The following is a 72089-nucleotide window of genomic DNA, read 5'->3' as shown; positions in this document are numbered from 1 at the left end:
AATGTGTAGTTAAAAAAGAGGTAAAAAAATTGTAGGTATTAGAGCATTTTGAGAAAACTCATCAAACTCGTTTTTGTCCACACTTCATATGAAGAGTATTTTCAAGAATCTCTTTATTTTTAAAGAGCATATTTTTTAATTTAAAGAGCATCTATAAATTTAAAGAGAAAATTTTTAAATACTTCAACGACCTCTTTATCTTTAATGCTTAAAATTTACTATTTTCAATATGTATTTATGATTTTTTTCCTGTCTTTTATTTTAACCAAATTCCCTCCAAATTATTATATTGTTTTCCTCCATTTTCTTTCTATATACTATTTAGCCCTCGTTTGGCCCACATTCTCTTTATCATTCTTTGTTTCTCTCTTATTTTCAACTACACAGTCTTTCATACAATAATATTACACGTAAATCGAAAACTTTTCATTTTTTTCAATCACACATTTTTGAAAAATCATTATTCCAACCATTAAAATTTGAAAAAAAAAATGAGGGCTAGACAGGGGCTTAATTGTGTCGATATATGAAGCATTGAAAGATTAAAATTAGAATATGTTAAATGCATATACTTAAAGAGAGTAAGTTTCAAACTCAAAGCATTTCCAAAAAATTCTCTAATTTTAAAGAGTGTATTCTACAATTTAGAGAGCATATATAAATTTAAGAATAATGTTACTTATCAACATTGGTATTTAACACCAACCTAATTGGCAACACTAGTAGTATTCAATTATAGATTCAATTAAATGAATCATATAATTTTTCACATTTAATTGAACGTATCACTTAATGCCACATAGATTGGTGTTGGACTGCATTTTTCTAAATTTAGAAATTAAAAAATTTTAAGCACTCCAACATGCTCTATATAATTAGTACTTAATTTTACTATTTCTAAAGAATGTTTATTGATCTTCTTTATCTTTTATTTTCATTAGTTTCCCCTCAAATTATTATATTATTTTCCTTTATTGAAATTTGAAATACTTTGAATATAGTAAATTATAAAGAATGAGTTTGGTTCTCCAAATCTGGATAGTCAAACACACTCTTTATATTATAATGTTAATTTAGAGAATTTCTTGAAATATAATTTTAAATGTCGACTCTTTAGAATAAGTAGTATCTTATATTTAACCTTTAAACAATCTCTTAAAGATGCTTTAAGCAATTATAAGTTTCGACAAACATACATATGATTTGCTCTAATAGCTAAACTTAACTCTAAACCTCACCCTAAAATCGAGAAGGTTGAACTAAAATGAAAATTGTGATTTAGTTATAGTGTGAAGTTGATTTTTTGAGAATTTATTTTGTAAAAGTGTGATTTTTTAAGAATAATAGGTTAAAAACGGTGTTTAGAAAAAGCGATGACTAGACGCAAAACGTCCCACCTCCTGCATTTTTTTTATTTTTTGCATTTTTCTTGGCTATGCGCACTTTTTAAAAAAAAATAAAAAAATTGTATTTTATAATTTTATATGTTTGATAGGTATTATTTTAATTATCAAATGATTTTTAGAGTGATTAAAAATTTAAAATATTATTAAAATAAAAAACATTTTTTTACGCCTAAACATGATCTTCGCATCTCGTCACGCTCTACACTTTTCAAGACGCTGGTTAAAATCTAGGGATGATTGGTGCAGCTCCAATATGGATTTGGAAATGAAGAACTTTGCGGGGGTGCGGGGTAGGTTTTATTTGGCATTAATGTATCAAATAACCACCTGCCATTTGCATGCCATGTAGGGCGACTGCCACGTAGGTTTTACTTTGCGGGGGGTGCGGGTAGGTTTTACTTGGCTCCAAATAGCATTATTCTAAATGAGTAATGTTATTCGTAGTCGTTCACTGTGGTAGTTCTCCTACGTAGCATACACATGACAGATGATTATTTGATGCATTAATATGGTAATTTTTTTTATACATTAATGTATCAAATAATCACCTATTATGTATATACCACATAGAACGACTATCGTAACGAACGATTGCAAATAACATTATTCTTAATAAATGTTTCTGAACGTGAAAATTTTGGGAGGAATTGTGGTTCTTTACTGCCCTGATCACAGACCGTACTCCACGTTGCTTCTTCAACCCTGTCCCCGCCATTAAAGCTCCTTTTATTTTCTCTCACTGTTATAATATCGTACAAGTGGGACTTCTACATATTCTTATAAAAGTTGACCAAAGATTATACTGATAAAGTTGATAAAAATTATGATTCTCGTAAATACGAGATTAAAATTAAAATTTAATCAATTGAAAAGTTCGTAAATTTTTAGCAAATTAAACAAGCACTAAGGGTCCGTTTGATTGGAAAAATAGAATTAAATTGAAAAAGAATTTCAAAGAATTAAATTGTCTAAAAATTATTTTTCTAAAAATTGTAAATTATTGTGTTTGATTGGTATAATTTCCACATGGAAAATGTTGAAATAAAAGTATTTTTTGATATTCATTTGGCTTTATTTTACATGAAAATTGTCAATTAAAGGGATAAAATTTATTGATATTGGGTATAAAATTTGTTTCCATTGCCAAAAAAAAAATCAAAAAAATCATCTATCTTTTGTTGTTCGTTTGTCTTTGTTTTACATGGAAAATGTCAGTTAAAGAAAAATATTTTTTACAATAATTCTTATAATTTATTTCAATAATAATAATAATAATAATCAAAGTAGGGTGGAAATTGATTTTCAAGGAAAACCAAGAAAAGAACAAGTTCCAAGACAATCAAGAAAATGAAATTTCATGGAAAAAGTGTGCTATCAAACACTACAATTTGGGTGGAAAATGAATTCCATTTTCCATAGAATTAGCCCCTTTTCTTGGTTTTCCACCCTACTTTTACGGTTTTATTTTTTTTTTTTTATAATGGAAATAAATTCTAAGAATTATTGTAAAAATATATATCCCTTTAATTAACAATTTTTATGTAAAATAAAGTCAAACAAACACCAAAAAATAAATGATTTTTTTGAATTTTTTTTTTGACAATGGAAACAAATGTCATTCTCAATACCAGTAAAATCTATCTATTTAATTGACAATTTTTACGTAAAACAAAGTTAAACGAACACTCAAAATCACTTTTATTTCAATATTTTTCACGTGAGAAATTACTCCAATTAAACACAATAAATTGACAATTCTCAGAAAAATAATTTCTAAGCAATTTAATTTCCTGAAATTCGTTTTCTTTCCACCCAAATTTCATCTTTGTAATCAAACGGATCGTAAGTTATTGAAATTATATTTTTATCTATTATAATTGCTTATAAATTGGTCAAATTATAGTTTTATCTATACATGACGAAGAATCCATAACTCTATCATTTTTTTTTTAACCACACTCCTTGAAACTTAGGGTCTGTTTGATTACAAAAATAGAATTTGGGTGGAAAGAAAATGAATTCCAAGAAATTAAATTGCCTAGAAATTATTTTCCTGAGAATTGTCAATTTATTGTATTTGATTGATATAATTTCTCACATGGAAAATGTTAAAATAAAAGTGTTTTTTAGTGTTCGTTTGATTTTGTTTTACATGAAATTATCAATTAAAGGGATAAAATTTACTGTTATTGATGATAGAATTTGTTTTTATTGCAAAAAAAAAAAAAAAAAAAAAACACAAAAAAAAAATCTATTTTTTTTTTTTCGTTTAATTTTTTTTTAAGAAAATCATCTATCTTTTGCTGTTCGTTTGACTTTATTTTACATAGAAATTGTCAATTAAAAGGAATTTTTTTTTTTACAATAATTCTTAGAATTTGTTTTCATTGCCAACAAAAAAAAAATTAAAAATTGCTACAGTAACTAGGAAAATGAATTCTATCTCCTCAATTAGATGGAAAATATCTATGTGGCAACAAAAGCAAGAAAACCAATTTCATGAAAAATAGATGGTATCAAATACCATTAATTGAGTAAAAGATGAAAAACTTATTCCATATTCCATGGAAAATGATCCAATCAAACACTACCTTAGTGCTTATAAATACTTACAAACTTAACCTATTAAATTTAAGAATAATGCTACTTTGTCAGAAAATATGTGACATAATGGTTGACATAATGAGTGTTGGCAAAATGTGATTAGTTGAAAAAAATGACTGTATTTTAAATAATTCAATGATAGATAATCACGTGACATTATGTCAAGTATTATATAAGTTATTATGTTTATGTAGCATGATTGTAAATTTAAATGGACAATTCAATACAATTAAAACTCGGACGAGAATACAGATTTCAGAATAAATATATTTTTAGAGAGTGAACGATATGAATACATACATAGTGTGTCCTTTCATAATTGGAGGAGGGTTATTCAATGCTCATCTTCACAGTATGTCAGAGAAAGTCTATCTGCATTTACTCCAAATACTGTTCCTTGTCGGCTCACAGCTTTAAACAATTAACCCCATTGGTCCAGCTAGTAAAAAGTATTAGAATCTTCCAAAGTAAAATTGTCCCACGAATTTAAGAAGTTCAAACAAGCCACTTGAATTTCAAAATTGATGTTACAAGATGAATCATCATCTTACGAAGCATCTTAAAATGTATATTCCAATATGATTTTCTAAGAATATAATAATCAAACTTCGACTAGTCTTTATAAAGATTAGAATTTCAGGATAGTAAATTTTACATAGCTCAATCAAGCAATCATATCCTTTTATATTTCAAACAAGTAGAACTCAAATTCAAGATTGATATAGGAAACGAGTCATCATCTAAACATACGTATTTAGCCCATGTTTAGCCCCTGTTTGATCCTCATTACCTAAAAATGAAAATGAAGGGAATAGTATTTTTTAGAAAAATGAGTAGTTGAAAAAGAAGGAAAAGTTTTCGATTTACGTGTAATATTATTGTATGGAAGATTGTGTGGTTGAAAGTAGAAAAGAAAAAAATGGAATGTAATGTAATTTAATTTAATAGGGATCAAACATGGGCTTAAGCCACATTCTAGGAAAAAAGCATTATTCATGTCAAATCAATGAAAAATGTGTGATTAAAAAATAAGAAAAATTTTTAAATTTGAGTGTAATATTATTTTATTGAAAAATATATGATTTAAATGATATCAAATCATTGTTAAAGAATATATTTTTTTAAAATAATATAATTCAAACAAGCCTTATTATTTAACTTGAGAGGAAAAGGGTACACTTAGATCGCATTGAATGCACAATTTTCTTGTCTCATTGACAATCATTCAATTTCCTCAAAATTTTCCATATATCTCTAAACTACTTTGAAATGTCTTTTCACATTTATTTATAGAGAGCTTCAAGTTCTCATTTCTATAGTACTGTCTGTTCATTCAAGTCATTAAAGTAGAGTAAAAAAAACCCAGTGAGTGAGCGTTTTGTGTGTGTATTAATGGGGAGAAAACCGTGTTGTGAAAAGAAGGGACTGAAGAAAGGGCCGTGGACGGCGGATGAAGATAAGAAATTGGTTGAGTATATCACCAACAATGGCAGCCATGGCAGCTGGTGTTCCCTACCAAAACTTGCAGGTTCCATTGCTTTCTACTGAGTCACTTAAATTTGTGCAAATATGGAATTAATGGATTAATACTCGAATAGTGTTCATAGGAATGAGTGATTTTTAGCATGTTCTGTCTTTGTAACGTGCAAGAGGTTTCATATCGGACATTACTAGATAAGATTAATGTTATCGAATACTGTCTTTAGTGGTAAAAAGTTATGTATTGGACATGATTAAGATTAAGACCCCGTTTGATACCCATTTTTTTCCAAAATATTTCAACCACACATTCTTTATTAAAATAATATTACACATAAATAAAAAAACTTTTCCTTATTTCTCAACTATATATTTCACATTAATTTACTATTGTAAAATACATTTTTACATAAAAATACTTATCAAACACCCTTCAGTTTGCTTCGGATAAAAAAATTAATTAAAATTTTATTTATTATACTATCAAGTCAGTTTGCTTCGGATAAAAAAATTAATTAAAATTTTATTTATTATACTATCAAGTCATGCCCATTATGTGCACCAAACAAGCACTTAGTACTCTTCGAATGTTGTGTGTTGAAATTGTATAGAGCAACAATCTCAAAGTTGAGAACCTTTTCAACGTCGACAGAATTGCTAGCTTCTCGTATTTTGCTAGAGATGAAACACGACGTGCAACGAGAGAAATTTTCGTAACTGCTATCTGTTGTAGTTCTCAGTGATTTACTCAAACCATGTTTCTAGGACAAGTTAAAGTTACGCAAAAGCAAGAATAAGCAATATATGAAATAAGATAAAAAATACAAGATTTACGTGGAAACTCAAGATGGGAAAAACCTCGGATATAGAGGAGAAATTCACTATATATATGTCGCACTGGGAGTTTTTCGGGTTGAACCCAACAGACTTTTGGTCACCGTGTTCTAACAGTTTAAATCTTGTTCTTATTCTGCATAGTGCTCTAGTTTTTCTCTTCTTGAAAAAAGTCTAAGAAGCTCTTTCCTCTTAGAACAGTTTGAGCACTATTAAAATAATTGGCGGTGTACGTTTTTTCGTTTCACAGGTCTTCTTCGTTGCGGGAAAAGTTGCCGACTTCGTTGGACAAACTATCTTAGACCAGACATTATACGAGGTCCCTTTAGCTCCGAGGAAGAGAAGCTTGTTATAGAATTGCATGGCATTCTCGGAAACAGGTTCCCATTCTTATTAGCATTTGTTATTATTTTATTAACGAGGTGGATTAGACATAAACTTTGACTATTTTTTAACGTAATTTTTTGGGGAAAATCCTAATTTGAAACTGATCAGATGGGCAGCCATTGCATCTCAACTGCCGGGAAGAACAGACAATGAGATCAAGAACTTATGGAACACCCATCTGAAGAAGCGTGTGCTTAAAGTCGGCATTGATCCTCAAACTCACACGCATCCCTTGACATCCAATGGATTGGTGGAAAGATGTCCTGCATCTCCCTCGACACTACATATGATACAATGGGAGAGTGTAAGGCTCGAAGCCGAAGCTCGTCTCTCAAGAGAAACACTATTTGGAAAATCGGATTCTGACTATTTCTTACGCTTGTGGAATTCCGAGGTTGGAGAAGCATTTCAAAAATTCGACAAGGGCAACAAAACTGCTTGTCAATATTCAGTCTCAACTTCATCAACAAAGCACGGATCAATATCAGGAACCACGACAGAAATGTGTCTGATTCGAACAGGTTCATCAGTGGATGCAGACTGCAAGAACAGCGAAGGGTACGCTGACGATGTTGTCTTGCCAAAGTCGGATTCCATGAATTCTAATGAAATAGAGGATTCGTCCGAATCTGTGTTGCAGTTTCTATTGGATTTCCCTAGTAACAATGATGGCTATAGCGTAAATCCTGCCTTCTTCAATGAAAGATCCTTGAACTGATCTCTTAAGGATAAAGAATTTTTGCTGGGGTTTTTTGTGTTCCAGCTTTAGAGGAATGTTGGGGAATGAGTTGTTCGGCCAATGTATGAGACATATTTGGTACACAATATTCGATAGTACAAGACCTTTCCTAGTTAACCTATACATTTTGTGCAAGTTTAAATTGTACCTTTAAAAATAGACACGAAATTGGGTAACATTATTTAACACACTGAACAAATTCTTAGTTCAATCGGTGATCAGCCCAATAACCGCCCCCATCTTCCCATCACTCGTTTTCTTAATATAAATCATGAATCATTAGAGCCTTTCTGATTTCAATTAGCTCTGTTGCCTTTTGTTCAAAAGGCAAAACTCTCGTTGCAATTTGGCAATCTGAGGAAAAGTTAAGGTGTATACACAGAAACCATTGGAAATTGGTTAGAGCGTTAAAACTAAAAATGCAGAAAAAGTGACTTTCGTGTCAACTTTGACGGACTTGATCCAATAGTCAAATTACAAATGTAAATAGACTAATTTGTTCTACTCGTCGAGTGGATCATCGTGGTATATTTGAAATCTCAAAATCAATTATGTGTGAACGAGAAATTGTCATTCAAAATTGAAAGAAAAATATAGGAAAACCAGACCTGGGTCTTACCTAACTTCGTCGCTCGCTTATTGCTCAAACGAAATGCTACCAATAGGTGGGCGAAAAGTATCTTTTAAAATTTTGACATTAGAGCGAGAGGCCAACGACAAGCTAGCGACAGCAACTGATACTTCTCCTTGTAAAGTTGCGAGGTTTGATACGTATCAATTCACTCACAACCCCTCATCCTCTATAAATAGAACCCTTTGGATGTTTATAATACATCCATATCACTTTCGCATTGCATAAAATCTCTTGCAAAAACTCTCCAAATATCATTTCATATCTTTTTCCTTATAATGAGGATAAACTCCATTTGAGTTCACTGTTACTTGTGATTTAAAATACTTCTACCACAAGTTGAATCTGTTATATCTTGAAAGGGAAGTGCCATGAACCGTTAGCATCGTTGCGAAGCAATTTGTGTTAAGAATTTCTAAAATGAAAGTTTGCAGAAAAAGAATACTACATTCAGATATTAATCTCATTTAGTGCTATTTGTGTAATTGCTCAACTTGTTTTTAAGCCAACCTTGAGCCCAAATCAATCCTAAGCTACTAAAATTTAGAAATGAATTGTTATTCTTGTTATAGATTTGCGTGGTTTGTACCCTCTCTATTTTCGGTTGACGCAATTCTAACAGACGAGAGTATATTTCGATCTATGCAAGACAAATTTAACCACTCAAGTCGTCAATTTTGAAATTTATCCTCTATAGGTGTCATCTATACATAGTGCTTGTTTGGTAGGAATTTTGATAATTAATTTCTTGATCGTTAAAAATAAAATGGGTTCTAGGTGTAAGAGAAAAATTCAAAAATAACTGTTGGAATAGCGAAATAACGGTAAAAAAAATTGATTTAAATTGGCTTAAAATCTAAACCAAGCAAACTTTTAAAACACATATATTAAAGTTGTCATTTTCAAAATTTCAAAATTTATTGATATATTCTCTTTTCTTATCTCTCATATTCATAAAGATGAGTCAATAGCTAGAGAGCATCTACAAGGGATTCTTTAAAACAAAAAATACTCTCTATTTTAAAAAGTTAACCATTAAAATCATGTTTCAAGAGATTGTTTAAATTAACATTTTAATATAGAGAGTAAGTTTGACTTTTCAAATTTGAATAACCAAACTCACCTCTATAATTAAACGTATTCAAAGTGTTTTCAATTTTTAATATAGAAAAATAATAAAATAATCTATAAAAAGGTTAGTTTTAAATTTCGAGAGTAAAACCCACTCTCTAAAGTTGAATACATTCAAAATGTTTCAATTTTCAATATAGGAAAATAATAAATTAATCTAAACAAAAGCTAGTTTTAAAATTGGAGAGCCAAACCCGCTCTCTAAAATTAAATGCATTTAAAGTATTTTAGTTTTCAATATGAAAAAATAATAAAATAATCTAGAGAAAAACTAGTTAAAATAAAAGAAAGAGAAAAATAATAAATATTTTTTATAGTAGTAAAATTAAATATTAAATATAAAGAGTTTATTGGAGTACTTCAAAATTTTAATTATCTAAATCTATAGTTGCTCCCCAAAATAATAGAACATATTGAGAGCCAAACACACTTTCTAAAATTAAATGTGTTCAAAGTGTTTCAATTTTTAATATATAAAAATAATAAAATAATTTAGAGAGAAATTAGTTAAAATAAAAGAAATCGAAAAATAATAAATATTTTTTGAGAATAATAAAATTAAGTGTTAAATATAAAGAGTTTGTTAGAGCAGTTCAAAATTTTAACTCTCTAAATTTATATATGCTCTTTAAATGATAAAATATACTTAAAAAAAAAAAAAAAAGGAGTCTGTTGGAGACTTGAAATAGAAGTTTTCTTGTCTATTTTTCATGGGTTAAATCATTAAAATGGTACCGCCACTAATACTTATCTTTGCAATTTTTCCAAAGGAATGAAAAAGAAAAAGAAATTATGGTGGTTAGAATGGTATAATGGCCCATCAAAATTATGTGTCAAATGTCTACCTCAGTGATAAAATCGCATTGTCCATCAGCGTTTTGTACATAAAGTTGACTAAGCCTCGTTTGGCCTTGATTCTTTTCAAATTTTAATGATTGAAATAGTATTTTTTTTTTTTTGAAAAATATGTAGTTAAAAAAGAATGAAAAGTTATGGTGTGTTTGATTACATTTATTTTCCATGAAAAATATCAATTTTTCACCTAAATTCTTACTTAAAGTGTTTGATTGCTATTTTTTTCCATGAAAAATATTTTCCAACTTTTGAAAATATGTCTAATTTTCCTTGTTTTTAAGGAAAACATAATCTTTGGGTAGAGGTAGTTTTTATTTTCCACAAAAGATGGAAAACATTTTCTTTTCTAGGTGATATTTTCCATGTAATATTATTTTATGAAAAATTGTGTGGTTAAAAATAAGAGAGAAAAAGAATGAAAAATAGAATGGGGGCCAAACAAGGGCTAAGACATTTTTAAGTGTTTTTGCATGACATTCTTATTTTTAGAGGGTTTTTGATACCCATTTTACAGAAAAATTAATTTTAAAATAGTAGATTGATAGAAAATGTGTAAATAAAAAATAATGAAAAGTTTTTTTATTAACGTATAACATTATTTTAATGAAAAATGTGTGGTTAAAAAGAAAATAGAAAAAAATATATTTTTATAAAAATAATAATCAAATGGAGCCTTAAAATTTCATTAATTAATGCATGTCATCTAAAACAATTAGCATTGCTTATCGAGGATAGCATTTATTGATATAGTAAAGTTTGAAGAACTTTAAAAACATGGAACAAAGTTTGTTTGTTTATAGGGACAATTACTTGACCTACATAAATTTGTGGTCTCAAAGTTTGTTTATTGTATGTGTGGACTCTCAACCAACTTTTCAAGTAAAGTAAACTACGTCGGCATGGGACCGCCAAAAGCTGTGGTCGGCATGAAATTTGCTTATAAGTAATTCTAATTCACTTTTAAGCTCAGCCAATCATGCTTAGCTAATTTATCATATCTCCCATCCCTGTATTCCGGAAGGATGAAATCAAGTGTGCAAACAGTTGGTTTACAGGACGGTGCTGAATGTACAGGGTACGATCAGGGGTGAACTTGAAGGGATTATAGTGTCAATTGACCCTCTAGATTGTGGGGCGGGGGCGAGGGTGGGGGAATTGTTTAGTTTGGGGGAATTGTTTTTTTTTTTTTTTTAAGCTTTTTCTTTATTAGAAAATACTCTATAAATTTTATTTGTGACCCCCTAATTCAAGTCATATGGGTTCGCCCGAGGTACGGGTTCACGTACCTAACACTAACAACATAGAGGGTGAGAGGGATTTTTTCCTAGATTTTTATATCGGGACCCACTTGGAGTGAGTGTTTCAAAACCCCTGTACACCCAGCATTATTGTTGTAAATAAAACTCAACAAGGCTATGTTTGATATGGAATATTTTCTATGGAACTAGAAATGTTTTTTAGAGTTTTCCCTTTTTTTGTTGTTTGATTAGAAAGTTTTCCATGAAATTCAATTTTTCTCTTTCAACCCCGCGGGACCTCAAATTCCATGAATTGGTTGAAAAACAATTCCCATGGTTTTGGTGGGGATTGGCTTTTCCAAGTTTTTTATTTTTTTGGCAATCGAAACAAATTTTAAAGACAATTGTAAAAAAATCTATCAATTTAGACAATTTACATGAAAAAAGTTAAACGGACACCAAAAGATCCAAAATTTAAACATTTTTCAAGTGAAAAATTATACCAATTAAACACATTTAATTAACAATATTCAATAAAATAAGTTCTAGACAATTCAATTCTCTGAAAGTCGTTGTTTTTCTACCCAAATTTCATTCTTACAATCAAACGGATCCTAAGAGTGTGTTTGATCGGCATGGACAATATCACATTAAAAAAAGAATATATTTTCCTTGTTTTGAAGAAACAAAAACCACATCTACCCAAGAAAAATATTTTCCTTAAAAAAACGAAAATTAGACATATTTTGAAAAGTTGAAAAATATTTTCTATGGAAAAAAATAGCAATCAAACACCCCAAGTAGGAATTTGGGTGAAAAATATGACTTTTTCACTCAATTCCTACTTGAGGTGTTTGATTGCTAATTTTTTCCATATAAAATATTTTTCAACTTTTGAAAATATACTTAATTTTCTTTATTTTTAAGGAAAATATTTTTTTGGGTGGAAGTGATTTTTATTTTTCACAAAAAAAGGAAAATATTTTTTTTTAAGTGATATTTTTCATATCAATCAAATACGCTTTAAAATATGTAAATCTGTAAAAATTCTAGCAAAAAAATCTGTCACTGTAGCTTGATTTTGGAATCTGACTACGTTACACAGAAAAATCGACAAAACAACAGAAACTGACAGACATCAAGGAACGCGCTGGTAGACTTTTCAACCATAATCTATAATTTGCTTCTTCCTTTTATATTCACTTAAAATAAAAACTAGCGTAATTAGCACAAAACATCCATACTTTTCGTCGTCTGGATTCGTCCCTAGGTACGAGTTCACATACCTAACACTCACAACACCGAGGGTGGGTGGGATTTTTTTCTGGATTTTTATATCGGGACCCACTTATTGGGAGTGTTTCAGAACCCCTGTACACTCAGCATTATTGTTGCAAATAAAACTCAATTAGGCCATGTTTGATATGGAATATTTTCCATGGAACTAGGAAATTTTTTTTAGAGTTTTCCCTTTTTTTGTTGTTTGATTGGAGAGTTTTCCATGAAATTCAATTTCTCTCTTTCAACCCCACGTGATCTCAAATTCCATGAATTGGTGGAAAACCAATTCCCGTGGTTTTGGTGGGAATTGGCTTTTCCAAGTTCTTTTATTTATTTTTATTTTTTTTGGCAATCGAAACAAATTCTAAAGACAATTATAAAAAAAATCTATCCATTTAATTGACAATTTACATGAAAAAAACTCAAACGAATACCAAAAGATTCAAAATTTAAACATTTTTTGAGTGAAAAATTATACTAATCAAATACATTTAATTGACAATTTTCAATAAAATAAATTCTAGGCAATTCAATTCCATGAAAATCGTTTTCTTTCCACCCAAATTTCATTATTGTAATCAGACGGATCATAAGAGTGTGTTTGATTGGCATGAACAATATCACACTGGAAAAGAATATATTTTCCTTGTTTTGAAGAAAACAAAAATCACCTCTACCCAAGGAAAATATTTTCCTTAAAAACAACGAAAATTAGGTATATTTTGAAAGTTGGAAAATATTTTTTAAGAAAAAAATAGCAATCAAACACCCAAAGTAGGAATTTTGGTGGAAAATAAATATAATCAATCACACCGATGTGATTGATTATATTTATTTTCCATGAAAAATATGACTTTTTCACTCAATTCCTACTTGAGGTATTTGATTGCTAATTTTATTCATGGAAAACATTTTTCAACTTTTTAAAATATGCTTAATTTTTTTTATTTTTAAGAAAAATATTTTTTTTGGGTGGAAGTAATTTTTATTTTTAAAAAAAGAAGGAAATTTTCTTTTTTTTAAGAAATATCCTCTAAAATATGTAAATCCATAAAAATTCTAGCAAAAAAAATCTCACTGTAGCTTGATTTTGGAATCTGACTACGTTACACAGAAAAATCGACAAAACAACAGAAACTGACAGACATCAAGGAACGCGCTGGTAGACTTTTCAACCATAATCTATAATTTGCTTCTTCCTTTTATATTCACTTAAAATAAAAACTATTAAATTCCTCTAGTAAACGCCTTATTTATTTTAATTCCATCCATCTTTTCTTTCTTGTTTTGTTCTTCTTCACATTTTAGACTTACAAAGAAAAGAATATCGTTTATTCTGAAGCTTTGTATTTTTATTTTTATTTTATTTTTCAGTAGGGAAGCCAATAATTCAGAAGATGCTGTGAATAACTTTAAATCCAGTTCAGGTGATTCTTTATTTTCTTTTTCTTGTTTTGATTATACTCTTATGGGTTTCTATTATGCACATAGATGATTTTATGATCTGGGCTTATTGATGATGTGATTATTAGTTAGTCATATGGTTGTATGTTAATTTGGGATTTTCGAAATACTGAGAAAAGGAAGATTTTATTTGTACCATGAATCTTTTGGGATACCTTATCCTTTCAGAAGATTGACCTTTTCGTTAAAGAAAACCAGGTCAACTATTAGCGGAATCAAAGTTTTTCTTTCCAAAAATCAAATAAAGTTTGATTCTTCTGATGGAATTTGATAATTTGAGTTTGTGTCCAGCATATCGAGTATTTCAACTGAGTTTGACGGCGGATCATCGGATTCATGTGTAATTCTTCATCATTTCTTTGATTATTACATTGATTTCTTGTTGACCTCACCAGGAAAAAAAAAGGAAAAAAAAGATCACTGTAGCTTGATTTTGGAATCTGACTACGTTACACAGAAAAATCGACAAAACAACAGAAACTGACAGACATCAAGGAACGCGCTGGTAGACTTTTCAACCATAATCTATAATTTGCTTCTTCCTTTTATATTCACTTAAAATAAAAACTAGCGTAATTAGCACAAAACATCCATACTTTTCAATATTTTTGTGAAAAATATCCCTATCTTTCATTTTTTGACGGATTACACCCTTACCTTTATCTTTTTTTGCACAAAACGTCCTTCTGTCAACTCTCCGTTAAAATGCTCGGGTAATTGGCATAAAACGTCCTTACCTTTCAAGTCTATTGTGGAAAACGTCCCTACCTTTCATTTTTTGGCATTTTTGCCCTCATTTCAACATTTCTTTGCGCTGGACGTCCTTCCGTCCATATTCCGTTAGTTTTTCCGTTAATTAAAGGGTAATTGGCACAAAACGTCCCTACCTTTCAAGTCTATTGTGGAAAACGTCCCTACCTTTCATTTTTTGGCATTTTTGCCCTCATTTCAACCTTTCTTTGCGCTGGACGTCCTTCCGTCCATATTCCGTCAATTTTTCCGTTAATTAAATACAAAAATACCTTTTTTCTTTCCATAAACAAGGATAAAATTATCCTCACCCACTTCACCCCTTTTTCCCGCCATCAACTTAGTCCATAAGTAACCGTAGCAGCGACATGAATCTGAAAATACTTTAAATGATTAAGTTAAATAAAGAAAAAATATCGTGAACACATTATATTTCACAATTCCACAACTACTATTGCTGTCATCTTGTGTCACTGGAAAAATTTAGAAAGACATATTAAATGGGTAGTCAATTTATAATAAGAGTGTGTTTGATTGGCATGAACAATATCACACTGGAAAAGAATATATTTTCCTTGTTTTGAAGAAACAAAAACCACATCTACCCAAGAAAAATATTTTCCTTAAAAAAACGAAAATTAGACATATTTTGAAAAGTTGAAAAATATTTTCTATGGAAAAAAATAGCAATCAAACTTGATTATATTTATTTTCCATGAAAAATATGACTTTTTCACTCAATTCCTACTTGAGGTATTTGATTGCTAATTTTATTCATGGAAAACATTTTTCAACTTTTTAAAATATGCTTAATTTTTTTTATTTTTAAGAAAAATATTTTTTTTGGGTGGAAGTAATTTTTATTTTTAAAAAAAGAAGGAAATTTTCTTTTTTTTAAGAAATATCCTCTAAAATATGTAAATCCATAAAAATTCTAGCAAAAAAAATCTCACTGTAGCTTGATTTTGGAATCTGACTACGTTACACAGAAAAATCGACAAAACAACAGAAACTGACAGACATCAAGGAACGCGCTGGTAGACTTTTCAACCATAATCTATAATTTGCTTCTTCCTTTTATATTCACTTAAAATAAAAACTATTAAATTCCTCTAGTAAACGCCTTATTTATTTTAATTCCATCCATCTTTTCTTTCTTGTTTTGTTCTTCTTCACATTTTAGACTTACAAAGAAAAGAATATCGTTTATTCTGAAGCTTTGTATTTTTATTTTTATTTTATTTTTCAGTAGGGAAGCCAATAATTCAGAAGATGCTGTGAATAACTTTAAATCCAGTTCAGGTGATTCTTTATTTTCTTTTTCTTGTTTTGATTATACTCTTATGGGTTTCTATTATGCACATAGATGATTTTATGATCTGGGCTTATTGATGATGTGATTATTAGTTAGTCATATGGTTGTATGTTAATTTGGGATTTTCGAAATACTGAGAAAAGGAAGATTTTATTTGTACCATGAATCTTTTGGGATACCTTATCCTTTCAGAAGATTGACCTTTTCGTTAAAGAAAACCAGGTCAACTATTAGCGGAATCAAAGTTTTTCTTTCCAAAAATCAAATAAAGTTTGATTCTTCTGATGGAATTTGATAATTTGAGTTTGTGTCCAGCATATCGAGTATTTCAACTGAGTTTGACGGCGGATCATCGGATTCATGTGTAATTCTTCATCATTTCTTTGATTATTACATTGATTTCTTGTTGACCTCACCAGAAAAAAAAAAAAAGAAAAAAAATTACTTGTATCCTGTTTCTTTGCCAGGTGGAGTTAAGATTCTTTTGAAGATGAAAAATGGAAGGAACTTTTTTGTTGTTCTTAGTTGTCGGATTATCTGACTGTTTGCTGATTTTATTTCTTTTAACAAACATTTTTATGGTCCTGTATTTAAATACTATTGAAATTCATTAGAATATCCTCGCACTTTGGCACTGTGTATGGTGTATTGGTTTACCATAGACTTGTAATTTCAATAGATGGGGTGCTAACTCGAATGAAATGACGAAAAAGGATTTCAGATAGCCGACCCCAAGTTTGTGGGAACAAGCCTTATCTTCTTTTCCTTCTTGTAGTTATAAGAAGCTTATGAAGTGTGGTTTACTTATAACTTTGTATTGTGAAAATATTGTCTTTTGAAACTTTGTGAATAATTGATAGCTTTGTTCGTTCTTTGTTTTCCAGTTCCTTTTGCGTTTCTGGAAATTCTTGACTGAATGCTCATAATATTTTCTTCAGTTTGTCTTCACATATAATTTGCTCACATTTCTTCTCATGAACAGGTGCCTGATATTAAACCTTCATCAAGTACAAAATATTTGTGATAGCATTCATGAGCAATCTCAAGCTAGGAGTGGAGGTTGTGAGGGGTCACAATCTCATGCCGAAAGATGGGCAGGGTTCATCCAGCGCCTTTGTCGAACTCCATTTTGATGATCAGAAGTTTCGCACCACCGTCAAAGAGAAGGATCTTAACCCAGATTGGAACGAAACTTTCTACTTTAACATATCTAATCCAAATAATCTAAATAATCTCTCTCTCGAAGCTTGTGTTTATAACAGTGAAAAGACTACTGATTCCAAGTCGTCCCTTGGGAAGGTTCGGATAACTGGTACATCATTTCTCCCCTATTCTGATGCTGTTGTTTTCAATTATCCTTTGGAGAAGGCAACTATTTTTTCGCGTGCGATAGGGGAGCTTGGCCTGAAAGTCTATGTAACAGATGATCCATCTATTAAATCTTCAATCCCACTTCGTGAAATGGATTCTACTTCATATTCAAGTTTGCACTCTGTCGAAGGTGAAGCGCCTTATCAGAAAGTTGTAAATGTCATCTCAGACTTATTAAGTGGTCGCAAAAAGGGGAAAACACGAACGTTTCACCATCTTCCCAACTCGAGTTCCCAGCAACAACAGCTCCAGTCTTCTTCAACATCCGATCAACCAATAAAGTACAGGGTGGATGATATGGGTCATGAAGCGCATGCTCCACTAGTAGCCCACATGTACCCAGGTTCATCNGATCAACCAATAAAGTACAGGGTGGATGATATGGGTCATGAAGCGCATGCTCCACTAGTAGCCCACATGTACCCAGGTTCATCCTCACAGCCTGCTGATTATCTTCTTAAAGAAACAAGCCCTTACCTTGGAGGGGGACAAGTTGTTGGCGGACAAGTGAGGCGTTCAGACAAACCATCCAGCTCTTATGACCTAGTCGAGCCAATGCAGTTCCTCTTTGTACGAGTTGTGAAAGCACATGAGCTTCCTTCCAAGGGTGTTACAGGTAGTCTTGACCCATATGTTGAAGTTAAACTTGGTAACTACAAAGGAGTCACGAAGCACTTTGAGAAAAACCAAAACCCCGAGTGGAACACAGTGTTTGCCTTCTCAAAGGATAGAGTGCAGTCATCTGTGTTGGAAGTTGTGGTTAAAGACAAAGATATGGTTAAAGATGATTTTGTGGGTAAAATTAGGTTTGATCTTCAAGATATTCCCATGCGAGTTCCACCAGATAGTCCTTTGGCTCCAGAATGGTATCGTCTAGAAGATAAGAATGGAAAGAAAAAGAAAGGGGAACTTATGGTTGCTGTCTGGATTGGCACACAAGCAGATGAGACGTTTCCAGATGCTTGGCATTCAGATGCAGTTAGCCCTGTTGATAGCTCGGTAACTTCAACATACATCCGCTCTAAAGTCTACCATTCCCCAAGATTGTGGTATGTACGTGTTAATATTATTGAAGCGCAAGATTTAGTTGTGGCTGAGAAGAATCGATTGCCAAATGTACATGTTAAGGCACAGATTGGTAACCAGGTTTTTAAGACAAAACCTGTTCAGACACAAACTATGAATGCACAATGGAATGAGGATCTGATGTTTGTTGCTGCTGAACCATTCGATGATTTTCTAGTACTCCTAGTTGAAGATCGTGTGGGTCCAAACAAAGATGAGATTCTTGGTAGAGTTGTTATACCACTGGCCACAGTTGAAAGACGTGCTGACAATCGACTGGTCCACTCGAGATGGTTTAATCTTCAAAGAGAAAGTTCAACTGAGGTTGAGGAATTGAAGAAAGATAAATTTGCTAGTAGGATCCATCTTCGTGTAAGCCTCGATGGGGGGTACCACGTGCTTGATGAGTCTACTCACTATAGTAGTGATCTTCGACCAACAGCAAAACAGCTTTGGAAGCCGCCAATAGGTATCTTGGAGCTAGGCATTTTAAGTGCCAATTCTGTTCACCCAATGAAAACGAGAAATGGTCAGGGAACATCGGATACATTTTGCGTTGCAAAATATGGTCAGAAATGGATTCGAACTCGGACAATTATTGACAGCTTAAATCCAAAGTACAATGAGCAGTACACTTGGGAGGTGTTTGATCCAGCCACTGTTCTTACCATAGGTGTTTTTGATAATGGGCATGTTAGCGAAAATGGTTCACAAGGTAACAGAGACATGAAAATTGGGAAAGTTCGGATCCGAATCTCAACTCTTGAAACAGTCCGTGTTTATACTCATTCTTACCCGTTACTAGTTCTTCATCCTTCCGGCGTAAAGAAGATGGGAGAGTTGCATTTGGCAATACGGTTTTCATGCACATCAATGGCGAACATGATGTGTTTATACTCAAGACCACTTTTGCCTAAGATGCATTATGTCCAACCATTGACTATGATGCAGCTCGATATTTTACGTCATCAAGCTGTCAATGTAGTGGCTGCACGGCTCAGTCGAGCAGAACCCCCTCTCAGAAAAGAGATAGTTGAATACATGACTGATGCAGATTCACATATGTGGAGCATGAGGCGCAGCAAGGCGAACTTCTTCAGACTAATGTCAGTTCTTAGCGGATTATTATCTGTCGGGAAATGGTTTAAAGAAGTTTGTATGTGGAGAAATCCCATTACATCAGGGCTGGTGCACGTTCTCTTTATCATGTTAGTCTGTGTTCCTGAACTGATTTTGCCAACAGTTTTTGTATACATGTTTTTAATTGGACTCTGGAATTACCGATTCCGTCCAAGGTATCCTCCACACATGGACACGAGATTATCGTATGCCGAGTCAGTACACCCTGATGAGCTTGACGAGGAATTTGATACATTTCCCACCCGACAAAATACAGATCTTGTCCGAATGAGGTATGATCGTTTGCGTAGTGTAGCTGGTCGAATTCAGACAGTGATAGGCGATATCGCATCCCAAGGGGAGCGACTACAGGCGCTGCTGAGTTGGCGAGATCCTCGTGCCACCATCATATTCATGGCATTCTGCATACTTGCTGCCATTGTATTATATGCTACACCTTTCCAGTTACTGATTATTCTCACTGGATGTTATGTGATGAGGCATCCCAGATTCCGACACAAGTTGCCTCCCGCTCCACTCAATTTCTTCCGTCGTCTGCCTGCGAGAACTGATAGCATGTTGTAAGTTTTTCAGGTTCACTTTCAACTTTTGTGGGAGATTATCGATTTTCGTTTGTCAATTTTTGTATGTTCCTAGCCGACTTGTTTTCGATATTCTCCGAAATGTGTAACACTATTACATATCGTATTATGTGTTATAGCATCTCTCATGTATGGTCCAGTTGCTATTCCAGATCTTTTGTATGATTGGTTATGCTCCAAAACAACACTATGCTGTTGATCTATCAGTACTTTAACATTCTCAAAAGGCTGTTTTAATGCAGTTCTGTATCGTTTACTGTTTTTCCCAAGTTTGTATCGAGTAGTTGGGAACGAGTAGCTAACTTAAAATTTATTGGAAAGTAATTGTTTAGTTTGTTGTCGTGGGTGAATTCATCTATTTCTTAACATTGTTTGCTCTTATTAGTGGTTATCCACAAGTCCCAGGTCGAAGTCCAAGTTTTCTCAATTTTCAAGTTTCTCCAGAAAATGAATTCCTTCTCGTCACTTAGCTTGGTTCATTGGTAGATTTACATGGAGACTCAGAAACGAAAATCCTTGTTCATTTTCACTATATGTAGTATCCAATGCAACACATTGATAGTAGTGACATCCCGAGAAAGTATTGCCTGGGGATTCATCGTATCGTCAAATTTGACAAAGTTTACGATAATTATCAACCTACAGAATACTCTACTCGGGACTGAACTGGCTATGGAAAACGAAGGCGGGGCTTAGCTTACATGTAAACTGTATCAATCCATTCCAGATGGTAGCAAATCCTTAGAAAATAAAAGAATGCTTACTTAGCCATTCCGATGTTTTGTTACTAGATCCACCAAGAGATCAAAATCCTAAGAAAATAAAAGAATTCCGCAAAAATGCAAGAATACAAGAGTTGACAGCTTACCAAATCCTGGTTGACAATGAAAAGTAGGGCTGGACAAAACTCTCAAATCGAACCGAACCTGAACCGAATAAAATCGAACCCGGTGGTTCTTGTTAAATTAAATACCCGAACGAGTATTTGAATCAAGAACGACGGGTACGATTTGATTCTTGGTTCTTGGCAAAGACCCCAAGAATCAAATAAGAGTCGAATCTTCCTAATTTTTTAATTAATTTATTTTAAATAAGCAAAATTATTTTATTTTTTCTAAATAAATTTGTTAACTAGTTAATTTAGATCAAACTACAAAATATGATTTTCCTATTTCTAATTTTCAGTTCAAAATTAACTTAATCAAATTGACCTCAATTTTATCCAAATATGCTACTCTATTGTAGTGTCGCTTCTACTGGAGAAAATAGAATTAAAGCTCTACAACATCTCTTAATTATTTTGAGCTCACCATCTTTCTCTTCCTGTGATTTTAATAATTAAATTTATGAAAAATTCAAAAAGAGAGACGCAACATACATATAAAATTGGACTACGTTATTTTGTAAGAGCTAATATTGAACATATCATTAATTAAATTAATGTAACTTTGTATATATTAAAAAATTTAATTACAATACGAAACCGAATGAAACCGAACCGAATTGAACTGAACCGAATTGAATGGAATCGTACCCAAACAGTTCTATAATTAAATTTAGACCCGACGGTTCCACTTACTAAATACCCGAAAATTTCGAATCGGTTCGGTTCTATGTCCAGCCCTAATGAAAAGCTTCATGTCGAAGCAAAAAGGCAAATGGACAGAAAATACAATTCTTATCCATTCTCACAAGCACATGTACAAAAATCCAACCCTATAACAAAAAGAATAATTCAAAGTACATTCCAAACCTCTTCATGAACCAAGAAGAACTCAAACCTGTGCAAAATGCACCCAGGAAACAACGTAGATTCAAGAAATAAAAGAAAATAAAGATTATAATTTTATGTGAGTTTAGCATGGCCCCTGCGCAAGAATGACACACACAAATCGAGAAATGGTCCAAACAATATTTAAGAAGGGAGATTGCCTTTTAGCTTGAGTTTAAGAACTCGGAAAAACAGTCAGATATGCTGTTAAAGTGGTAAATAATCCTTTCTATCAAACAGCCATTAGTGTCATACGAAGTTTTACACTACGAACCTACCATCACTCTTTTCCTTTACCTGGGAAATGGCAATAAAGATGACAAGGCATGAAATAGCGACTCATATTATTGAGGTTCCTTCATCAAGCATAATTTTGCAATATCAACAATTACAGATGCTACATATGCAATAAAAGTACTCAAGAAATACTAAAATGATGAAATGGAAAAGGGCAAAAGAAAAGGAGAAATGAACAAGGAAACACAAGTTAACCAGCTTCAAGATTCAAACATGGTTTACACCAATAAGAAAGACTTGAAAATCCAAGTGCTCAGACAGAGAGTTTCTGATAAGAAAATTCATACAAAGTTTTGACCCCATACAAGACAAGCAGTCTTTCCAAATCTTTACAATGCATCTCCCCATCTTACTGAGATACATAAATACATCAACCGATAGAAATAGGAACAGGACCGAGAATTTTAATCATCTATTTACTAAGAGTTTAGATCAAATCAGGCTGCCGGAGCTCCTGAATTGTGTCCCATCTTATTGGCCAGATTTCCTGCACCATCAAGACACAGATTTGCTGGGCCACCAACTAAGATTCTGACAATTACCTGGAATCATGCATCAACAGCAAGACTTAGAAATGAAGACGGTATAATTTCTTATCAATTTTCAATTGTTACAAGGTGGGTTCTTCAGTGCACAAAATCTACGGAACAAGCTTAAATAAAGATGACGTGCTGCATTTGTTCAATCATTTGTCCATCATCTTGAGAATATATATGTATGGAGAAATTGAAAAATAAAGGGATGAGCTGCATACAAGCAGGTTAAGGGAAATCAAGACCCTTAACTTTCAACATGGCCATTGTGGTATTGGACTACTGATGATCAAGGTCAAAAACTTCATACACTATTGTAATTTAGTCTCCTTTGTTGAGGGCGGTTTAGTCTTTTTATCTGTTAAATAATAGGGTTGCATCTTGTTTAACATGACTAAGAGCAAATTTCAATTCTCTGGCATGTAGACATTGACATTAAGGTGGAACAAAATCAAGAAAACTACATGATTCCATTTAAAAGAAAAAATAAAGAATCTATTAAAGGATAAAAGAGATGCGATATTCAGAACTGCGGTTTCTTAAATGTCAAAGTATCCTGAAGATACCCGAACATGGGTGGCAGCAATAAGAACTCCTGAAACTGCACCAGCCAGGGTATAACCATCGGGATCAGAAATGGAGAAATGTAAGCAACCAATTGGGACATCGGAAGCAACGTTGAGAGTATAAAATCCATATAGAGCCAAAATAGGAGAGATTCCCTGTAAAAAGATGAGAAGTTCATATAATGAAAATTTGAATAATCCAGTCAAATAGTTTGTTACAGAGTGCATGCAGAATTTAGAATTTGCACACCCGTACATATTGAGATTAACAGACTTAAGAATACACTGGATAAAAACAAATACAAGTAGTTTGTTATACGAAACCAGGCGTGCTGGTGTCCCAAGGAGAATATCTGCAAAGGCACTAAAGGATCCTTCGAGAACCACTTGATCTTAAAAGGTTAAGCTGTTAGAGAGGGCCACGCATATGTCATTTAAATTGTCTTCAACACATCCCCACAAAAAGAGACGGTGTTCATTCCACGTGCACAATTTCATTAGATAGATGATGGCAAGACTCATCCTTCGTCTACTTGGACATCATGTTAAATCACTTGATCTAAAAACTTAACTTGTTAGAGAGTGCCTATATCATTTAAATCTTATTCTCAACAATCTTTTATATATTGCAGGAGACCATGTCTAAGGTCACCCTCTTGTAGCGTCACACATGTACACAACAATGCATATACAACATGTTTGGTATGATGGATTATAAAACACTGGATGACATTAAGAAGAAAAGAAGTTGTGTATTCATGTTCAATACTATATACCATACATATCCTCAGAGCATATTAGCATGTGCATGTGCATCGACGTAACCTATGAAAATAGGTCACCGGATGTGTTTCCCTGAAGCTCCAGTGACCTCAAAAAGGGATGGAGAACTCTCCTTGGTTCTTCTTTCGTTGTGCGAGAATCAATATATTTTATTAAAGAAAGTAAAAACAAGAAAGCTTAAGAATGTAGAGAATGTATCTGAGAGAGGATACCTTCATCTTTCAAGCCTATATATAGAAGTTTACCTTGATGATGTGGCACAAGGATCATTCGACTCGTGTCTTATTTTTGACCAATGGATGTGGAGGAACACATGAACTTATCCATTCCAAAAAATATGGAGTCAATTTAGGAGGTAGTTAAAAGTTGTTAGGCTACATGGATAGTGGCTTGGACATGTGGAGGGTCTTTTGATGTGCAACCAAAGTTCTACAGGGCTGGTTCAGGCTTGATGGGCTGGAAAATTTGGAAGCCCCCCTCTAGGATTTGTCAACCTTGATCAGCCTTCCTTTTTGGGCTGCCCTAGCTGACCAACTTAACCTGTAGTCGGTCAGCCCAGCTGGCTCTCTTTTGTGTTGGTTGAACAATCTTCTACTCGTATGATTTACCTTAAAGTTCCCGTAGTTTTATGATATTTTTCTGGTTAGTCTTCTTCATTTATGATATTTTTCTGATTAGCCTTCTTCATACCTGAAATGTGTGAGTCACAGGGGACCCACCAGGGGTCTCTCTTTTAAAAGTCACAATGGAGACTGAACCAACTGCTGCCAAGATAGATATAGCCCTTGCACCTTGTTGTAAAAGTGAGATTATCCTTGCCAAAATATTCTGCAGGAAACGCCATGAAAATAGACCATATCAAATACTAAAAGTGCCTGCAGAAAATGTAACGTCAATGTTCTTAATTATGTCTAAAGTAATAGGTATCTAAAAGTTTGTATAATCTGTTACCTCGAGCATGTTTAGGTAGGCTTATAAATAAGTAAAATGCACTTTAATATAGGTTTTTGCTTAAACATGATAACTTATTTCTTTCCTACTTTTAAGTAAAAAAAGTATGAATTTTAATAGCTTTTCTCAATAAAATTATTTGTTAGAAACTTATTTACTTATAAGTAAATTTTATAGGCTTAGCCTGGTAACCACTTTCAAGAATGCTTGGACTAAGCTCATAAGCCAACCCAAACGTGCTAAGCATTTATAATGTATCAAAGTCGAGTCATCTGGTAAAATTTCTGCTTTTTCTTCATCAAGTCCTATGAATTTTTACTACTTTCTTTAATACACCTTATCATCAGCACACCCCAGAAGCTACTCTTACCAAGAAGTTACAACTATTTTCAAAATTTTGGCACCAATTACATATCAAGTGAATACCTGACCCCATTCGGAACTTGTCAGGTAACAAAATGGAAGAGATAATACACAAGAATGGACAGAGAAAGGGAAGAATAAGAATATAAGAAGCGTGACATATCCAAGAGAAATAATATGGGAGGAAGAAAAAATCTGTGATTCTGATTCACTTAATAATGGTTTGTATAAATTGAATCTTAATCCCTGAACAGAAAGAGAACTTCTAATGCATCACAACTTATCAAAATTCTAGTTAATCTTATTTAAAAAAATGTAAACTATAATACTCAGTAAGTCTTCAATTAGGTCTCTACTAGAATCCCCACCATCAAGAACATAACAGGATTGAAGTCATAGGACCAATTGGATGGTTCTGAAAGGATAAAGATCCTCTTATGCCATTGTTTTCTTTCAAGTAGAAATGCCACTATAAGAACGAAAATGTAGGGTCTACAGCCGAATCCCATCATATTGAAAGATCTTCAGTTTTCTAACAGGACAGAAAAACCTTAAAATGGGCATGAGTGAGATGTTGGGATCGGGAAGATGATTCAGCTGCAGTGTTTTTGAATAATCAGCTCGCATCAAAATTTCCCATTTTCTTTCTTATACTAATTTACTTGAAGCCATAGTTTTTTTGTGTGTATATATCACCTCACCTTAGCTCAGTTGACAAATTTTTAACTGAGAAAGAATGCTGAATAGTGTGCTTTATTGTTTTTAATCATTGTGCTAATCACTTTTAAAATCTCAATGTACTAAGTGCATATTCTGTACACAATATTGGAAAGAACCAGACATCATAATGGATGAGGACTAGTTTATTTTTCTTTCTTGAAACCGTTCAATCCTGTCCTACCAAACAAACCAAAAGTTTCTTCACTCAACATTTACCTATAATGCATACAGTTGAAAGTACAAAGTAATGCCATCAACACCTATTACATTTAAGCATGTCCATTAGATCATTTTATAAGATATGTCATAGCTAGACAGAGACAACAAAAATATTACAAGCATTCTTTTATAATGATCATGTATTCGGAATTCAAAGTAAAACGCTAACATCAATTTGTAAGGCATATTACATACTTCTCCTATATCGATATTGATAAACCGTGTTGGTCTACCATACGAATCCATTCTAGAAAAGGCACCCCTGCACCTAGCAAAATAATAAATCATTCACAAAAGCATACAAATAAAAAATATTCAATTAAAGATGGCGAAAACATGAATTGCCGAGCGAGTATACCATAAAACTTTAGAAGATCGCAAAAACTTAAAAAGAAAAGAGAAAAAAATAGGTTAAAAAAGAAGATCATATTCCACAACAATTAGGGTGTGTTTGGTACACCAGATTGGATAGATAAGGATTAATTTAGTCCAATCCAGGGATTGGTGCAAATAATTTGGCACTAAATTAATCTGGACAGTTTTCTATATACTACAATGACCGTAATATTATCCATACTAAGGACGTGGATCAAGATAGTTTTAAAATTAACTAGATTCCCATAAATAACTAAACACCCAAAATTACCCAAAATTGCTATCTTTTCAAGCACAAAATGCCTCATTCGCTGAATTTACAAATTATATATACTAAATTGCAGGTTATAAAAACATCCGCATTCAGGAATTAGACGAATAACAAATAATCTAAAGTAAGGACATTTCTCAAAAGTGGATTAATATTAAATAAATTCCCATAAAAAATAACATAAAAATTCCAAAAATTGCTAATGTTTAAAACACAGAAATGCCTCATTCACTGAATTTACAAATTACATATCTTAATTTGCAGGCCATATAAAACATCCGCATAAAAATATTAAATCATTAACAAAATCAGTAACACCCAAAATTGCTATCTTTACAAACACAAAATACCTCATTCACTAAATTTATAAATTATATATACTAAATTGCAGGTTATAAAATCATCTGCATTCAAAACAAATAATCCATAGTAAGGACATCACTGAAGAGTGGATTAATATTAACTAAATTCCCAAATAAATAAAATGCAAATGCCAAAACTTGCTATCTTTTGAAACAGAGAAATGCCTCATTCGCTGAATTTACAAATTATATATCTTAATTTGCAGGTCATATCATAAAAATAGTAAATCATTAACAAAATAAGACAAATAAGAAATATTTCAATTAAAGATAGCAAAAAGAAACCCATAAATTGCTAACCGAGTATACAACCTGTAGAAGATCACAGAAATTTAAAGGAAAGAAGCAAAATTTTAGGTTAAACAAGAGGATTATATTCCAAGACAATTAGGGTGTGTTTGGTACTCTGAATTGGACAAGATAAGGATTAATTTAGTCTATACGGCGTTTGGTGCAAATATTGTGAGACTAAATTAATGCAGATAGTTTCTTATACACTACAGATAATCCAAAGTAAGGACATGATTCAAAAGTGGACTAAAATTAAATTCACAAATAACTGAACACCCAAAATGATTCAAAAACATGGCATATTTTCAAATGCTGCAATACCTCATTTGCTGAATTTACAATTGAATAATGACATCCGCATAAAAATCACAACTAATAACATAAGAATTACCTGTAACAAAATAACAGTCCGAAGGCTTCCTTTGGGGCTGCGGAGCTACTGGGGTTTTTTATTGACTTTGAAATTTGCAATTTCTTCACAAGTAAAACTGGTAGAAAAACTATATGCTAGACCAAGCCTAAAGAGCTTGCTTATAAATAATAAGTTTTTAAACAAATAATTCCTTTATCGGTGAAAGTTTTAAATAAGTTACTTATTTTCATGTTAAAGTATGAATTACTTAAAAATAACTTCTTACATAGATATAAGTAAAAAGTAAATTATCCTATACATGTTTGGAGATGAAAAATAAACAAAAGTAACTTCACCTTTTTCTAAGCTTTGCCAAATATGGTCAAATGTGTAGAAGAGGAGGTCAGTTGAGGATGAGTTGACTAGTTTATTTTCCTCATTCTCCAATCGGATAGAACAATGAGACTGGGCTTTAATCAAATTTGTTTCTTTTTTAAATCTAATGAAGTATATTGAAATTTTGTTCTATGATTTCTAAGGGCTTGTTTGATGTAGATTTTGTGAAAAATGATATATTTGAAGAATGTGTGGTGGAAAAATAGGAAAAGTGCCACGCGTTTTCTACAACGTGATCTATAGCGTAAGCGTAGGGCATCAAGTTTTGTAATATAGTAATGGAGTTAAGAGAGTTGAACTCACAAGAATTGTAATTTAATTTTTACTAAGTACTATAATTGTATAGTTTCTAACCCTGAGGAGTAACTCAATGGTCAGGCTTTGAGTTTGCTCCCAATGATCACCAGTTCGAGTCCTCTCAGGGTCACTGAGGTGAGTATCCGGAGGTAAACTTCAGGGCCCGTGGAATTAGTCGAGGTACGCGTAAACTGGTCCGAACACCCATGGTTATCAAAAAAATAATAATAGTTGTATACCTTCTATTTTATCTAGATAAATGAAATTTGTGATCAATAGTCTTATCTAATCTAAGAATAATCGTCGTGTCTAATTCAAGGAGTGCAATTTATATGAATAAATCACTATAAGAAAGGCCTGTGGAACTATCAATTATATTTCAATTATGTCTAACTATTCTAGTCAATTTTTCCATGTTTAAAAGCAAGAATCTTAATGTATTTCTCTCTACTCTCTCGAGTACCAGCTAGAAATTCATCCTAGATTTCAATCTCAATATTTCTTTTCCAAATTAAAACTAAGAATTTATCAAGTTCATGATTCTCTTATGGAATAAGCTTCATAGATTCTATGCATTCTCTTGAAACCCATAAAATCTGCGTTGTGTCAATACTATGATCGTGTCTAAAATCCCCTCCCTCGAATGTCGGAATTGACTAGCACCTATTCATTCAATTAGTGATCAATTAATTGAAAGTATTAATTTTACGACACAATTAAACATATGTGAGAAATCAAATAAAAATAACTATAATAGAATCAAGCCATAATCTTAAGTTTTGGCTACAATCAAACCCTAGAATATGAATTTAATTCATGATATAATTCAGGAAAATACTAAAATTCATATAAGAAAACATAGGGAAGATAATAGAAAAACTCAGTTGTAGATCTTAAATTTCTTCTCTTGATCTTCTTTATCTTGTTCTTAAATCACCTGATGTTTTGTCCCTTTGAATTCTATTTTTGGTCAGTTCAATTCTTCTTGAAAAATGGGTTTTTGATCTTGTATTTATAGTATTTTTGGAATTTTGGACAAATAAGGGTTGAGTTTGGCCAAAAAATAGTCCAAAAATATAAAAAAACATTTTTTCCGCATAGACAGCCCTTGGCACCCAAAACAGGCACTGCAACACCGCGTTCACTGCTGATTTTCAGCATTGTGGGCGCTGCAACACCCAAGATGGGCACCGCAGCTCCCACTTCGGGTGGAAAAGGCTGTTTACATCTCCTTCAGTATTTTTATCATAACTTTTTCTCTCAATGTCTGATTAAGGCAATTTAAGATGCATTGAAAAGCTAACTCAAAGAGCTACAACTTTGCTTCAAATATCATTCTCCAATTCAAACGTTTGCTATGTCAAAAGAAAAATTCAGAGTATAACTTTTTCAGATGGAAATTGATGTGTCGTCATACTTTGGCTATATTTGATGCCTTTGACATCTTTCTTCATCCAATTGACCCGTAACACACTCAAATCTTCATCTTGAGGTTTGACACAATGTTTGAGTATTTGCACTTTAGTCCTCAAACTTTGGGTCTCCTACAATATAGCCCTTTTCTCCAATTTTGCCTATTTCCTTCAATTTCATCAACCTATATCACAACATTAAAACACACATTAAAACGCTCTAAAAATTGTAGGAATTAGTTAAATCTTAAGCTTAGATTATGTCTAAATTATGAGTGAAATACACTCATAGTTATAGATTCACATGCAAAATTATTTAATTGGGAAAATATGTAACTGAAAATGAGTTTTTAAGAATCTATACCAAATAGGAGCCAAATAATATGACATGTACTTCCATTATCACATAAGACATTTATTTAGAAAATTATGTTGTAATATTGGAATGCATATTTTGCATAATAAAAATGTTTTGCTTTTAAAATTAAAGGGAACATTAAAATACAATATCAACCAAACATATACAATTATCCGTTCCACAGTATATCTAAAAACCACCTTAATCATATCAACCTAATACAGCGTGGTGTACCAAATGCAACTTGACGATTCAAATGACAAGTTTGCGAACAATAAAATGAATTCAATTTCAAAAGGAAAATTGAATATATGCAACATATAATGCTGATATGATCGTAAATGAATTCAATTATCTGTTCCACAGTATATCTGAAAACCACCTTAATCATATCAACCTAATACAGCGTGGTGTACCAAATGCAACTTGACGATTCAAATGACAAGTTTCCGGACAATAAAATGAATTCAATTTCAAAAGGAAAACTGAATATATGCAACATATAATGCTGATATGATCGTAAATCATCGGGCAATTTCATAATATGCTATAATTAAATGAGTGAACCAAATGTCTCTGAATGCAAACTTATTGGCAGGCCTACTACCAGATCTGTAGAACATTAATTAGAAATATAGTTGATGAAGACAATCAGCAAAAATAAGTGTTTTTGCACAATTCTGAAAGACTGCAAATTACAATAGTCATCTCAGCAAAAGAAAAGCCCCCAAAAAGCCATATCACGATCTTCATGGGTGCAATATTATTTGTTGAGGAAGAAGATGAAGCGAAACAACTACCCCGAACGCTCAGCTGGATAAACCATATTTGACAAGAAACCCTTACCCTAGATTTAAATAAAAGAATATGCTTGCTTGGCCTTAATTTAAAAATCAGTATCTAAATAAGAAATTTTGTAACATGCATTTTACTAATTAGGAAAAGCATTCACACATAAATGTAGAGTAGGAAATGGTGGTATCTAGATGTATACGAACTAATAATTCAAGCATGTCTTCTAATAATCAAAATGCACATTTTCTATCATGCATATATAATAATAAAAAATAATAATAATAAATAAATAAAAATTCAAGTGTTTTATACATTTAGAGGTTAAGACATTTATTCATGATCTAATAGACTAATATACATTCCTTTATAGACCCGGCACAAGATAATTGGTTCACTAGTAAAGCAAGTGTGGCTTCATAATTTGAACACATTAGCTAAAGATGATGCTCGTTATCTGAAAAGCAGAAGAGAGAAAGAAGATCAAGTAGTGATTTTTCTATCTATAGGAAACTACCAAGAAAATCTTCAAGTTCGCATTTACAGATTTTGCCAATTATTTACGAAATAAGTAGCATGATGCATGTCTCCTAGGCTAGGTATCAAGACAAACATGAAAGCATAATGCGTGTCTCGAAGGTGCCAATACAAAAATGCATAACATAATGCCTTTCTTTTGGGTGTCAAAGTGTTGAGTATATTGAGCCACGAATGCTGATTTTCCCTGGCAATGGTGTGCTTCTTTACAGTGGCAACAAAGAATTAGCCATGTGGCTATTTTTGCATACTGAGGTAACGACCAGTAAGAGACTTGTATTGAAATCACAAAATTTTGTTTTAAAAACAAATTTCCTTTGAACCAACATAATAGAACAAATGATTGTATTATTAATCAACTAAAAAGGTGTGTGGTTAAACTAGGAAGTCTGGAAAATCGAAGAGTAAAACAAGAAGACTGAACAGAAACCTTAAAATATGATACATATTTCGCTGAGCTTTTACTCAAACCAACTAAGAATAGTAGCAGGTCAAAGTCTATGAAAAGCAATCTCAGTATGGAAAGTTGGAACAAAATACCTAGGTTCAAGCAAAGTTACTGAGAGAAGCTAATCGTTGCTTTTGAACAGTCTTTGGTGGGATTCCGCTCTACTTCTGATTTGGTGATAGTGTTGCCATGAAACTGAGCTTTGGCCTTCCTTTTTTTTCTGCAAAAGGCAGGGTGAGCATATACACAGTGTGTCCATATTCTAAGGCATTCAAGCAGTGCAACATCAACCATAACACCACCTTCGGATCTTCTATGAGCAGATGGTGCGCCAAGTTGACTCCACGAGATTGAACCCCCTCACATAAAAACACAAGCTTTGAAAGAGGAGACCCTTTTGTTTATTTAAATTTAGTCTTTCGCACACCCCCTCATTGTGTTCACCGAATCTATTTGCCCACTAAAGACTTAACACGTGCTCAATCTTTTCGTAGTAAGTCTTGAACTTGGGTATTTTACCTGCTCTCATGTCATATTAAACTGCTTCATCTAAAAGTTTAGGCTATTAAACTCGTACAATTTTATTTATTTTAATGTAGTCTTCAAAAAAACTTGACTGATGAAGACTAAGACATTGCAAATGAAACTGAGCCATAATGTCTGTATTTCCATGGTCTTCCCCTTCTTCTTGCATAGGCTCACCTTGTGGCAGATCAGATGGTGTACCAGTAGGCTAACTCCATGAGATGCCACTGTTGACAAAAGATACAAAGTCAGTGTTAATCCAATTGAATCAACCCCATTGTTCAGTTGCAATGGAATATTAGCATTAGATAATGTATGAATGCATGTCAAAAAAGTCGAAAATCTTAAAAAGCCTCTCTGCATGTAAAAGAGGGCGCACCCCTGTAATGCTAGAGCTTCCCTTTAATCCACTGCATTTACTGCAGATCACTTGCACTTCAAATTGCTCCAAAGCGCAAAAATCAATTCAACTTTCACAAGTCTTTTTAAAGAAACGCTAGGAACCCCCTCCCCTCCCTTCTATACGGTAGTAGTTTGCAAATAATTCAAAAAATTTGCACTGAGTTTATATCACACCAAGCAAAATCCCTTAAAATTATAATTGCATAATTTATATTGAATTATAACAGATAACAAAGGTAAAATTCAGACTAAATTGAAGAATAATGGAAACTAGAAGACATGAAGACAAGGGGAAATATTTATATTAAAAAAAAAAAAATAGTGTAACATAAAGCAGAGGAAAAATGACAGAATTAAAGCAAAAATTCAAGATATTTTACAACTTACGAAATCATGGTTGACAATGAAAAGCTTCATGTTGAAAACATGGCAAATAGACACAGAAAACTCAATATAGATCTCGTCCATTATTGTCTTCTTGATCAACACACGTGAAAATTCCCGAAACCTTCAACAATAAAAAAAGAGCTCACACCATAAAGAAACCAATATAAAAAGGACGCTCCAACATATGACGTAGATTCAGAAAGAAGGGGAGACTGTTGATGGCACAACCCAAGAAGAAAAAAAATAAAAGAAAAAAGGACGCTCCAAAAAAATGACGTAGATTCCCAAAAAAACATAAAAAAGAAGAGAGGAGTTTAGCAAAGGGCCCAACCGGGTTCGAACCGGTGACCTATTGATCTGCAGTCAATTGCTCTACCACTGAGCTATGGACCCTGGATGCAAGGAGGTTCACAATTTAATTTGAAGATGTTGACAGGGAAATCATTATTTATCAACTCTCCCGTAGAGAATGTTTATAGATTCATTCAACAATAATCCTCCATACTCTAATGTCTATACAGATCGAAGATAGAAAATATCATAAAAATTGATAATTTACCCATATTGATTAATACAAGTTATATTACATAGCAATGTCATGTAAAGAGCTAGTAGTGAGAAATGATGAGTAGGAAGGAGCCAACCGAACTAGTGATGGCAATTTACCCCGCCCCGTCGCGGGGCGCGGGATGGGGCGGGGCGTAAATGGTCGCCCCCGTTGCGGGCGCCCCCTTGAAAAAAAAAACAAAACCATGCGACATACAGGTTGCCCACTTCCCCACCAATCCCCACACTTGCCCTAATTTTTCTTTTCCAATTTCCTCGTTCAACTCGACGTCTTGACCCATTCACAATGCGGCAAAGCCCTCTTCGCCCTTCCAGCAATCCAGCACTCTCAGACGATGGTAAATTTGAAGTCAACCTGAAGAAGCCGTGCTACATACAGTTTGATTATTTGGTTTATTATGAGAAAAAGATTACTGGGAAACTGAGTATAGGGTCAATCTCTTATTTGAAGGGCATTCAAGTTAAGAGGTTCTTATTTTGGTTTAATGTTGACGAGATCAAGGTTGAGGTTGACTTGTCGCCTTCTGATAGTATTTACTTCACTGTTGGGTTTATTAACAAGGAACTTGATGTGGATCAGTTCTTGATTGTTCGTTCTTGCAAAGATAAGGCTTTATCGGCTTTGCCTTGCGGCCGCGGCGACGGTAGTGGGCGACAGTCTTTGAAGAAGATTTTTCAGGTATATTAATAATTTTATTGGGATTTTCTTGATGACTATCAAATTGTTTTTGTAAGGATGACTGATCTTTATGCTTTCTTTATGATTAATTAGTTTCTTATTATCAATTTTTGTCATTTCTTGTTAAGAGGCGGATTATCTACATATATGATATATGCTTTTCCATCTGAAATTGAATTTTGGGGTCTGATTTACCGATTTAGTTAAATGATTCAGATTAGAGTGTAAATATCCATATTTTTTGTTTGATTAATCACTTTGTTCAACTAGACAAGTTAGGCGCCTTAATATTCTTACTATATATAAAGAACTTTTAGTGGCCAGTACTTGACACACACAGAGATATGAGGGGGTGATATAACTTTTGTTGAATCAATATAATTCAGGGAATTGGGGAGTGCTTTGCCCAATATAAGCAGTCATTTTGTGCAATATGGAAATTGAGCAAGTATTGTGTTGGCAGATTTATGTCTAAAGTTTAAATTGGGAGTTTATTTATCCAAAACAAAATGAGAACTTATTTGCAAGTTGATTTCATTTATGTATAACTGTATGAAATGGTTAACTAACAAACATGATAGTGCATTTGTGTCTCTTATGTTCTCGAGTTTGCAACATTATTTTTAAGTAAATTGTTAACTTTCCCTTCATCTGTGCATATTCATGATGAAGTTTGAGGGTTATAACTATAGAATAGGTGTAGTAGTTATCTCTTTGGTTGATGTATAATTAGATGCATATGAGAGTAAAGAAAGGTAACCAGGAATTTCAAATTTATAACTTGGAAATAACATTCTTAACAATCGTTTGTTATTTGCACAGATGTCTGGCCCAAGTAGTACTGGAAGTATTGGATTATGACTAATACCAATACGTGAGGAAGATAGCACGACCAATGTACCGGAGAACAATGTCCTACAAGAAGATCCAATTGAACTGTTACCAAATGCGGATGAAATGACAATAAACCTAAGTGACGAGGAGCGTGATATTGGAGAAATATCATTTGGAAAGAGGAAATTGACTTCAACTGTGTGGGAGCACTACAAAAGACAGAAAATTGGTGAGAAATGGAAGGCTATATGCAATCATTGCAAAAAACTGTTGGGGGTGAAACAAAAAATGGTACAAAGCATTTGCATGATCATTTAAAGAGATGTGTACTCCGTTATAAGGACAATACTCACCAAACAACATTAAATTTCAAAAATGATGCCACAAGTGGAAAAGTCACAATGGGTACTTACTCTTTCGATCCAGATAAGTGTAGATATAATCTTTTGAAAATGGTGATTTTGCATGAGTATCCTTTTGTCTATGGTTGATCACATTGGATTTCGAGAGTTCTTGCACGACCTACAACCATTGTTTAAGGTTCCTTCTCGCAACACTTTGAAGAGCGACATTTTGAAAATCTATGAATACGAGAAAGCCAAAAATATGATTGCACTTGAGAAGATCAAGAGTAGAATTTCGATCACTACCGACATGTGGACCTCTTCTAATCAAAAGAGAGGATTCATGGTTATCACTGCTCATTTCATAGATAATGCGTGCAAATTACAGAGTCGAATCATGAAGTATAGTAAAACATTACATTCACTTGTTCTCATAATTTACCAAAATGATATTCTTTTAGTTGATTTGATTTGTTCTTGAATGAACTCAAGTTTATATATGTGCCGTGCCCACACATTGCTGATGTGCTTTCAGAAACTCTATTAAGCAACTTGATGAACTGGAATATTGATCGTAAGTTACTAACTTTGACGGTAGATAATTGCACCACAAATGATGCAATGATCAGTACTCGTTCTATTGTACTGAATGGTGAAATTTTTCATATGAGGTATTGTGCATATATATTAAATCCTATTGTGAAGGATGGGTTGGACATTATTAGTGGTACTGTTGAGAAAATTCGTGATAGTGTTGCTTATTGGACAGCCATCCCAAAGAGATCTGAAAATTTTGAGCTCTTTGCACGTCAGTTGAAAATTGATTGTGAGAAAAAAAATTGGTGCTTGATTGTAAAACAAGGTGGAATTCGACGTATTTGATGCTTAGTACTGCTTGATTTATAATGATGTTTTTCCATGTTTGAAACATAGGGAGTCACGATATAAATGTTTCCCTAGTGATGGTAATTGGGATTTAGCAAAAGAAATATGTGAGAAGTTAAAGGTTTTTTTTTTTTAGGTTATTGAATTGTTTTCAGGAACAAAGTATCCAATTTCTAATCTCTTCTTTGTAAATGTTTGTGATATCAAATTGTCATTGTATGAGTGGCTTGAATCTCCTTATGTAGAAGTTCAAATGATGGCAACCAGTATGATGGAAAAATTTAATAAGTATTGGAGCGATATTCATGGAATTTTGGCTTTAGTAGCAGTGTTGGATCCGAGGTATAAGATGATATTAGTTAAGTTTTTTATCCTCGTATTTTTAATCACAATGCTGCAAGTGAGATTGACAAAATATATCAAGTTTGTAACAAGTTGGTGCACGATTATCAGGAAAATAATGATTCAAGTGGGTCTTTAGCTCAGTCTTCTACTTCTTCTTGTCAAATCGAGACGTCAAGTGCTAATATAAATCAGGTCGCATGGCGGATTTTTATAAATTTGTTTCTAATGTTGAAGCTCCTAGTAGTGTGAAAACTGAGCTTGATACTTTTTTTGATGAGCCTATATTGCCTCGGTCGGATGATTTTGATATATTGATATTGTGGAAAGTGAATTCAATCAAATATCCGACTTTATCTCGAATTGCAAAATATATTTTGGCCATCTCGATATCTACTGTGGCATCCGTATCTCCTTTCAGTACTAGTGGTAGATTTGTTAGTCCACACAGAAATAGACTTTACCCAAAACTTTGGAGGCTTTAATGTGTGCTTAAGATTGGTTATGGGACGATATTCACGGTACGATGTATAGAAACATTTACTTTTTATATTGTTTCTTTTATGAATTTTCTTATTACTAATTATTTTATTTTATTAATAGCGAATTCTGTGCCATCTGCATATTTTGGAAGTTGCTCCAAGATGAATGATGAGGATGTTGATGAGGAGGTACTTTTATTTATTACATAATTTAAATTTTATTCATCGTTATTATGAATTTATGATGATATTGAGTATAATATTTCTTTCGTTTTTTAGGATCCGTCTTCTACAATCTCTGAACCTGCCGATGAATGAAGTTATAAAGATGGAAAAACAACAAATTTATTTTTGGATGAAGAAGTGAAATTTAGTTATAATGTAATCGTATTTGTAATTGTTTATTTTCGAATATCGTTTTTTAGAGTACTTAATTTGGATGTTAGCGTTTTTAAATTGTGAATTATAAAAAAAAAAAAAAAGGCAATAAACGGGGCATGACCTTGCCCCGCCTAAGGCAGGGTATGTTTGGGACGGGGCGAGGCGACCTACTTTTCTTACGAAAGAAAGTTCCTCTGATGAAAGGAGAAACTCTGAGAAATGAAATCGCTCAAATCGCATAAGTCTAATGATCATTAAGCATGGCATTCCAGAAGCCTTTAGAGGTGCAATATCCGAAGAGATTACTAATGCTAAGGAGTTCCTTGTCGAAATTGATGTTCTGAGAATAATTTAGTTTCAGTACCTAGAAACACTTGGTGGATGGATTTTGGTGCTACTACTCACATAAGTGTTTCTATGCAAGGCTACTTAAGCTACCGAAAATCAAGTGATGGTGAAAGATACATTATATGTGGGTGATGGCAAATCGGTGGAAGTTGATGCAATAGGTACTTTTAGGTTATTATTGAAAACTGGTTATTATTTGAATTAGGAAGACATTTTTGTTGTGCCGTATTTTAGACAGAATTTAATTTCTGTTTCTTTGTTGGACAAATTTGGATATTGTTCTTCATTTAAAAACAATTAGTTTAGTCTTTCATTAAATTACAATATTATTGACACTGGTTTATTATATGCACATGATAACCTATATTTGCTTGATATAATTGCATCATATAATGAAACATTGCATGTTGAATCACGAGGTACTAAACGCAAATTAAATAAAGAAAACTCAGCAAAATTAGGGCACAAGCGCTTAGGTCACATCTCAAAAGCTAGAGTTGAACGACTTGTGTCAGATGGTATTTTGGATTTCCTTGATTTCACAAATCTTGATGTATGTGTTGACTGTATCAAGGGAAAACAGACCAAAACAAAGAGATTAGGTGCTAACAAAACTTCAGACGTCTTAGAATTAATACACACAAATATTTGTGGGTCATTCCCTAAGGCTTATTGGAATGATCAACAATATTTTGTATCATTCGTAGACGATTACTCACGTTATGGGTGCTTATATCTCTTTCATGAAAAATTTGAGTCACTAGACATGCTCAAAGCCTTTAAAGCTGAGGTTGAGAATCAACTCAACAAAAGAATAAAGAGCGTTAGGTCTGACTATGGTGGTGAGCACTACGATAGATATGATGGATCAGATGAACAATGTCGAGGACCATTTGCTAAATACCTAGAGGAGTGTGGAATCGTCCCACAGTACACCATGTCAGGATCACCTAGCATGAATGGTGTAGCTGAAAGACGAAATAGGACTCTTAAGAACGTAGTAAGGAGTATAATAAGTCATTCCACCTTGCCAAAATCACTCTAAGGAAAGGCATTAAAGACTGCAGCTTATATTATGAACAGAGTACCAACTAAGGCTGCTGCTAAAACACCTTATGAGCTTTGCACAGGCGAAAACCTAGTCTAAAGCATTTTCAAATTTGGGGATGTCCAGCTGAGGCGAGACCTTATAGGCCACATGAAAAGAAATTGGACTCCAAAACAGTTAGCAGTTATTTTATTGGTTACTCTGAGCGATCTAGGGGCTATAAATTTTATGATCCCACGCTTAAGTCAATTTTCGAAATGGGAACCGCAATATTTTTTGAGGATGTTAAGTTTGGGAAGAGAAATAAGGTTAGAGACATTATCTTTGAGGAAAGACCAATTTTGATTCCTAATATTGTTTTTGACAATGTACAGGTTTCTATACCTGTAGTTAATCAAGAAGCATATCCAAAACCTCAACGAGACAATGTTGAAGAACCTCTCATCCAAAATGAGACAATTATTCTAGAAGTACAAACTCAACAACCTTAAGAACCAATATCATTAAGGAAATCCACAAGAGAGTGGAAAAATGCTATTCCTGATGATTTTGTAGTATTTCTTCAAGAACATGAAGAAAATAATGGAATGGTAGAAGATGATCCAATCAATTTTCATCAGACCATGAAGGGTTCTAACTCTCAAAAGTGGATTGATGCCATGAATGAAGAGTACAAGTCTATGCAAGATAACAAAGTTTGGAATCTTATCTCGTTACCTGAAGGTGTGAAGTCCAATGGTTGCAAATGGATGTTTAAAATCAAGAGGGATTCAAATGGTAATGTGGAAAGATATAAGGCTTGTCTTGTGGCTAAAGACTTTACCAAAAAAGAAGGCATCGATTTCAAAGAAACTTTTTCTCCAATTTCAATGAAAGACTCTTTCAGGACAATTACGACACTTGTTGCGCAGTTTGATCTTGAGTTACATCAGATGGATGTTAAACAGCGTTTCTCAATGGCGACATTGATGAGACGATCTATATGGTGCAACTAGAAAACTTCGGGTCTTCCGAAGAATATGGTTTGCAAATTAAAGAAATCCATCTATAAGCTCAAGCAAGCTTCCCGCCAATGGTACCACAAATTTCATCAAGTTATTATCTCATTTGGTTTTGAAATGAATGTCGTTAATGATTGTGTGTAACACAAGTTCAGTGCGAGTAAGCATACTTTCCTGGTTTTATATGTTGATGACATACTGCTTGCCACTAACGATATAAGCATGTTGCACGAAACTAAGAGATTTTTATCAAGAAATTTTGAGATGAAAGATCTTGGTGACACTTCTTTTGTATTAGAGATCTAGATACATTGGGATCGCTCTCGAGGTATCTTGGACTGTCACAAAAGAGTTATATCGATAAAGTACTTAAGAGGTTTGGCATGCAAGACTGTAAACTAGGTGACACCTCTGTCGCTAAGGGAGACAAATTTAGTCTCAAACAATGCCCACAAAATGACCTTGAAGCTAAGGAAATACAAAAGATTCCCTATGCATCAATTATTGGGGGTCTGATGTATGCTCAAATTTGTACACGTCCAGACATAGCATTCATTGTTGGAGTGCTAGGCAGATATTTAAGTAATCTTGGGATGGATCATTGGAAAGCAGCCAAAAGAGTTATGAGGTATTTAAAGAGAACAAAGGATTATATGCTCACATATAGCAGATCGGACCAGTTAGAGATCATAGGGTACTCCGATTCTGATTTTGCTGAGTGCTAAGATAGTAGAAGATCCACATCAGGCTATATCTATCTGCTGGTTGGGGGAGCTATTTCCTGGAAGAGTGCCAAGCAAATACTCATAGCTTCTTCTACCATGACAGCAGAGTTTGTAGCATGCTATGAGGCATCTAACCATGGAATATGACTACGAAATTTTGTCACTGGGCTGCGCATTCTGAATGGAATAGAAAGATCACTAAAGTTATATTGTGACAATAACTCGATAGTTCTATATTCTAACAACAACGGGAGCTCATCTAAGTCAAAATACATTGACATTAAGTTCCTGATTGTAAAGGAAAGAGTACAGAATGGATAGATTTCTATAAAGCGCATTGTAACAGACTCCATGATTACGAATCCGATCACTAAAGGATTACCACTCAAGGTCTTTCATGAGCACATTGCTCCCATGGGTGTTGTATTTATTGAGGATATCATGTTTTAGTGGGAGTTTTTATTCTCGTTGCTTTATGTTTACTTTGGATACATTTGTGTATTTGGATATTTTTCTGTACAGAAATGAAGTATTCAATTCATTCCACTCTGTTATTATGTTTAGCATTGATCTCACTTAAGAAATAAGGTTGGATCAGTTGGAAATAGACATGTTCGAATCACATAACTTGTAATTTCCATGCTACATTTCCATGATTAATCTATGTAATTTGGTTGTATGAATGTGCGTGACCATTGATGGATTTAGTCACACTAAATGTGACGAAAATTGCTTTGATCCTACATCAATATGACTAATGGACGAGATTGTTTAGAAATACCCTTAACAATGATAGCAAAAGTTTGAGCTCATGAAGTTGCACACATATGTAATATTACATATATGGCCTAGTGAGAGATTGTTGAAGAAATTCTATCATATAGGGCCACACGTGTATATATTAAAATGTGTGATGCTATCTTTAAGGTTTATACAATAAGGTAATCCATTGAGTTTAATTTTGGACTAATGGGTATTAATTTTCATGGAATCAAAGTGTGGAGACCGGAATAATTATTTTAAATTGTTGATGGGCCAATTTGAAATAATTGAAAGATAATAATTAATTATTTAATATGGGTCATGGTCCCCAATTGCACTTGACTTTCAGAATTCTCTGCATCCCCATCAGCAGAGAACGGATCTCAAGAAATCACGTAATAGTTGGAAGATCATAATCGATTTCAGAAAACTCAGATCTATAGATCAAGGTACGCTTCCGCATTTATTTTGTTTTCTCATTGATTTCAACATGGAGATTCAAGAATCTGGTTTGTTTCGATTTCCTATAAAGGCAACCAGTAAGCATCCAACCTTGATAAAATTTTATCAGAGCGGCTACAATCCGTTGCTATCTCTTGATTGGAGATATAAGGAAAGAATTTAATAGAATTTATGAGTGGATGATTTCAATATTGACTAAAATGATTAAGGATCAATTAGCCTCCAAAAAGTAACAACGTGAGTTCAATATTAGCAGTGGAGAAGGAGAAAAATTAGCCTCTAAATATCATTCCAACCATTACACAGAAACAAAGAACGAGAATGCAAATTCAACTAAACAGATGGATGATGATGAAACTAAGTCTTTTCAACAGGAAGCTAAGCTGAACCTATCTGATTCAAATAGTTAGGTGTCTAAGGTTAGTGAAAATGGTGTATCGGTGATACTTTTGGGTTGGTCAAATGCACAAAATTGTGAAATCCCCCCAAATGAATCCAGGAAGTTAGAGATGTAGCTTGAAAATGATGGCTCGAAGAGTCTTCACGTAGATGCAAAGCTCAACTTGACTTTTTATATATTATCTAGTATCTGAGGTTAACTCTGAGTTAAATGTTCAAGTTGTTGAGACCGATGACCAATAATGTAGGAATTGAGATTTAATGAATACCACTTGTTGTAATTGAAGTAATTAACAAGATCACAAATAATATCAAGAACAAGATTAAAATAAAGAAAATAAAAGAAGAACTGGTAAAAGGAACGATGTTTTATTCAACACTACGAAAGGAGAGTACAATAGCAATGAAAGTTTCTATTGTTACATTTTAAACTGAAAAAAGGACCCCTATATTTATAGTGCATGAGCCAACCCTAAAAGAAGGAGAAAATATGGAAACTAGGTTAAAAATCACGTAAAGGAAAAAATTCGCTGCCACCAAAAATTATTACCTGTGCGAGGTATACTCCTTGCGGTTGCATGGAGTAGATTGATTGGCAGTTGAAATTCCTTGACAGCCCTTGTGCGACCGCATAGTGTGTTAGTGCAGTCACATGAAGTTTCAATTGGAAAAGAATTTCTTTCCTTATAGATTTGATACAATTGATTGCTTTCCAACTCCAACACGCAACATTAAGATCTAGTTCCCTTAAAACTTGTCTGCCACTTTCATCCCTCTTCCAATTTTAATTCAACACACCATCTTCAACAATTATTTTTCTAATTGAGCATCACAACCATAACACAAGTAATTTCTATTTTTTTTGGATTTAATAGTGGTTTACAGTCTAGATCTATCAAATATAAGAGACAATTTGATGTAATCACTAAGGTTGATGAGGAGTTGAAAGGATCAAATATACTTACTCTAGTTGGCAATAGTGATGTTAGGGAAATTGATTCTAAACCAAAAGGAAAAAAGAGGACATGAGTGATGAGTGCAATAGAAGAATGGTAGAGAAAATGAGAGTCGAACCACGGATGGGGTTGGAGTTTGATTCAGAAGAAGATGCACAAGAGTTATAAAATGTTTATGCCACTGAAGTGGGGTTCGAAATTCGAATTGGTCAGTTGTATCGATCTAGAGTTGATGGTTCCATTCATTCTCAGAACTTTTTATGTTCGAAGGACGTATTTCAAACTAACTCAAGAACTAGTTGTCCAGCATTCGTTAGACTTCAAATAGCTAATTTTGGAAAATGGATTCTTGCCAAATATAAGAAATGAACAGAATCATGAATTGAAAGACTCTTTAAAAAATTGTCCATCTAGGGTAGAGAGGAAAAGTTCTCCGACTACAAGGTCATTAGCTACTGGAGTTGGTAGGATTGAAATCAAATCAAAAGAGGATGATGGTTTGACTGGTGTCACTTCATGTTGTCAGACGTCTTATAATGGAAGAGTTGTATGGAGATGGAAAGCACCTATAGGTGAACCATATAAAGGTCTTGAATTCAATTTTTTCAATGAAATGTAAAAATTTTACTCCATGTGCGAGGTTAATGTTAATGTATATACAATGTAAATGTTAGTTAGTCCCACATTGGTTAGAAAGGAAAACATTTCTCTCAAATTAGGCTATAAATAGGATACCTCTCTTGTAAACAAATCACACTATTCAATACAATTCTCTTCTCTTTGTATTGTCTTATTTTCTCTATTAAATTCAACTTGGTATCAGAGCTACTATTCTTAGTGTTCTCGATATATCAAGAGTTGAGTATGCTCTGTGATTGCCACTATTAGTGGATCCTTCACATCAGAAAAACCTCTTGTATATCCTTTTCATACCTGTTAGGTCGTCGCTATAGTCAAAGTCTTATTCTCCATCGACATCATCTCAGCCACCACTCCATCAGTCATTTCCTGACCAGTTTAGTTCGATTCCTGTTATTTTTATCTCTATTTCCTTCTAATTTCGTGCACATTATGGAGCATCTTGAGGTCTCACAACCTATTGCCATTGTCATGGAAGGACTCAACTACACTATATGGGCTCAGGCTATGTCAAGATTTCTTAAGGGCAGAAAGCTCTGGCGCTATGTTACTGGTGCTATCACCGAACCAGAGAAAATCGCTGGAGAAGACAACACAAAATACATAGATCGTCTCGAAGAATGGGATAACAAAAATACCAAATTATCACTTGGATTCGCAACACATGCGTACGCTCCATCAGTCTCCAGTTTGGTAGATTCAAGACTGCCAAGTCACTATGGGATTTTCTACAGAAATGCTACACCACCGCAGATCTGTCTCATCAATACCAAAGGTACTCTACATCGTATGCAACAACAGCTTGGGCAATCCATTAATAATTTCTTATCTGAGATGCACTATGTTTGGGATCAACTTGCTTCCTTAGAACTAGAGTTTACAGATGTCAATGATGCTAAAAAAAAATTAACTATCGAGATCAGCAACACTTGGTTCTCTTTCTCATGGCCCTCACTAATGAGTTTGAATGTTCGTGCATCTCTCCTTCAACGCAGTCCCTTACCTACTTTAGATCAAGCTGTTACTGAACTTCTTTCGGGAGTATCTCCTCTTGCCCCTCGCAAGACTATCTCTACAAATGCTGTCTTCGCCACTCCTAGAGGACCTCAACCCAGCAACAAAATACATCCATCTGGATCTTTTCAACCTAATAACAAAGGGCATCCATCTGGATCTTCAAGATTATGTAATTACTGCAAGAAACCAGGACACATTCTCTTGAAATGCCCGGTTCGAGTTTACCAATTCCGTCAGAAGCAAGCCCTTGGTCATCTTCAGCGTGATTGTTCCCAAAACCCCAATAGACACTCCCAACAACACATGTCTCACGGTACTCCTTCTAGATCTATTGCCACTACCACTAAAGTTTCATCATCCACTACTACCAGTGAGACGTTTTCTACTTCTGACATAGAGGAAATTGTCAAACAAGTCCTTGATCATTCTGGTAATTTACCCTCTACTACTATGTCAGTCACCTCAGGTAATTCATCTTAGTTCTTTGACTCTGCATGTTGTAATCACATGACACCTGATTCCACTATATTTTCCACCAAACGTCTTGCTAATCATACTCCGACTATTCAAACTGTTGATGGTTCTTCTATGACCGTGAGTCATATCGGAAAAATCTCAACATTAAATACTTCACTTCCTGATACTTATTGTATTTCCCAACTCACTCTCAATCTTATATCTGTTGGTCAATTATGTGACTTCGGTCTAACTGTCATCTTTTCTGCTTCTGGTTGTTGTGTGCAGGATCCAAAGATGGGACAAACTCTTGGGATAGGCCGTAAGGTTGGACGACTCTTTGAGCTCATCAATCTTCACCTTCCATTCCGTTTCTCCTCATCAGTTCAGACAGTAGCCCCGGTCTCATCTACCCCATCCATCAGTCTTTCTCATTCTCATTTGGGTCATGCTTCTATTAGTCGTCTTCAATTTTTAGCATCTAGTTCCTTGTCAACTTGCAAAGCAATCGGCATTGCCATTTCACAAAAGTGATTCCTTTTCTTCTGCACCATTTGATTTGATTCACTCTGATGTTTAGGGCCCATCTCCCACTGCTACTATGGGAGGCTCTAGATATTTTGTAATTTTAATTGATGATTACTCTCGTTACACTTGGATATTTCTTATGCGTAATCGATCTGAATTACCTCAGTTGTACATTGATTTTGCTACCATGGTCAAAACTGAATTTTCTTGCAATATCAAAGTGTTTCATGCTGACAATGCTGCTGAATACACAGACTCTAGAGTCATTACCTTTCTTCGCCAACATGGCACTCTTCCTCATCATTCATGTCCAGGCACTTCTCAACAAAATGGGCGTGCTGAGCGCAAACACCGAGACATTCTCAATACCGTCCGTGCTCTTCTCATATCTACTTCGTGTCCTAAACGCTTTTGGGGTGAAGCTGCTCTTACAGCTGTTTACACCAAGAACCGCTTGCCTTCTCCCATCATTGGGAATCAATCACCATTTGAGCGTCTTTATGGTCACCCTCCTGACTATAACACTCTTAAGGTATTCGGTTGTGCTTGTTTTATTCTTCGTCAGCCTCATGAGCGCACCAAATTGGAATCTAGATCTCGACTATGTTGTTTCTTGGGATATGGTGTTGAACACAAAGGCTACAAATGTTGGGATCCTTACTCCAAACGTCTCCGAGTATCTCGTCATGTCGTTTTCTGGGAACACAAGATGTTCACCTCCATATCCAAGTTTCACCTGTCACATGACAATACCTCTATCCTATTCACTGACCTCTCCACAGATCTTTTTCCTGACATTCCTGAGACAAACTCTTCTTTAGAGTCAACATCTTCACCAACACATCATATCTCTTTCTCAGATATGTCATTACCAACTAACATGTCTACAGATACCTCAATTGAGTTATCCACCTTGCCCTCTTCTGAGGAACTTGTCTCTTCTGATGGATCTGCTCCAACGACTTCTGATCTCCCTACTCGACGAAGTGACCGGGTAAAAACTCCTTCTGTTAATATTCGTGACTTTGTTGTATTTTCTACTATTCTTTCTCACCATGAACCTCAGTCTTATCGTGAAGCTAGTTTTGATCCTCTTTGGTAGAAAGCAATGAATGATGAACTACAGGCACTTGAAAACACTCACACTTGGGATCTAGTGGACCTACCAAAAGGCAAACATGCCATGGGATCTAAGTGGGTTTACAAGATCAAAACTCACTCTGATAGGTTGATCGATACAAAGCTTGCTTGGTAGCTAAAGGGTTTACCCAGAAGTATGGGATTGACTATGAGGAGACCTTTACCCCGATTGCCCGCCTCACTTCAGTTCGCAGCTTAATTGCAGTTGCCGCCGTCCGTCATTGGGAGTTATTTCAGATGGATGTGAAAAATACTTTTCTTAGTGGTGAACTTACTGAAGAAGTTTATATGTGCCCTCCTCCTAGTTCTCATCATCTTTCGTATCAAGTCTGCAAACTTCATCGGGCTCTTTATGGTCTTAAGCAAGCTCCTCGAGCTTGGTTTGCCAAGTTCAGCACCATTGTTGGAGATTTTGGGTTCACTTCCAGCTCACATGATTCTGCTCTTTTCATTCGCAAAACAGACCAGGGTACTATCCTTCTTCTCCTCTATATTGATGATATGATCATCACTGGTGATGACACATCCGAAATTTTGGATCTCAAGACTTATCTCAGTTAACATGTCGAAATGAAAAATCTTGGAAAGCTTAGTTACTTTTTGGGACTTGAGATCACTTCTAACTCTAAGGGATATTATATTTCGCAAGCAAAGTATGCTTCTCATCTTTTAGGGGAAGAGGAATGATAGCTTTGTTACCTGGCATTCAGTGATTTTGTTGAAATTGTTCAACAGCTTTCTCATCTCTTTCATCTAATTTTCTCTTTTACCTTATCCCCATTCTCTTTTATCTTGTTTGGTGACATTATTTTAGTTGCTCGAGCTAAGTTCAGTGCATTTTCTGTGTTACGGTTTGTGGGAGGCAACTGTTAAGCATCCAACCATGACAAACAAGAGAATGCTTGGTTCATAATTTCAGGTTTGGCCATAATCCTTACTCACCAAAAGCTTTGGGCATACAGCACAGAAGTATATTAGCCTACGTGGCTTACCAATCTTATCGTGTATATCTCTTTATTAATCATGTCTAATCCAGCATGTAAATGCTTGTTGCATACATTCACCAAACAATTCTTGCACATTGAAAAAAAATCCTCCAAAATAAATTTAAAATGTTACAATCAACACTACCAATACAAGCTAATCCATTCATGGCAAGTTATAGTGTTCAACTCAAGTTATAAGCAGTAGACAAAAGTCAGGCGGAGAAGGATAGAGATGGCGATGTCGTTCGTTATTTAGTTAAACTTAGGATTTGCAGCTCGAAATGTCTCTTTAGTACAAACAATTATGCTGCCATGAAATGTGATAAAATTGCAATCATAAGCAAAACATGTAAAGACTGAACCTAATGATCGAACTATCTCCTTCTAGGCAAAATGTGAAAAAGAAAAAGAAAGAAAATCCACTTACCAACCCCCATCATGTCTACCTGTAGGAACCACGATACCACCTATTGGCGTGCCTTCACATCCAAAGGTCACTAACGAACAATAGACCACTGTTCCATAAGTAGAAAGCATCAGTTGCTCATTCTCAGGTTGAACAGTAAGAGTTGAAGAAGGCTATTATTCATTCACATATGCTACATCTAGTGATTAGGCACATTTAAATTTTCCACTCAATCAAAATTACCTAATCTCCATAGGATGTATACTGTGCTTCGTATAATGAACCTGCACACTATGCCAGATCCATCATTGTCCAAACACTATTGAGAACATGAGCCGACTGGCAATTGTTATTCCATCCATGGCGAATTATCATGAGAAAGAGAAATATGGAGTTTTGAACAAGTAAGCCATATGTAGTTTTAACAGGGATTATCTTGCAAAACTTCAGGAGAATGAGAAGCACTTGAACTTTGTTAAAGAAAGAGCTACCCAAGCCAACTAGGTGAGCTAGTCAAGTGGAAGTTCAAAAGTTGGATAGGGAAGGCCTGTTTGGTTGGATCATCTCCTTAAGTTGTTAACTTATTTGTGTAATGCCCTGACCCCTTTTGGACCGGAATGCTACTTACTTTACTTAACTGATCGGTGGTTTAGTCATAGGAGAATATGTTTTAGCGGAAGCTTAATTTTTACAATGATAATTCTAACAACAACCTTTCGAATACTTTAAATAAAACACTAAATAAAAAAATAATGGAACGTAATTTATTTGAAGAAAACACAACTTGTTCTCGCGTTCAGCGTTATTCAAATACATTAAAGAAATAATATTGAAAATGTTCACAAAAATAAATCAAAATAACTTGTTCACCAGGTTTTCCATGGGCTCATTACACCACTATCCATCTTTTCCATCTTCCAGGCCCAAGGTAAAATCATATCAATCTGTAGAAAAGGGGTTAAACCCATGAGTTAAAGAACTCGATAGATATCATTGGTGCATTCGTGATCAAGCTATACATTTCAAAGCTGTAACTTTAGAAACCTTTTCATAGTAGAATTTCCGGTAGAATCCCAAACACGTAGAGTCATGACTTAACACGACGCCTCGACCGGAAGTACATGCCGTACCCGGAGGTACCATTAGACATGGATGTGTATGCAGTACCGGAGGTACCATTAGACATACCAACAGTAACATAAATCTTCATTTGCTAGAAACTTATAACTTAACACGAATTAATACTTTGCACCTCTACCTACCTTGATTGATACTTTGAACCTTGTTGAAAAATGCACTCCTTTGATGTTTCAAAAAAAACACTCAATTAAAAATTGATGCTTGGAAAACACTTCTTGATAGTACCAAAACTTCTAGGAAAAACTAATTTTCCTCCCTCTTCTTTCTCTTTTTTTAAGACTTAAAAACTCTCTCTTTTATACTTAGAAGCTTTTGTCTTAGTGTGAAAAATGTTTATACATTGGGGCCTATTTATAGGTGAAAATCTCACAACTTAAGGGCAAGTGAAGGGCCTTATACTCATTAATACGGGTGCCATTTATGTGGGAGTTATAGGTTTAAGAAGGTGCTAGAAAATCGTGTAGGAATTTGACTTTTCATATTCCGTGTACTTCGATTGATATTGTACATTTTTTAGTATTTCTATCATAACTTCTTCTCCCGATATCCAATTTAGGTAATTCAAAGTGCGTTGGAAAGCTAACTCAAAGAGCTACAACTTTTCTTGAGATATTATTTTCCAAATCGAATGTTTTCTATGTCGTAAATGGGTCTCAAATGAAACTAAAAATCTGAAGTATACTTTAGCCATCCAATATTCATGTCTTAGTGCCACTAAAGTGTTTAAAATTATTTGAGATTCTACATCCCCTACACCTTAATTAAAATTTCGTCCTCGAAATTTACCTTCTAATTGGGTGAATAGTGTTGGATACTTGTTTTTGGCTTCCTCTTCCCCTTCCCAAGTGGCCTCTTCTATTTCATGATTATTCCATTGTATTTTGACCAATTAAATTTCTTTGTTCCTTAGTTTATGTACCTTTCGATCCAATATCCTGATTGGTACCTCTTCATAGAATAAGTCCTTTTGTACTTCCACGGACTGATAGTTAACTACATGATTAGGATCATGCACGTATTTTTTGATCATTGATACATGGAACACGTTGTGCACTGCCGATAACCCAGGTGGGAGAGCTAACCGATAGGCTACATTTCCAACCCTATCAAGTATCTCGAATGGTCCGATATAGCGGGGTCGTAGCTTTCCTTTCTTGCCAAACCTAAGTATACCTTTCATCGGTGCCACTTTCAGAAACATTTTTTCTCCAACTTTGAATTTTAAATCCTTCCTCCTTGTATCCGCATTACTCTTCTGTCGATCATGTGCTGCCTTTATCCTTGCACGGATCTTATCGATTGCCTCAACTGTCCTTTCAATTATTTCTGGTCCCAAAACTCTCTTCTCCCCGACTTCATCCCAATGAATAGGGGACCTACATCTTCTACCATAGAGAGTTTCGTACGGTGCCATCTCGATAGTTGTTTGGAAGCTGTTATTATATGCGAATTCTACTAGGGGTATGTATGACTCCCAACTACCCCCTAGATCCAAAACACATGCTCTCAGCATGTCTTCCAAAGTTTGGATGGTCCTTTCAGATTGACCATCGGACTAAGGGTGATATGCTGTACCAAAGTTCAGCTTCGTTCCCATAGCTCCTTGTAGACTTTTCCAAAATTTGAACGTTAACCTTGGGTCTCTGTCAGACACAATGGACACAGGTACGCTGCGTAATCTCACAACCTCCTTAATGTACAACTGTGCCAATTGGTCTAAACTGAGTGTCATTTTCACTGGAAGAAAATGAGCTGACTTTGTTAATTGATCCACTATTACCCATACAGCGTTGTTTCCTCTTGCTGACTTCGAGAATCCAACCACAAAGTCCATTGTGATATTTTCCCATTTCCATTCGGGTATGTCCAGTGGATTTAACAATCCAGTCGGTCTTTGGTGTTCTGCCTTAACCTGTTAACATACCATGCACTTTTCCACGTACAACCCTATACTTCTTTTCATATTTCTCCACCAAATTGTATCTCGGAGGTCTCGATACATTTTCGTACCACCGGGATGTGCGGTGTACGAGGTGGAATGGGCCACTTTCAATATCTCGTTTCTTAAGGTTTCATCCTTAGGCACACAAATTCTCCCCTTAAACATCAGTGCCTGATTCGAAGCTATTCCAAAATCTTTTCTCTTATCAGTACCAATTTCATTCTTGATCTTCAACAGGAATGGGTCATTACTTTGTGTCTCTATAATTCGATCTCTAAGAGTAGGTCGAATTATCAAAGTTGCTAGACGAGCGGTGACTTGTCCTGGTATGGTAACCACTTCGATCTGCAACTTTTCCAAGTCCTTGACTAACTCCATTTGAAAAGTGGGTAGTGACGCCAACTGTCTCATTGATTTTCTACTTAAGGCATCGGCCACAACATTAGCCTTATCTGGATGGTAATGGATAGTACAATCGTAATCATTCACCAATTCCAACCATCGTCTTTGTCGCATATTCAATTCCTTCTGTGTGAATAAATATTTGAGACTCTTGTGATCTGTGTAGATATCGCACTTCCCTCCATACAAGTAGTGTCGCCATATCTTCAAGGCGTGTACTACCGCCGTAAGTTCTAAATCATGCGTCGGGTAGTTCTGCTCATGTTTTTTCAATTGTCTTGATGCATAGGCTATCACTTTTCCATTCTGCATCAGCACACATCTCAATCCTTACTTGGATGCATCACTGTATATAACAAACCCTTCCATACCCTCAGGTATTGTTAACACGGGTGCTGATATCAACCTCTGTTTAAGTTCTTGGAAACTTTGTTCACATTTATCTGTCCATTAAAATTTTACTCCCTTTCTTGTAAGCTGCGTCATTGGTCTAGTTATTTTGGAGAATCCTTCTATGAATCTCTGATAATATCCGGCTAATCCTAGAAAGCTCCGTACCTCGCCAGCATTAGTTGGTGCTTTCCAGTTGGTTACTACTTCCACTTTCACTGGATCTACCTCAATCCCTTGAGCAGTGACTATATGTCCAAGAAATCCAACTCGTTCAAGCCAGAAGTCACACTTCTTAAATTTGGCATACAGCTTATCCTTGCGTAATACCTCTAATGCTATTCTTAGGTGCTTTTCATGTTGCTCCTTACTCTTGGAATATATCAGAATGTCATCAATGAAGACTATGACAAATTTATCCAAGTACTGATGAAATACACGATTCATCATGTCCATGAACACTACAAGTGCATTGATTAGCCCAAACAGCATCACTGTAGACTCGTAGTGTCCATAACGACTTCTGAAAGCTGTCTTATATATATCCTCTGACTTTACTTTCAATTGATGGTATCCCGATCGTAAGTCGATCTTGGAAAATACCTTAGCTCCTTTCAGTTGATCTAATAGATCCTCGATTCTCGGGAGTGGGTATTTATTCTTGATAGTTAATCGATTTAATTCCCTGTAATCGATGCACATCCTTATGCTTCCATCCTTTTTCTTCATGAACAACACCGGCGCACCCCATGGAGATACACTTGGCCGCATAAAGCCCATATCTAGGAGTTCTTGCAACTACTTCTTTAACTCTTGTAGTTCCTTCGAGGCCATTCGGTATGGGGCTTTTGACACTGGTGCCGCTCCGAGAATTAGGTCTATGGTGAATTCCACTTGCCTATCTGGTGGAATACCAGATAGATCTTCTGGAAACACATCTACGAATTTCCGTACTATTGGTACGTCTTCAACCTTTATCGTCTCCTGTTTCCCTCCTGAGATGTTTACTAAATATCCTTGACATGTTTCTTTTTTCAACATCTTCTCAGCTTGTAAAGTCAATACTAGTCGAATAAGGGATTTCATCTTCATTCCAAGGAACGAAAATGGTTCCTCTCCTGATTTCTGAAATGATACCTCCCTTTTCTTACATCGGATGGTGACGTAATTACAACCCAATCAATCCATGCCTAGTATTACATCAAAGTCCTTCATTTCTATCATGTATAGGTTCGTTTCCATTGATTTTCCCTCAACTTCAATACTTACTGATTTGGTTATTCTATCAGTACTCAAAGGGTTGCCTGAAGGAATGCTAACCTCTAATGTACTTTCCAACTTATTACAGGTAATTCTAGATTTAGCCATAAAAGTTGTCGATACAAAGGAGTTGTGGCTCCTGAATCAAACAATACATAAGCAGGCGTATTGGCTATCAATAAAGTACTTGCTATGACGTTCGAGTTTTCCTCTGTATCTTTCTGAGTCATTGCAAAAACTCGTGCTCTCCCTTTCTGGTTCTGGCCATTGTTATCATCATTCTTCGGGGTAAATGTCGGGCAATCCTTAAAAATATGTCCTGGCTTGCCACATCTGAAACAGACATTCTTCCCTTGCAAACACAAGCCACTATGCGTCTTTCCACACTTAGGACATGGCTCTATAACTGGCACAATACTCTTGTTGGCATTGGCTTCGCCATTAGCTTTCTTGTTTTGCCACTTGCCCTTTCCCTTATCCTGGCCATTCCATTTCCTTTTACCCATACTGTCATTGTCCGGTTGATTGAATAGTTGACTATATTGCTCGGTACTAGTCTTCTGGTACCAGATAGCATGAGCTCTTTCCAGCATTTCACGGTATGAGGTGAAACAATGGGACATAAGTATCATGCTTGTATCTGGGTTCAACTCTTGTTCAAACCTCCTGACTTTCTTGTCCTCCGTGTCCACCAGATGTGGAGCATACCTTAAAAGTTGGTCAAACTTCCTTTCATACTCAGTCAGGGACATAGTCCTTTGCTTGAGTTGGAAAAATTCACTTTCTTTGTGATCCCTCAAAGACTGTGGGAAGTACTTGTCCATTACTTCCTTTTTAAATCGCTCCCAAGTCAATTCCGCTTGTTGCTCTGGGGTCCTCGTCCTTGACATTGAGTCCCACCAGTGGCTTCCATCATCGGAGAACATAAACTCAGCACACTGGACCTTCTGGACGTCCGTGCACCCTATTAATCAAAATATTCTTTTCAACTTGCGTAGCCACTTCTGGCTGCAAGTGGATCAGCTGCTCCATTGAAGGTAGGGGGCTTGTGTCTTCTAAATTGCTCGACCACTAAAGCATGGGTTGGAGGAGCATTAGGAGCTAGCGGTAGGGGTTGTGCCTGGTTCGGGTTTTGCCTACCAAGGTCTTGGACCGCTTGGAGGAGATCTCTTATCAAGTTGGTTTGGTTTGCGCGGGCCATTTTCCTTTAGACAAAACGTATGGCTCTTATTAGTTTCATACTTCGAATTCTAACAAAGAAGATAAAGTTTTATTTTTTGACATAAAGGAAGTTGTTATAAGGATTTAAATCTAATCCCTATAAATTTTACGGATCTTCTTTGGTGGAGCCTCATCTCCAGAGGAGTCTTCCGCCTCAGGTCCGGATTCTATGTCCATCTCAACCTGTGGCTCGGGCTCAGGATCATTCCCTTCTTCAGGCTCTTCTTCATCAAGTTCAATTACAATCTCCGGTTGAGGTTCTAAATTTTCCCTCCATAGGTCTAGGAGTGATTGGCAATACACTTCAAATTCAAATATATTTGGGTGCTTCTCTAGCATTACATTCCTAACCGTGACTCTCATATCTCCCCATTGAAGTGGATGGGAGTGTATGAGGTTATTTATAACCTCAATATGCGCTATCTTCATTCGTTCACTGCTGTCATGCATCTCTAATAGACATCATGTATATGTTCCTCAAGTGGACGGAGCAGATCAGTCTCGTAATTCTCATAGGACTGAATGGCGATTCTACGGTTCAATGCTCCTCTATATGCCCTAACCGTTCTACGAGCCATATCTGTTGCATTTTCACATATCATACACTTTTTTTTTTAACATTCTACCTATAAATTCTAGCCCAATGCATGTCTTTTGAAAAAAAACACATCTTTTAAATCATTTCTAACTGGTATAGTATATCTTTGAAAATAAACATAAGTTGTACCATAGCATCGCAAAGCATCATAACATAGTCTTTTCATGAAAACATTAACTTTGAACATACCTGGACCGTAGGATGAGATTGATGGATGGATGCAAGATGCCATGGAGTATCTTAGACTTTTTCATTTTATTTTAAAAAAACATTCTTGGTCTACAGAACCGGCTAAATCATTTTTTTTAAAAACATACTAGGTCTACAGAACTGGCTAAACCGTGCTCTGATACCACGCTGTAACGCCCTGACCCCTTATGGACCGGAACGCTACTTACTTTACTTAACTAACCGGTGATTTAGTCATAGGAGAATATATTTTAGCGGAAGCTCAATTTTTACAATGATAATTTTCAACCTTTCGAATACTTTAAATAAAATACTGAATAAAAAAATAACGGAGCGTAATTTATTTGAAGAAAACAAAACTTGTTCTCGCGTTCAGTATTATTCAAATACTTTAAAGAATAACGTTGAAAACATTCACAAAAATAAATTCAAATAACTTGTTCACCGGATTTTCCATGGGCTCGTTGCACGACTCTCCATCTTTTCCATCATCCAGGCCCAAGGTAGAATCATATTAATCTGTAGAGAAGGGGTTAAACCCGTGAGTTAAAAAAAAACTCAATAGATATTATTGGTGCATTCATGATCAAGCTATACATTTCAAAGCTGTAATTTTAGAAACATTTTCATAGTAGGATTTCCGATAGAATCCTAAACACGTAGAGTCATGACTTAACACGACGCCTCGACCGGAAGTACATGTCGTACCCGGAGGTACCATTAGATATGGATGTGTATGTCGTACCAGAGGTACCATTAGACATACAAACATTAACATAAATCTTTATTTGCTAAAAACTTATAACTTAACACGAATTAACACTTTGCATCTCTATCTACCTTGATTGATGCTTTGAACCTTGTTGAAAAATGTACTCCTTTGATGTTTCAAGAAAAAGACATTCTGTTGAGAATTTATGCTTGGAAAACACTTCTTGATAGCACCAAAACTTTTAGGAAATTAATTCTCCTTCCTCTCCTTTCTTTTTTTTCTAGACTTGAAAACTCTCTCTTTTATGCTCAGAAGCTTTTGTCTTGGTGTGAAAAATGTGTATGCACTGGGGCCTATTTATAGGTGAAAATCTCACAACTTAAGGGCAAGTGAAGGGCCTAATACTCACTAATACGGGTGCCATTTATGTGGGAGTTATTGGTTTAAGAAGGTGCTAGAAAATCGTGTAGGAATTTGACTTTTCATATTCCACGTACTTCGGTTGATACTGTACAGCCTTTAGTATTTCTATCATAACTTCTTCTCCCGATATTCAATTGAGGTAATTCAAAGTGTGTTGGAAAGCTAACTCAAAGAGTTACAACTTTTCTTTAGATATCATTTTTCAAATCGAATGTTTTCTATGTCGTAAATGGGTCTCAAATGAGACTAAAAATCTGAAGTATACTTTAGCCATCCAATATTCATGTTTTAGTGCCACTAAGGTGTTTAAAATTATTTGGGGTTCTACAATTTGAACACACAATCTGATGATGAATCGAAATCAACTAGATAAGTTTGACTAATATATAGACCATTTAGCTCAATTCAAGCTATAACCCATCTCTTTTTCCAATTTCTCCTGGTTTACCAATCTTCTCAACTTTTCAACCTCATCCCATCTACCCTGTTCTGCATACAAGTTTGAGAGAATCACATAATAAATGGTATTTTTTGGATCTAAATTTATGATCTGTTTAGCAATACACTCTAAAATGTCAATCAATCCACGAGCTTTTCTGCTGCTAGAAAGAAAAGTTCTCCATATCCGTTTATTAGGCTTAATTGGCATATTGTTCACAAATTCAAGAGCCTTATCGATTTTGTCTTGACAGCTAAGCATAGCTATCATGCGAGCATAATGTGAAAGAAAAGGAATGAATTGAAAAATATTAATTTTTATTATATATTGCAACAACAAATTATAATGTATTGGTGTGGGTAGGATATGTACCTAACATATTGAGCACTTGTTTGGTCCCCATTATTTTTAAAATGCATTTTTCTTTATCTTATTTTCAATCGCATATTCTTCAATAAAATAATATTACACCAAATTTTTCTTTTTTTTAAACCACACATTCTCCATCAAAATACTATTTCAAAATGCATTTTAGTAAAAAAAAAAAAATGGTTCAAACAAGCTTTGAATTTTTGGAGATTCACGTTTTGGATTTATTTTAAGAGTTCTTTTCCTCTTTTTTTCAAGCTCAACACAACTTGGGGTTCTTTTTTGAAAATTGATGATCATTTCCTGGTTATTGAAAATGAATTTGACTCCACTGAGTTTGTTGTCGTAGAACTATATAATTTTTTTTTTGATAAATTACAATGTAGATAATTTTTTATCATTATTGTAACTTACATTCTTAATTAGTCTAGTATATATAAACTTAGATTGTGTTCATCTTATTATAGTTTATATAATTTTGACAATGTGTAGATTTTTGTTAGTTAGTGAAAATTACACACACATGGTTTTTTCATTTTCAATTCAAAGATCAGATTTAAAATTTTTTACATACAAAAATTAGATGATAATTCAATTTTTTAATATGAAAAATAATAAAATAAAATTAACTTACATACCCCACCCCCCATCCACCTCACCCCGATTTCACTCACAAACTCTAATTTGCTTCCTCATTATCCTCTCCCTTCTATTATCGCCCTTCTCTCTTCTTCTCTCTCCTTTATCTCTCTAATAATGGCGCTCGCCGTCAGTAGTGGTCAGCAAAGAGTGTCGTTGCTCAATTAGCACAGTTCAGGCAGCACTGAGCACAAAAGTGAGCGGCACTGCGTATTTAGGTAGTTTTGGAGGTAGTGGACTTGGTGGAGGTAGAGGAGATATGGGTGAACTAAGTGGAGGAGCATGTTGTAGTGGTGGCGACAATGGCAACACAACATTTGGATGGTGTTGGTGGTGGATTGGGGATTGGGTTGGGTGTGGGATCGAATGGGCAGAAATAATTTTTGATCAATTATTTGGGTGATTTTGACCAATAAACAATATGTAACCTAAAAATATGTAAGATTGCGACTAAATTTGTAATCGTGTCACAATTTGTTAAGTTGTGACCAAATAATTTAATAATTTGTGAGCGTGAAGTAAGTTGTGATACATAAAATTTGTAATTTGTGATCAAGAAATAATGCGGGATCAATTAATTTGAAGACTTGTGATTGATAAATAAGTTATGACTTATAAAATTTGTGATTTATGGCCGCGACTTTCTGTGATTATGATAATACGTAATCAAAACCGTAAATTGTATATGCTGACGTCAAAATTAGCAAGGATAATTTTGAACCAACTTTAAGAAAAAAATGTGATTTATGCTTGAAAAAGACCACAAAAATGTCATTTTTGTGTGATTATGCCATAAGTCATTGTGTGAATTCACCTGCCTTTTACAAGAATTTTATTCAACTATTTATACATAGTTTCAGCCGAAATTACATTAAATCAGTCAAATCAGTAACAGTGTCGAGCTCGGAACTCGGGTCGCCAAATTCTCCTGTGATTAGTCGATGAGGCCGGTGGTCATGTGTCAATGTATTACCCAAGTAATGATGACCTACAAGGGGCTAGAGTTCAAGGACTTGGAATTGGTTGTTCCGGGCGGCGATGATGTCACCTATAGCAAGTGTACCTGATTGATAGGGTGATGTGACAAAGGGTAATCATGATGTTTTTCTAAGATAACGGCGGGTAACTTCGACCTGGGAGTATGAGCCGAACTTAAGTTTAACTGAGGTAGGGTTAGCGAGCTATTTTTACTAGGTCGGAGTTCGGATGTCAACAGTTATCTCTCAGGTTAGCTCTACCGTAGGAGGGCTGGCCTCAGTGATGCTTTCTCCAAGAAGTACATTTATTGTTGTAACAAGTGTCATCTTTTGAGGTAGATGAGCTATACGCCATTTATAAGTAGCTTCTTCAGCAAGCTTGGCTAAAACTACGTCGTTTTTTCTCTTAGGGTTTTAAGCCGTTGATTTTTCCCTCCATTTCTGGATAAACGATTCAGATTGCGCCCTCTCAGCTTCTCTTTCTTTAAATCCCTTTTTGGTCTGTCATTTCTCTTCCTATTTCGCTGGTTTTACTTTCTCAAATATTTGGGCAATTTCCTGAGTTCGTATTTCCGTATTCGAGTGAGGTCGTTTTCCCAATTCATTTCCCATGTATTCTTCTATTCTTATCCACTTCATCCTTTTAGTTTGTGCTTTGTTTCCTAGTTTATACATGAGTTCAGACGAGTCTAGAGTTCATTCCTGGGGCAACCAGCAAAAAGAGTTAGTCGCCTTCTCGACGAGTTCGTCTTCTAGTTGTAGGGAAGTTTTTACCCCTGTTTCTATTTCCATAATTAACCCGATCGACTTAGGGTGTCCTATCATGGACTTAGGATGTAAGGGCTCCGAGGGAGCAGGTAGATCCAGTAGGGATGTTGAGGGAAGTAATTCTGGGGAGTGGGGGGTGAGTTCTTATAGGTCGGTTGTGACTAGGGATATGTTAGCCAGTTGGCGAGCTAAATACGCCATCCCTAGTTCAGTAGTGATGATAATACCAGAACCATCTGACCGGGCTGACACTCCTCCTAAGGGATGTGCTGCTCTGAACTCGGCTATCCTTCAGGTTGGTCTTAGGCTTCCCTTTCCTAGGGTGATTCGTAAATTCCTTTCTTCCTGGGGCATAGCTCCCACGCAGCTATGCCCTAACGGGCAGCAAACCTTAATAGCCACCCCTATTCTGTGGAATCAAATAGGAAATCCCGAGCTAAGTGTCTAGCAGTTCGATTCTCTATTTACTTTTAAGGATGATGGGAAGAACTCGGCTTGTTGGTACACAAGCGTTAGGCCCAGGACGGGAGGTTCTCTCGTGTTAGACACTCCTTCTTCAATTAAGAAATGGAAGGAAGAGTGGTTTTATGTATTGGGAGAGTGGCAGTTTAATTCTGCCGAAGTGAATAGGGAAGACGTTCCGAGGCTCTATCATTCATTATGTAAGTGTCTTTTAGCAAGGCATATGTTGACGAAGTACTGACCTCGATATTTTTTTCTTTGTGCAAATTACAAGAATGAGACGTTAACCAAAGATACACAGAGACGGGCTGAGGTAATAAGATCATTACCTAAAAAGTAAAGGTCCTGTAAGTTTGTGATCTCAAATTCGAACTTATACTGGGCCGAATTGTTGCAAGTACGAGCTTCAGGTTTGGCTCCATCCAGTTCAGGTAATATTTTGACCTTCATTCATCGTTGTGATTTTTTTATATATATGTATATTTATTGAGCATTTCACTACTTTCTCAGATAATCAGGACGAGATGCGGGGCTACAACGCAGCAAAGGTAGCGACTGCGGCCAAAGGAAAGAAGAGAGAAGTCCCAGAATGGTTGGAGAGCCGTTCTGAAGAGGTGGAGGAGGAGGTTCCATTGAAGAGGAACCGATCTGCGCCCTCGGCATCACTGAGAATTCTCGAGGCAGTGCCTTTGCCGAGCCCGGCCCTGCCATATCCTTCTTTGCCATCCCCAGCTACCCCTTCTACTGTTGGGACCAGTTCTACGAACTTGCAGGATCAGTGCCTAGATTTACAGAGGTCGAGCTGGGAAAGTTTGGTGGGACACAAACCAGAAATATTTTTAGATTTTTTTCGAGCTCCTTCTCCTTCTAGGAGAATGACTGCCACTCTCACTTTACCTTTGAGAGAGCCAGCCAATCTGCTTACCTAGAGCTGGGGTGAGAGAGAGTAGGGCTATCGGAATGAGATGCCCATTGGTGAGGCCTTGGTCATTGCTCAGCTCCATGGTCACCGATTAAGTTTATACATGATGGCAGTGGCGGATAAGGTATACCTCTTGCTTGAATTTTGATCAATTTTATAACTGTTTTAATGACTTACTTGATTTTTAATTTTTGAAAAACAGGTGAAGCCCGAGCTGGACAAACTCATAAAGGCAAAGGATCAGGCCTTCAATCTTTATAACAGCATAGAGGCTAAAAAGGCCTAGTTCGCTTTGAGGGAGAAGGAGCATGAAGAGAAGCTGAATCAGAGGGAGATCGAGCTGAACTCCAGGCTCGATGTTGAGGAGAGATTGATGGGAGAGATCAAGGCATTGAAGACTTCAGAGGAAGAGCCCAGAGCTCGGGCAGAAGAGGAGCGCGACAAAGTCAGAGAGGCCATCCAGAAGGAACAAAAGGCCGACGAAAGGGCAAGGCAGGCCACCAAAAGGGCTGAAGAGGCTAAGGCCAAGGTTGACAGAGCAGTGGCGACCTGGAAGAAGTCCTCTGAGTTTGACTTCGTAGCCCAGGATGTCTACGTGGTGGCACTGGAGGAGCTGGTGGGGCACATCAGGAAGGAGGGGCCTGATTTTGATGTGACCTTTCTGAATGAGGTACTGGAGGGGCAGAAGGAAAAGCTACTGAGGTTTTCTGAGTCTGCTGGAGTCCAAGTATTACCGACAGCTCAGGATGTTGAAGATAATATCCCAACCCCTCAAGACCCCTAGGCGATTAAAAAACATTATTTTTGATATTTAGTTTTGCAATATGTTCTTGATTTATGAGTGAACTTTGTTTTGACTTTTTATTTTGTTTGGAATGGATAATTGTCTATGCTCAGTACGGTTTCTTTTGTTTTATCTTTTTTGACAATACTTCACAAATTTTGCCAAATTTGTAAGAGCATTACAATAACATGTAGAATTACCTTGAATGAATTTTACTTAGTTGTGTAGTACCTGCTTTCCAAACCAGGCTTATGCATTGGGCATTTTTACTAAGTGTAGTATGATGTACGGCCTTAGCTCGTCCTGCGTGTAGAGCAGTGCTTTATAAGATTCCTTAGGAGGAATTTTCCACTAAGTTTCGTAGCATATACGAGCTTAGATCGGCCTGCGTATGGAACAGGGCTTTATGAGATTCTTTAGGAGGAATTTTCCACTAAGTATCGCAGTACATACAACCTTAGATCGGCCTGTGTATGGAGTGGGACTTTATGAGATTCCTTAGAAGGAATTTTCCACTAAGTGTCGCAGTACATACGACCTTAGATCGGCCTGCGTATGGAGCAGGGCTTTATAAGATTCTTTAGGAGGAATTCTCCACTAAGTGTCGCAGCACATACGACCTTAGATCGGCCTGCGTATAGAGCAGGGCTTCAAAATGTTCAAAAAAATAGGAAGTCCCTTTTTATTAATGTGATTGACATTACAAGGGGGATTTTTCCGTTCACTGATAGTATTGCTTAAGGTCTTCGGCATTCGAAGGATGGGGTAAGGGTCTACCCCCTAAGTCTTCCAATTCATATGCCCCTTTTAGCAGGACCTTCGTTATCAGATAGGGACCTTCCCGATTCGGACCCAGGCATCCACTGCCAATCTCTCTTATGGGGAGGAATACCTTCCATAAGACGAGGGATCCTACCTCAAATTCTCTTTTTCGCACTTTTTGATTGTAGTATTTGGCGTTCCGCTATTTGTAAACGACATTCTTGAGTTCGGCGTTGTTCTTTTTCTCCTCGGCTAGGTCGAGTTCCATGCGAAGAGCTATGTGGTTCCTTTCTTCATCGTAATCAGTTATGCGTAGCGAAAGAATGTTGATTTCTAGTGGGATCATGACCTCTATGCCGAAAGCCAATGAGAACGGGGTTTATCCTGTGCTTGTCCTTGCAGTGGTGCGATAAGACCACAGCACACTAGGGAGTTCTTCGGCCTATCCTCCTTTAAACAAGTCAAGTTTTGCTTTCAATGTGTGCTTAATAATCTTGTTAATGGCTTCGACTTGGTTGTTTTCCTGTGGATGGTTCGGTGATAAGAAATGTTTCTTGATGCCGAACTCTTCACAAAAATTCGAAAATCGTGCGTTGTCCAACTATTTTCCATTATTCGTAACAATCGAGTGAGGTATGCCAAACCTGCAGATCACTGATTTCCACAAAAAGTTGGTTGTTTTTTGTTCGGTGATGGTGGCAAGAGGCTCTGCCTTGGCCCATTTAGTGAAGTAATCCACTGCGACGATGACGAATTTCACCCCTCCTTTTCCAATAGGCATGGATCCAATTAGGTTGACCCCCCATTTTGCAAAGGGCCAAGGTGCTATTACTCGATTCAATTCGCGCGGTGGAGTATTTATGATGGGGGCGAAGCGCTGGCACTTGTCGCATCTTTTGACAAATTCAAGGGAATCTCGTCTTATTGCAGGCCAAAAGTATCCTTGTCGTATGATCTTGTGGGCTAGTGAGAGTCCACTGGAATGGTTTCCACATATTCCTTCGTGAACATCCTGTAGGGCGTGCTGAGCTTCTTCTTCGTTCAAGCACCTTAACAAGGGCGTAGAATATCCCCGTTTGTATATTATATTATCAATGAGAGTGTACCTAGCCTACCTTGTTCGGAGCTTTCGAGCCTCTGCAGAGTTTTCAGGATATTTTTCGATTTTCAGGTAAGTGATGATCTCGTCCTGCCAAGTTAGTTTGGGGTCTGTCATCATAAGGACCACTTTATCCAGCTTGGTGAACGGCAGGGATATTCTTCCCACGGGGATGCTATCGAACTCCTCGATTCCCTCACTGGTAGCTAGGCGGGCCAATGCATCGGCGTGACTGTTCTAAAATTGGGAAATTTCTTTGACTTGGGTTGAACCTTCCGAGTTCTTTTTTCACAACTCATAGATAGTTGTCCATCCTTTCTTCTTTCGCCATATATACACCGTCGACCTGATTCACAACTAGTTGGGAGTCGTTGTGTAGGATCAGGTCAAAGATCCCTAATCCTGAGGCCATCCTTGCTCCAGCAATGAGAGCTTCGTACTCAACTTCATTATTTGAGGCTTTAAAGTCAAATGGCAAGGCTTCACAGAATATGCGGTGATCAGGGCTAATTAATACGACACCGGCTCCAAATCATTCTCCGGTAGATGAACCGTCAACATAATGTTTCCAAGGGGTTTCTTTCTGTTGTTCTTCAATTGGGACGTTGCAGAACTCAGAGACAAAGTCGGTGAGTGCTTGGCCCTTTATGGAGGAACGATGCGTGTATTTGATGTCGAATTGTCCGAGTTCTATTGTCCATTTTACCATCCGTCCAGAGGTGTCGGGCCTTTGTAGCGTTTGCCTCAATGGAGAGTTGGTAAGGACCTCAATGGGGTGTTCTAAGAAATATGGCCTCAGTTTTCGCGCTGCCATCAGCAGGGTGAATGCCAGTTTTTCTACAGGTGAATATCTCAGCTCGGCTTCGTGAAGCACTTTGCTTATGTAATAAACCGGATGTTGAACGCCATTTTCTTCTCAAGTTAGAATGGCACTAATGGCATGCTCTGAGACAGATAAATATGGCTTCAGGGTCTCGCCTGCCTTAGGTTTTGAAAGCAATGGAGGCTGGGCTAGTTATCTCTTTAGCTCGTTAAAGGCGTCCTGGCATTTTTTGGTCCATTTGAATTTCTTTCCTCCTCGTAATGTATCGAAGAAGGGTTTGCAGCGGTCCGTAAATTTGGAGACGAATCGACTGAGGGCAGCAACCCTTTCGGTTAAACTTTGTACCTCTCTAGGTTTGGTTGGAGGTTTCAGTTGGATGACAGCTTGTATTTTTTTAGGGTTTGCCTCGATTCCTCGGTTGTTTACAATATAACCTAGGAATCTTCCAAAACTGACCCCGAAAGCACATTTCCTCGGGTTCAACTTCATTACATACTTCCTCAATATATCAAACATTTCGGTTAGGTGCTAACAGTGGTCCTTGGCCTTGATGCTTTTGAACAGCATATCGTCAATATACACTTTCATTGTCTTTCCGATCTGCTGGGAAAACACGAAATTCACAAGTCGCTGGTAGGTGGCGCCAGTGTTTTTGAGACCAGATGGCATTACTCGGTAGCAGTAAAGACTTCAGTTAGTTACAAACGAGGTATGTTCCTGATCTGAGCCATACATCGGTATCTGGCTGTATCCGGAATACGCATCCATGAAGTTGAGTAGCTCATGTCCGGCAGTGACGTATACCATTTGATCTATTCTCGACAATGGAAAGCTATCTTTAGAGCATGCTTTGTTGAGATCGGTGAAATCTATGCATACCCTCCAATCTCCGTTGTGCTTTTTCACAAAGATCAGATTCACGACCCACTTCGAGTATTTCGCTTCACAGAGGAAGTCGTTGTTCAACAGCTTTTGCACCTCTTTGTTGAGTGCTTCATATCTTTCAGGGTTCAGAGGTCGTCGTTTTTGCTGCTTTGGCCGAACTGAAGGATCCACACGTAATTTGTGGCATGCAATACTAGGATCTATTCCTCTCATGTCACTGTGATCCCAGGCGAAGACATTGAGGTTCTATTAAGGAAAGCCACAATCTTGCTCCGGGTGGAAGGCTGTAGCTCGTACCCGACTTTGAACTCTTTTGTTTGGTCCTTGGCACAGACTCAAACTCCTTCTAGTTCTTCAACGGGTTCTCCGCCTTCAATCCTGGTCCGTGGGTCTAAGGGAATGAGTTCGGATTCCCATATGTTTGCCATATGTACTCCTAAAGAGCTACGTTGATGGCTGGTACAGGTTTTCCATTGACATCTTTCAGTGAGCTCCCTGTTTCCTCTGACTTTCCCCACACCATGGGGTGTAGGAAACTTGATATAATAGTGATATAGGAAAATTGTTGCTCTCAAGCTGAAGAGTAGGGGCTGTCCCATCACAGCGTCATAAGGGGAGGGGGTGTCGAACACCACGAACTCGGAGTTCGTCTTCACCTACCAGGGTGCCGATCCAGACTTAACTTTGAGTTTGATTGATCCTTTAACAGCAGTCAAGGCTCCGCTTAATCCTAGGACCATATTTGGGTAGGGTAGAAGAAAGTTGGCAGCGATACCCATCCATTTAAGGGTGTTGCTAAATAGGATGTTCAGAGTGCTTACTGTATCCACCAAGACTTTGGGGATGGTTACCCCGGCCACAGGTAACAAGATTACCATAACTTCTTGGTAAGAATGTAGGTTTGCCTCCTTCTCGTCAAAGGATAGTTGCTCGTCTGTGACTTTTTAGAGATTCTTTTTCGTTATGTCGATCTCCGAGAGATCCACAACGATTGGTCTCTTTGGTCTGGCTTCCTCGGCTTGTGTGTTCATCCTACTCCTTAGCATGTTGACTTGTGACCTTGGTGAGTCGACGTTGCAGGCCCTTGCAGTGGCTTGATCTCCTTGGATAATTCCAGTCCCGTAAGGGGTGGGAAATTTCACGCAATAGTGATAAATTGACGTGGCAGCCTTTAGTTCGTGCAAAATGGGCCGTCCCAATATTGCATTGTAATTGGACAGTAAATTGACCACCACAAAATCCGCTAGGATTCTTCTTTGGCGAGGAGTTTCGCCCAACTTCACAATAAGGACGATCTGACCTAGGGCTTCGATAGGTTCCCTAGAAAATCTCTGTAGCTTCCTTGGATACTGTTGGAGGTAGCGGATTGATATTTCCAACTGCCTCAAGGTTCGTGAGTACAGTATGTTGACCGAACTTTCATTATCCACTAGAGTGCGATGGACTTTTACTCCGGCAACCATCATTGTGACCACCAGGGCATCACTCTGGTCTTGAAGGATTCCTTCAGAATCTTCTTCCGTGAACCAGAACAATTCAAGGTCTATGCCGATCTTAGGGGTTTGATTTTAGTAGTTCGGCACAGTTTTTACACTTCGGGCTTGCCTTCATCTGGCCCTTCTGGATCCTTCAATCTACTGATTTTTGCCCACCATCATTTTTATTTCGGAATGTGGGGGTGGGTTATAGTTAGGGATTGTCAGCTGGGCTCATGTGGGAGCCCCCTATAGCAGTGACTGCTGCGTCGTAGGTCGATCTGCTTCTTTTGGCATGGCAACAAACTCCTGTAATCGACCTCTTCGAATTAAGGATTCAACTTCCTCTTTTAAGTCCTGGCAGTTATCAGTGTCATGACCCATCGTCCTGTGGTACCGACAGTATTGTCCCTGGCATTGTAATGTCTGTCCGTCCTTTAGGACTATAGGTCTGCGAAATGCCTCTTTTGTATTGGCTTGCATAAATACCTCTTCCAAGGAGGTTTTGAGTGGGTGGTACTCTCGGAACTTGCATGGCTGAGCCCTGGGACATTCTCTTTCTCTCCTGTCCTTCTTTCTTTCTGGCCGGAGACTGCGGCTTAGTTTTTTTTTCTTTCACCACATCACTAAGGTCAATTTTGCGTCTTGCTTCCTTTTGATCAGAGGTTGCTTCTTCAGCGCTTATGTATTTCTCAGCTCAGGTCAAGAACTCGTGATAAGTCATTGGACCGTCCTCGTGTACTGACCACTAGAATCTCATTTTGGGTCTTAGTCCTGCTAATACGGCCATGAGTGCCACATCGTCAGATATTTTTTCCACTTCCATGGATTGCGTGTTGAACCTACTCAGATAGCTTTGAGGGATTCACTTTTTCCCTGCTTGATGCTCACTAGACGTTCTTTGGGTGTGGTTCTAGCTTTAGAGCCCATAAACTAGGCCAAGAATGCCGTGACCAGATCATTCCAATCCTTTACCGACCTTTCTTGTAGTCTCCTAAACCATCTTTGGGCTTTGTGTCCTAGAGTCAGGAGAAATGCCTGGCACGTGATTGCGTTGCTTGCCCCTTGTAGTTCCATCCACGAGGTGTATTTGTTAAGGTGGCTGAGGAGATCACCATCCCCTTCATATGTGGCGATCTGGGGAATTTTCAATTTTTCAGGTAATGGTTCCATAAGGACATCCTCAGTGAAGGGAGAATGTCGTTTAGTTTGGTAACCTTCAGTGCCACCTTTGTTTTTAGCCTCCAGTTCGGCGATGCATTTTTTAAGTGCGCTTAGTTCGGGTTTTGTTTGTTCCAAATGACGTTTCAGGTTGGTTTGTCCTTGCATAGGAGTCAAGGAGGGATGGGTTCCCAATCTGTCGAACACACTTGCGGTCCTTCTCGCCTCAGGTTCCTTGCTTTTGGCCTCGTCGGTTTGACTTCTTGATGATTCTTCTCTTGAAAAGTGGAGAGTTCTCCTGGTGGAGGGACGCTTTGTCTTTGTCCTTACAGGGGAATCCACCTTGGTATTTGGTGGGGACGAATGGACTTGGCTCCTTTCCAGTCATCCCACTGCATTTGTCAATTTTTCCAGGGCTTTCCTCATTGCGATTATTTGAGAGTCATGTCGTTGTGGAGAACTCAGTGGTATATTCATTTCATTAGGGTGGGTGTGAGATGGATTTCTGGAACTTGAGCTATGACTCATGGCTCTTGAAATTTTTGCGGAGCGAATGAAACTATTTTTCACAATTAGGGGCCCTCCTCCTAGTGCCAAACTGTTGATGTCAAAATTAGCAAGGATAATTTTGAACCAATTTTAAGAAAAAAGGCGATTTATGCTTGAAAAAGACCACAAAAATGTCATTTTTGTGTGATTATGCCATAAGTCATTGTGTGAATTCACTTGCATTTTACAAGAGTCTTATTCAACTATTTATACATAGTTTCAGCCGAAATTACATTAAATCGGTCAAATCAGCAACAGTGCCGAGCTCGAAACTCAGGTCGCCAAATTCTCCTGTGATTGGTCGATGAGGCTAGTGGCCATGTGTCAATGTATTACCCAGGTAATAATGACCTGCAAGGAGTTGGAGTTCGAGAACTTGGAATTGGTTGTTCCGGGAGGCGATGACGTCACCTGTGGCAAGTGTACCTAATTGATAGGGTGATGTGACAAGGGGTAATCATGATGTTTTTCTAAGATAACGGCAAGTAACACCGACCTAGGAGTATGGGTCGAACTTAAATTTAACTGAGTTGGGGTTAGCGAAATGTTTTTACTAGGTCGGAGTTCGGATGTCAACAGTATAAGATTGTGATCTTAATATTTTTAACCAATAAATATTTTTAATTATCTAATTAATTAATTAATTTTAATTATGACTTGATTTTTGAAATTTTAAAACAATTTTTTTTTATTTTAAAATTATATCTTTCAAACATCTTAAATATGTGTTGTTCTCGTCTTCTTATAGCTTATATAATTTTTTCAATACTCAACATAGTGTCTCTCCCACCTTTGTTCACCATGATTCACTGGAACCATCCATGCACAACCGCCACCACCTCCAACATACCGATGCCAAATTCTTTTTCATGGAGGAATAAAAAATTTCCTAAAGGTAGAAACTCAAGCTAACAATCTAGAAATATACAAAAGAATTAAAGAAGAAAAATAAGTAGTTCTTAACCAGATTTTCGGTTGACAAAAGTAAAAATGAAATTGTTATATAACTATGAAGAACCAATTGTTTATAAAATCGAAAATAATCAAGTTTTGTTGCGCTTATAACCTACATTAAAAAAAAAAGGAGCATAAATTTGATTTACAAATAAATTTTGATCGTATTTCTATCAAATTTCCAACTGAATCAATGCAATCTTTTGCGATTCGATGGCACCATCAAAACCATATCTGAATTGGTAGTCAATATGTTTGGCATCAATTTGAGTCTTAATCTAAAATTTAGCACGTAGAATTTCGAACAATTGAGCTGCCATTACAGTGAGCTCGACAATGACGATTGTGGCTATAGGACGCGACGCCATAGTAATCGGAGATGACGGAATGTGGTTGGATTATTAGATTGGTGATTGGTTGGATCAACGAACGTGTTTTATTGCAATATGTTTTTTAAAAACTTATATTTTTTCTTTATAAGGATCCAACTACAGCGTTGGACCTAATCAATTCTTAAAAATCTAGTTGAGCCCTATCATTCTGTACATATTAAGAGGGTGTTTGAGTCCCATTTTTACGAAAAAAATGCATTTTACAATAGTAAATTGAAAATGTGTGTTTAAAAATAAGAAAAAATTTTTGATTTACATGTAATATTATTTTAATGAAAAATGTGTGATTAAAAAAGAAAGAATAATAAATATATTTTGGAAAAAATAAGAATCAAACGAAGCCTATAAAGTCTAGCTTTATGGTCAACTGGTTCAATCTTTATAAAAGGAGAAAAGGAGACTGCAAACTCTCAATTTTCATTATGGACAGATTGCTTAAATTTATACACAGCAATGAGCCCTTAAATTCAAGATACAAAGTGATAATGTGTTACCCAAAAAAAAAAAAATGAATGTATAACAAAAATAAATATGGAAAAATATTGCTTAGATATTGCATATACTAATGATTGATTTTATTCCATATTGTCATCCAAGATATGATATCGTCCAATATGCAGTAGATAAGACAAGAGCGACAATCGCTAATGGTTCTGTTATACGAAACTTTATTTACCCTGGGGTTCCAGAGAATGAAATGCATAAAATAAATAGGGGAATTGTTCAAAACCTTTTTTTTGGTTTAAGGGCTTCAATTCTCCTTTTGGTGGAATGAAGTATGTCTCACACCTATTAGCTTTTGTTCTCTATTCCTCATATCCTAGGGAAGACATTTCTCTTCCCTTTAGAGGAACAAAATCTTTATCCCCTGATGAACTTCATCCTCCAGTCATCGGTTTACTTAGTAGAAAATCAACGCGTTGAAAGATCTTTGATTCTAAAACCTAGGAACAAGTCCAACTTCTCATTCTGGGGTGGTGGGTCACCTCATTTGCTCTCTTTCCTTTGACGGATGTGCCAACGATCAAGAAAATTGGACGATATCATATCTTGGATGGCATTATGGAATAAAATCAGTCATTAGCAAATGCAATATCTCAACAATATTTTTCCATATTTATTTTGTTATACATTCATTTTTTTTATAACACAATATCACTTTGTATCTTGAATTTAAGGGCTCATTGCTGTGTATAAATTACAGCAATCTGTCCATAATGAAAATTGAGAGTTCGCGGTCTCTTTTTCCTCCTTTTATCATGGTATCCAAGCAAGAACCCTAGGAC

General features: G+C 35.8%; 4 protein-coding genes and 1 non-coding gene across 17 annotated transcripts; 3 read left to right on the top strand and 2 right to left on the bottom strand.

Annotated features, from left to right (window-relative positions):
• The first annotated feature begins 5371 nt into the window (after nt 1–5371).
• On the top strand, nt 5372–7543 carry LOC111391394 (transcription factor MYB41-like). Its single transcript, XM_023016611.1, has 3 exons — nt 5372–5538; nt 6574–6703; nt 6819–7543. Exons 1-3 carry the CDS (start codon nt 5403–5405, stop codon nt 7426–7428), a joined length of 876 nt encoding a protein of 291 aa, XP_022872379.1. The 5' UTR covers nt 5372–5402; the 3' UTR covers nt 7429–7543.
• A 6298-nt stretch (nt 7544–13841) lies between these two features.
• Nucleotides 13842–20602, top strand: LOC111391374 (FT-interacting protein 1-like). 5 transcript variants are annotated; one of them, XM_023016588.1, is made up of 3 exons: nt 15862–16101; nt 17097–17773; nt 17858–20602. In XM_023016588.1, exons 2-3 carry the CDS (start codon nt 17147–17149, stop codon nt 20252–20254), a joined length of 3024 nt encoding a protein of 1007 aa, XP_022872356.1. In that variant the 5' UTR covers nt 15862–16101; nt 17097–17146; the 3' UTR covers nt 20255–20602. The 5 variants fall into 5 exon arrangements, with proteins under 5 accessions (XP_022872353.1, XP_022872356.1, XP_022872355.1 ...); XM_023016587.1 differs by having other exon boundaries at nt 17097–17828; nt 17913–20602; XM_023016586.1 differs by adding an exon at nt 16582–16613 and having other exon boundaries at nt 15931–16101; nt 17097–20602.
• Nucleotides 20603–22508: 1906 nt separating this feature from the next.
• Nucleotides 22509–33938, bottom strand: LOC111391369 (AT-hook motif nuclear-localized protein 7-like). 9 transcript variants are annotated; one of them, XM_023016570.1, is made up of 9 exons: nt 33680–33938; nt 33068–33117; nt 32668–32884; nt 32458–32585; nt 30236–30415; nt 26670–26742; nt 24912–25049; nt 23439–23594; nt 22509–22881 (listed from the first exon to the last, which is right to left on the bottom strand). In XM_023016570.1, exons 6-9 carry the CDS (start codon nt 26718–26720, stop codon nt 22777–22779), a joined length of 450 nt encoding a protein of 149 aa, XP_022872338.1. In that variant the 5' UTR covers nt 26721–26742; nt 30236–30415; nt 32458–32585; nt 32668–32884; nt 33068–33117; nt 33680–33938; the 3' UTR covers nt 22509–22776. The 9 variants fall into 9 exon arrangements, with proteins under 9 accessions (XP_022872338.1, XP_022872336.1, XP_022872337.1 ...); XM_023016568.1 differs by having other exon boundaries at nt 32458–32884; XM_023016569.1 differs by having other exon boundaries at nt 26670–26736; nt 32458–32884.
• Nucleotides 33939–34000: 62 nt separating this feature from the next.
• TRNAC-GCA lies at nt 34001–34072 on the bottom strand. Its single transcript has one exon. It is a non-coding gene; the product is annotated as a tRNA-Cys (tRNA).
• Nucleotides 34073–40212: 6140 nt separating this feature from the next.
• On the top strand, nt 40213–40896 carry LOC111391391 (uncharacterized mitochondrial protein AtMg00820-like). Its single transcript, XM_023016608.1, has 2 exons — nt 40213–40574; nt 40746–40896. The coding sequence occupies exons 1-2, from the start codon at nt 40213–40215 to the stop codon at nt 40894–40896; spliced, it is 513 nt and encodes a 170-aa protein (XP_022872376.1).
• The last annotated feature ends 31193 nt before the right edge of the window (nt 40897–72089 follow it).

The sequence above is a fragment of the Olea europaea genome, unplaced genomic scaffold (genome assembly GCF_002742605.1).
Source record: "Olea europaea var. sylvestris unplaced genomic scaffold, O_europaea_v1 scaffold786, whole genome shotgun sequence".
Taxonomy (NCBI): Eukaryota; Viridiplantae; Streptophyta; class Magnoliopsida; order Lamiales; family Oleaceae; genus Olea; species Olea europaea.
The sequence above is the reverse complement of the archived record's forward strand: the minus strand, read 5'-3'. Positions and strand labels throughout refer to the sequence as shown.

Coding starts and splice junctions, on each gene's coding strand:
- LOC111391391 (XM_023016608.1), top strand. CDS start 40,213: ATGAAGGGTTCTAACTCTCAAAAGTGGATTGATGCCATGAATGAAGAG. Junction 40,575..40,745: donor TTGATGAGACGATCTATATG/GTGCAACTAGAA, acceptor ACACAAGTTCAG/TGCGAGTAAGCATACTTTCC.
- LOC111391394 (XM_023016611.1), top strand. CDS start 5,403: ATGGGGAGAAAACCGTGTTGTGAAAAGAAGGGACTGAAGAAAGGGCCG. Junction 5,539..6,573: donor TTCCCTACCAAAACTTGCAG/GTTCCATTGCTT, acceptor TTCGTTTCACAG/GTCTTCTTCGTTGCGGGAAA. Junction 6,704..6,818: donor CATGGCATTCTCGGAAACAG/GTTCCCATTCTT, acceptor GAAACTGATCAG/ATGGGCAGCCATTGCATCTC.
- LOC111391369 (XM_023016566.1), bottom strand. CDS start 26,762: ATGATTTATTATTTTGCTAGGTGCAGGGGTGCCTTTTCTAGAATGGAT. Junction 25,050..26,669: donor TCAATATCGATATAGGAGAA/GTATGTAATATG, acceptor CGTTTCCTGCAG/AATATTTTGGCAAGGATAAT. Junction 22,882..23,438: donor TTGCTGCCACCCATGTTCGG/GTATCTTCAGGA, acceptor GCATGATTCCAG/GTAATTGTCAGAATCTTAGT.